Consider the following 72089-nt stretch of genomic DNA (forward strand, 5'->3'; position numbering starts at 1 on the left):
AGCATTGTAGCAAACCATCAGGGACAGAAGGGGTCACTTACGAACAGATATACGCCACTTTTGTGGCATCTATCTGGCGCAGATCCTGTCACATGTTATATTGCGGCAGAATCTACGACTTTTCCCCACTCACGCCAATTCTAAAACAGGGAGTGTGGCATGGCTGGGGAAGGGGGTGGGACGGCAGGCTGGTTTAGGTGTAGAAAATGGTCAAAATGTAAGACCGCTAGGAAGCTGTCTTATATTTAGAATCGGTGGTTGATATGCCGAAGTTATGTATAGGCCGGTGCCTCTACATAATTTCGGCGATCTTCCGCCAGTGCAGGGCCTGAAATGCCAGTCTTGATAAATGTTTTAGCTCAGAAGATTGTGTAGGCTTGATACATTGTAGCAAACCCAAACTCTCAGCTATGAGTAGAAGGTCTGTAATTAATGTATCAATGCAGAATCTTGTCCAAAACCTCTAAATTATTATAATAAATGGGTATTATGATAATTATATCAGCTTTTAAAGGTATCAAAACTGTGTCTCACTATGAATTATGACAGGCCAGACAGCTGATCATCTTCTTTCATGCCAGGGCCTGCTAGAACTCCAGGCCAACTGTAGGGATTGCCATTGCCGATGACCTTTTTGTGCCCTACTCCTACAGGGAGCCATCAAGTCCCACAATGACTTTTAAGTCATTTTGCATTATCAAGTAAGTATTGCCCCCAAAATAAATATCCTATATTTTATGTTGGAGATGTAAACTAATGGCTATTCCTTATCTAAGGGGTTCTGCGAGACCATGAACCCCTTTTTATGTGACCAAGCAGACTGACCTGTCAATGGCACCCCAGTTTCAACACTGAGCTCCTTTCTCATCCTCTTCTGGTCACCGTTGGCCTCACCTCTAAGAGCATTTCCACCGAGGCCATTTATTGCCTGGCATTGGTGATGTGCGTGTAGATAGTCGATCCAGCAGGAACTGGAAGCGGGAGAGAGGGAAGCCTTATGCTGGAACTGGAGCACCCCCAAGCTCCCTCTCTCTTGCCATCTGCAGTATGGTAGGTTGTACTAATTCCTAGATCAGGGATCAGTAACCTTCGGCTCTCCAGCTGTTGTGAAACTACAACTCCCAGCATGCACACTTACTTAGCTGTTCTTGTAACTCTCATAGAAGTGAAAGGAGGATTCTGTGAGTTGTAGTTTCAGAACAGCTGGAGTTTGCTGATCCCTGCAAGAGATTATCATGGTGGAGTCCACACTATGGTAATAAATCCTGGTATTATATGATGTGAATGGTGTCCCCATTTACCACATGGTCTTATCTCTGTGAACCTTGAGCTTATGGAGTGCACCTGCATACTGTCATAATCACTGCCTTTACTACCAGGACAAGCTAAATTTGGGAGGAGCTGCATTGCTCACTGGGTCACCTGTCAATGTGGGAGGATAAATTCTATATAACCTGATGTCTAATAACAACAATAATTAGAGAGCCTACTATCATCTGGCAGAATCAGGCAGACAGACCAGGTTTACCAGACTTGCCAGTCACTTTCCAGTAAGTATGCTGCTCTTATTCTCTATCTAACCCCTGCCCCACTTTTTACATTGACCTTGGGTACCAGCACTCCCACCCGTCTGCACTTTAAACACCAAGACTCCTCTATCTTCTATAGGAAATGTAATTGTCTACTCCAACACTTTATGGAGAATTCTACTTTGATTTGATTACTGCTCTCCATTTCTAGTACCGCTGTGCTTTATATCTCTACTTCTTCCATTGGCCTTATAGCTCAGACTGGGCTTTGTCTTCCTTCTACTCTCAATTTCCTTCTAAACCCAACAAGGGTTCTCAGTGAAGGTTTTCTTCCCCTTTTGACTTCCCCTTAGCTCAATACATGGTACCGTCCTCCATTCTTAGGCCCATCTTGACTCACCAGTGTATTTTACCATGTTTTGATCCATATAGTCATAGGTTTCTCATTTGTTGCTTCTATTTCTGAACACATCTCATTATACGTTCCATAGGATCATTAGAGATGTAAGTGGTAATGCTGATCCTCTAGCTCTTCTGTACTTTATATTACAGCTATTCTTCATCCTCTATTAATTACTAATTTGTCTATGTCTGGTGATCATTCTCTTCTAATACTCTTACTATTGTTCAGATCAGGCTCCTCTAGTACACCTAGCTATAAATTACGCTCTCAGGCCCGCCACATAAGAAGATGCCACTATTGTAGAAAGGACATGTTTGGTGGGGGGCCCTGTTAAGGATTTTGCACTGAGGTCTGGGATCTACAAGTAACACCTCTGACTCTTCCTCTTATAAGGTCCCTAATTTATCTACCTCTGGTGCTCCTCTATGACCTAATGCCTATATCTCTAGTACTCCTACTACTAAGTATTCCCAATTTGTAGGTCACTGGCACTCCTCCTCTGAGGGTACGGCCACACGTTCAGGTTTTATTATGCAGTTCATGAAGCCAAAAGCAGAAGTGAATAAAAGAAAAGAAAAGGGATATCTTCCCATATACTTTCTCTGCTTTTATGATCCACTTCTGATTTTGGCTTCAAAGACAAAGATGGCATCCGAAAACCTGAATGTGCGGCCGTACCCATTAGGCTGGGTTCACTTGTGATTGGTTAGCTGAGGATTTGCTGTCGCAGATTTTTGTGTCAACTCTCTTTTTATTCATTTTTTGGCATAGTAAAGAAATGTATATAACATTTAACTGGGTGTTGACATATCAAATAACAAAGTTTGCTGTTAACAATATTCTCAAATGTGGTTCACTGGATACCCATTGCAGCCTCACTGGTGTGGTATGGGCTTCAGTTTATTGACCTAATTATCATCAATGATGGTCTTCTCGACTTGCCCAGGGGTTCGTATATATATCTTGTGCGAGGCTGGTATGGTTCAGCTAACAATGTGAATAAAACCATTAAAACGAATCTTGACATTCATCTTTCGCATAACCAAGAGAAAATTAGCGGGGTGGAATGTGCAAGGGCAAAGTACATATAGTCCCCATTCTGCGTGTTTAGAAGTTTTGCATGTGTGGACTCATTCTCTAGCCCATATTTTCTATATATGGAAGAATATCTGTACTCTGTGTGAAGGACCTTCAGGGAGCCCAGGTCCCAGACGTATTTCAGAAATGATCTGCGAAGTTTAAGGAAGAAGGAGGGAGGAAGATAGATAGGCAGTGTCTGCATCAGGTATGATATTTTGGGAGTAATTATCATTTTAAGCAAGTTGGAGCGTCCCATCCATGAGATGATAGAGTGGATTCTATTGTCTGCAATATGGGCGCATAGTTTAGTGAGTACCATTTTTCAGGTAATGGGGATATCTGTAGACCTAGATACTTGATGGATGAGGAGGACCATGGGAAGGATGTAACCTTTTTGACTGCTGAGGGAGGGTGGGAAAGTGATGTTTAATGCCTCAGATTTTGATGGATTTATTTTAAAGTTGGACAGCAGGTGGAATTGGTCGAAAAGACCGGACAAAGCGGGGAAGGAGGATTCTGGGTTAGAGGTGATAACCAGTAAGTCATCCGCGTAGGCTGCAGTGGAATGCTCAGTGCCTCCTGCTTTGAACCCCTTTATTTCCGGATGTTCTCGAATTGCTTGGATGAGGGTTTCCCTTGTGAGCACAAAAAGGAGAGTGGGGAGAGGGGGCAACCCTGTCTTGTTCCTTTAGATATTTGAAAAGAAAGGGACAAAGTGCCATTAACTCTTATCATTGCCGAAGGGCAAGAGTACAGAGCTGAGATGAAGCCGAGGAAGGTCTCGGGTAGGCCAAATTTGCGTAATAACGCTTGCATATAGATCCAGTCGACCCGGTCGAATGCTTTTTCGGCATCAGTAGATGAGAATGTTAATGGTAACTTTTTTCGCTTGGCCAGCTGGATCAAATGCAAGATTCCGAGAGTGTTGTCTTTGCCTTCCCTAGTCTTTACGAAACCCACCTGTTCAGCATTAATTAGTGAGGGGAGATATTGATTAAGGCGATTTGCTAGGACTTTAGCAAGTATTTTGACGTCTACGTTGAGTAGGGAAATCGGACAGTAGCTACCGCATTGCTCTGCATCTTTCCCTTCTTTAGGTAGAATCGTGATATTTGCTTCTAGTGTTTGCGGGTTGAAGGTGGAGAGCATATGGGGGAGAAGAATATCTTGGAATAATTTTTAATACATGGCTGTTAGTCCATCCGGACCTGGGCTTTTACCAGAGTGAGTTTCCTTTAATGCTGATTGTAGGGAGGGTTATAGGTGTAGCTAATTGGGCGCATTGTGACTCATCTAAGGAGGGCAGAGATAAGGTATGTAGGAAGTTGTTTATATCTTGTCGTCTAAGGTGAGATTCTTCCTTAGATTCTCCAATTCTCAGATTTTATAGGGCTTTATAGAATTGTCTAAAGTGTTCCGCTATGTCTTTTGTGTTGGTGGTCTGTTGTCCGTTAGTGGCCCTAATGGATTTAATAAAGGTCTTTTCCCTAGCTCTTTTGGCCATCAGAGCCATAAGTCTGGAACCCTTATTGCCATGTATATACATTTTATGTTTGGCATAAAGATATGCTTTAGAGAGGAGCTGCATCATTTTCTCTCTGGACAGCCAATTCTGCTTTTGTGGCGGTGGCCAACGTTCTTTTATGCTGTTTTTCTAGGGTTTCCATTTCTTTATCCTTGCATTTTTTTGAGGTAGGAGCATAGTGAAATCAGATCTCCTCGCACTACTGTTTTATGGGCTTCCCATATCATAGGTTGAGGTGTAGTCATGAGTGTGTTTTGCTTGAAATAGTTGTTTAGTAAGGTCTTGATGCGGGCTTTGTGTGACGGGTCTTGGAGAATCGTCTCATTGAGTCGCCATGTAAAAGAGCGGGTGGGAAGGGATTCTATAACTATGGACAGTGAGACCGGGGCATGGTCTGAGATGGCAATGTTAAGTATTGAGGATTTCACCATTTTCGTTAGGTGCGTAGAGGTGAGGAGGATGTAGTCTAATCTTTGATAGGAATTATGAGATTCCGAGTGATACAGTCCTGATCAAAAGTTTAAGACCACTTGAAAAATGGCAAAAAAAAAACATATTTTACATTGTTGGCACTTAAAGGGAGTCTTTCACCTAATCTGAGCGTTTTAGACCGCTCAGATCAGGTTATAGACTCTTTAACCCTCATTACGATCATACCTGTCTCTTATGTGTCCCTCGCCCAGACAATGAAAATAACACTTTTTAAACTTATGCAAATTACCTTCTGAAGGTGCCCAGGGGCGGCGTTACCGGGCGATGTGCCCAGAAAAACACACCTCCAGCCGGCGGACGTCACGAGCGGCACCAGAGGACGGCGGGCTGGGAACTGGCCCGCACCTGCGCACTGCTCTGCCCATTATGGGCAGAGGAACATCCTTTCATATTGCGCATGCGCCGGCCGGCTGTCTTTAGTTCGCCGGCGCATGCGCAATATGAAAAGCTGTTAATCTGCCCATAATGGGCAGAGCAGTGCGCAGGTGCGGGCCAGTTCCCAGCCCGCCGTCCTCTGGTGCCGCTCGTGACGTCCGCCGGCTGGAGGTGTGCCACGTGTGCCACGCTATTAAAGTCCTGGTTGCCATAGTAGTAGTAGGGAGCGGGGGAGCAGTATACTTACAGTCCGTGCGGCTCCCGGGGCGCTCCAGAATGACGTCAGAGCGCCCCATGCGCATGGATGACGTGCGATCACGTCATCCATGCGCGTGGGGCGCCCTGACGTCACTCTGAAGCGCCCCGGGAGCCGCACGGACGGTAAGTATGCTGCTCCCCCGCTCCCCACTACACTTTACCATGGCTGCCAGGACTTTTAGCGTCCCGGCAGCCATGGTAACCATTCAGAAAAAGCTAAACGTCGGATCCGACAATGCGCCGAAACAACGTTTAGCTTAAGGCCGGATCCGGATTAATGCCTTTCAATGGGCATTAATTCCGGATCTGGCCTTGCGGCAAGTGTTCAAGATTTTTGGCCGGAGCAAAAAGCTGCAGTATTTTCTCCGGCCAAAAAACGTTCCGGTCCGGAACTGAAGACATCCTGATGCATCCTGAACGGACTTCTCTCCATTCAGAATGCATTAGGATAAAACTGATCAGGATTCTTCCGGCATAGAGCCCCGACGATGGAACTCTATGCCGGAAGAAAAGAACGCAAGTGTGAAAGAGCCCATAGAGTTCCGTCACAGAACTGATCAGTTTTATCCCCATGCATTCTGAATGGAGAGTAATCCGTTCAGTTTGCATCAGGATGTCTTCAGTTCAGTCGTTTTGACTAATCAGGCAAAAGAGAAAACCGCAGCATGCTACGGTTTTCTCTCCGGCGAAAAAAACTGAAGACATGCCTGAATGCCGTATCCGGCATTTTTCCCCATAGGAATGTATTAGCGCTGGATCCGGCATTCAGAATACCGGAATGCCGGATCCGTCGTTCCGGCACGCGCATGCGCAGATCAGTAAAAATGTGAAAAAATTTACAAGACGGATCCGTCGGTCCGCATGACAAGCGGAGAGACGAATCCGTCCTTGCAATGCACTCGGATCCGTCTCACAAATGCTTTCAGTCAGCGGCAGATCGGCGGATCCGGTGGCCAGTTCTGACGACGGAACTGCCCGCCGGATCACACTGCCGCAAGTGTAAAAGTAGCCTTAGTAATCAATTCTTCTCCCAAATTGTAATTTGCTCATTATTACGTACTGGTTTGTAATCTTATACAGTATTGTTTTAAATACTGAACATAAATGGTTAATACAATGTTCTATTTGAAAAGCATTTGCAACATACCGTGTACCTTTTATACCATGTATAGCTCTGCATAACCAGATTTTAGTTTTATGTGGCCTCTTGCCAATGCAACCTGTTGAGTGGGTATGATAATTGCAGTGCACGAGTATAGTCATTATGTAAATACCCGTGTGACTGTGATATGAATCAGTAGGCCGAAACATTATTAACCTGTATACAAAATGTACAACTGACAACGAGCATTACCTGTAATAATGTCGGCTAGTATGGTCATTAATAGTTTTAATAGTTCTCAGTATTTCCTGCATGAATGCAATTTTTTTTAATTGTGTTAATTACTTCTCAGCCCGTGTACAAATTCCCTGTAGGAGAAATGAAGCATTACACAGTTCCCATTGATGTCAATGAGCTGTCAATATAATGCACAGATAAGCTGGATCCTCCAGAGTGAGGGATGCTGTTTGTAGCTGCTCAGTTTGATATGCATTCAGCCTAAGGGCTCATGTACACGAGCGTGTGTGCCCTGTGATGCGGACCAAAAATAGTGGTCCACAGTGCACGGGCACCGTTCATGGGCATGCCGTTTGCAGACCGAAATCCCACGGAAGCGCTTTGTAGTGCTTCTGATCCGTGCCTTGACTCCGTATCTTGAGGATTGCGGACGCATTCAAGTCAATGGGTCCGCATCCGTGATACAGAGTGCACGCGGCCGGTGCCTGTATATTGCGGACCTGCTGTTTGCGGTCTGCAATACGGGCACACGCACTCATGTGCATGAGCCCTAAAGGGGTTGTGTCACATCAGTGCCATATTGCTAGGATACGCTACCAATGTCATAAAGGTGCGGGTCCCACCTGTCGCTTGAATGAGGCCCCCAAAGTGCGGCGTGCTCTCAACTATCTACTATGGGAGTTCGGAAAATAGATGATTGAGTGAGCGAACTCGGCTATTTTTGTAATCCCATAAAAATTAATGGAGATCTCACTGCACAAGTGTGGCCACTGCTCCATTCACTTCTATAGGACTGCTGAAAATAGTCGTACTCCCATAGAAATTAATGTAGGTAGTTGCGCTCTCATTCACTTTGGGGGCCTGTTCTAAGCGATATGCCACCAGTGTCTGAGGTGAGACAACCCTTTTTAAATGAGTGGTTATCAGTAGTGTTGAGCGAACTTGTGTTTTAAGTTCGGCGTCTAAAGTTCGGGTTCGGGTTATCGAAGAATCCTGTTATGGATTCCGCTACCACGGACCATAACGGAATTTAGAATCCATAACGCGATTCTTCGATAACCTGAACCCGAACTTTAGACACCAAACTTAAAACATAAGTTCGCTCAACATCAGCGCTCAGGAGTGCAAGGATAAGGGTTACCCCGAGCCATCAGACAGCTCCTCTGCAGATTTCAATGCAATGCAATAGCAATTGAAAAAGAATACATTGATGTAAATACATTGATGCCCAAGTGGCAGCATTCTGCATGGCGTGTGAGTTTTTGATATACAGTCTGTCCCGATAGTGTCTCCTCACCCCACTCACAGGGCTTGTGGGGAAAGGTAGGCAACAGTAGAGTTGTAGAAAAGCAAGTCATACACAAAGAATGGGGAAGTGTTGCTCAAAAAAACAATCTCATCATATTTCGTATTCAGTTCTGCATTAGCAAGAAATCAAAGCAGAAATTTGATTGGTTCCCACTGGTAATACTTGTTTGCACTAGTTATTATACATGAGTGTGGCAATCAAGGTTATGGTGGCTTTCCTTCCCTCTATTAACAGTCTCCATGACCTTCTTGATACAGGGGTACGTCTTGTCCTATACGGCCTCTCTACAGTTCTGCACTGTCTTTTAGTTGTAGGTCCCCATGCAGCTACTTACACAGGTTGCATAGAGGCTCCCTGGGAACTCCACCCGCTGATTGCCTCCATTACACTGCTTTTCTCTAGCACAACTCAAACCACTCAATCGCTAACAGGTCTATACCCTCTCCCGTTGGTTGGAAGAGAAGCCCCCTTTAAAGACTAATTGCTTCACCCATCTGGCGTTTCTGAACTCTCACACTCCCAGTCACCATCTTGAACCAGGCTTAGGCAAACTAATACTTGTAAGAAGGAGAGCCACCAGAACTCACTGAAGGGTGAAGGTAGTAACACACCTCAGGACAATACAAGATGTAAATAATATATTAAGATCACAGCAGTCACTAGACTTTCTGTAGATCTGTGGAAAGCTGTAAAACAAGTTAGCAAGAGCATGATCAACCCTATTAAACCAGGCATACTGCCCAGTAGGGTTTGATCATGGAGAGTTAGATGACCTCTTTCTTACTGCAATTAGATGTTCCATTGCATAAAAATTATTACTTTTATCATTATGCAGATGAGGTGCTTGGAGAATCGGGGAGCTGGCCTAGCCCCTAACAGTACCGCTTCTACTTCTCTCTCCCGTTGCCACTCCCTTTCCCCCTTGGAGCACCAATTCTCCTCCTCGCTCCTGTTGCCACTGCCTTTCCCCCTCATAGCACCTCTTCTCCTCCCCTCCTCTCTCCTACTGCCAATGACTTTCCTCCTTTGAGCACTGATTCTCCTCCTCTCTTCCACTGACACTGCTATTCCCCCTCAAAGCATTGCTTATCTTCCTCTCTCCCGTTGACACTCCAGTTCCCCCTCAGAGCACCTCTTCTTCTCCTTTCTCATGTTGCAACTCCATTTTGCCCTCTAAACACCGCTTCTTCACCTCCCCCTCTCCCTTTGCCACTCACTTTCCCCCTGAGAGTACGCCCTCTTCTACTCCTCCTCTCTCCCGTTGCCACAACCTTTACCCCTCGGAGCACTTCTTCTCCTCCTCATCTCTCCTGTTGCCACTACCTTTACCCCTTGGAGTACTGCTTCTTCTCCTCCTCCTCCTCTCTCCTGTTGCCACTACCTTTACTCCTAGGAGCACTGCTTCTTCTCCTCCTCCTCTCTCCCGTTGCCACTTCCTTTATCACTAGGAGCACTGATTCTTCTCCTCCTCCTCCTCCTCCTCCTCTCTCCCGTTGCCACTTCCTTTATCACTAGGAGTACTGCTTCTTCTCTTCCTCCTCTCTCCCATTGCCAATCCCTTTCCACCTCGGAGCATCCCTACTTCTCCTACTCCTCTCTCCCATTGCCACCCCCTTTCCTCTTTGGAACATCGCTTCTCCTCATCCAATCTCTCCCTCTACCACTCCTTATCCCCCTTGGAGCGCCGCTTTTCCTCCTTCTTTCACCTGTGGCTACCCCCTTTCCCCTTTGGAACATCGCCTCTCATCCTCCTTTCTCTTCCTCTAACACTCCCTAAACCCCTTGAAGCACTGCTTTTCCTCCTTCTCTCTCCTGTGGCCACCCCCTTTCCCCTTTGGAACATCGCGTCTCCTCCTCCTCTCTCTCCCTCTACCACTCCCTACCCCCCTTGGAGCACCGCTTCTTCTCTTCCTCTCTCCCTTTGCTACTCACTTTCCACTTGGAGCATCACTTTTCCCTCCTCCTCTCTCCCGTTGCCACTCCCTTTCCCCCTTGGAGCACCACTTCTCCTCCTTCTCTCTCTCCCTCTACCACTTCCTATCCCCCTTGGAGCACCTCTTTTCCTCTTCTAGCCTATACATGCATGAGATTTCATGGTGATGCATTGAAGCAGTGAGGATTCTTGACCCTGTCAATCAATGGGGGAGAGGGCAAAGTGAAGCTGTGCTCCAAGGGGCTCGGCTAGTAAGAATTTCTCTGTAACAGAACATTTGATTGCAGGAAAAAAGGGGTCATTTAACTTGCCATGATCAACCCTACCGGGCAGTATGCCTGGTTTAATAGGGTTGATTATGGTGACAGATGCTTTTTAAGCACATCTTAAAACATGGCAGTAATCCCTAATGTGCCTGGAGGTGGTTACTCCACCACCTTGCCAGAGCCACAAAAACTGTTCCTAAGCTGTACACCAATTCCTCATAGTGTTAAAGAGGTTATGTTTTGATTAATGTAGAAAGTAAAAATCAGACATCATAGTACATAACAACCTCTTTCTAACAAAGCTAGAACCAGCCCTGTACCTCACATCGGTCCAGAGATCTCCCCATTGATTGCTCTGCTAGATTTATATCAAGCTGACCGCTCAAGGGGAGTGTCTTTTCTGCTGCAGCTAAGGGGGCGTGTCCATGCTCTGTCCTATCACAGCTCAGGAGGCAGTAGAAGGATAGAACTGAGCATGTGCGGCCTTCTCAGTGAGCAGGACAAAGAAATAAAAAAAAAAAGAACAAACAGCAGGTGGCGCTATACAGATACATTTTATTGAATAACTCAGTGGCTATGCAAAAATTTTAATTACATACAGTTACAAAAGTGTTTGGATTCAGGTGCAGGTTTGAGAACTGTAAAATATTTTTTGTGGAGCAACCTTTCATTTTGATTTATTGCTTTCTGTGTTTTGATCTCATCAGAGATGCTACGTCTGGTGATCGTACTCGCGCTCGCTGCATGCACCGTCTCAGCATTAAAAATTGGAGCATTTAACATTCAGGCTTTTGGAGACTCTAAAATGGCAAAGCCTGAGGTGTGCACAGTTATACTGAAGGTAAAGTGCCCTTTATAGAAAATCAAAGTCATATCATGTCATTGTATATTGTAATATGATGCTGTACATGGGCACCATATGGCAGAAGAGCCCAATATTAATAGAGCTTTCTGTGACCACTGCAATATAAAGTGCTGCCCAAAATTATTCATACCCTTGGTAAATTTTGACTTAGTTACTTTTATTCAACCAGCAAGTAGTTTTTTGACGGGAAATGACATAGGTGTCTCCCTAACGATAATAAGACGATGTACAAGAGGCATTATTGTGGAAAAAATACATTTCTCAGCTTTTATTTACATATGAGCAAAAAATACAAGATGTTCCGCACTGTGGAAAATCTCAGAGGACGTGGTCGGAAGCCAAAAGTGACACCTGTGCTGGCCAGGAGGATAGTTAGAGAGGTGAAAAAGAATCCAAGGATCACCACCAAGGCCATCCTGGTGAATCTGGGCTCTGCTGGTGGCAATGTCTCAAGGCAGACAATCCAACAGACACTGCACAATGCAGGCCAAGGAGGACGCCACTTCTCCAGATAAGGCACACACAAGCTCGCTTGGCCTTTGCAAAAACTCATCTGGACAAAGAAGAAGACTTCTGGTCTTCTGTGTTATGGTCAGATGAAACAAAAATTTTATTGTTTGGTCACAATGATGTTTCCTTTTGGCATAAAAAATGAGAAGCCTTCAACCCAAAGAACACCATCCCCACTGTCAAACATGATGGTGGGAACCTAATGCTTTGGGGGTGTTTTTCAGCCAATGGACCAGGGAACCTAATCACAGTAAATGGCACCATGAAAAAAGAGCAATACATGAGGATTCTCAACGACAACATCAGGCAGTCTGCAGAGAAACTTGGCCTTGGGCACCAGTGGACATTTCAGCATGACAATGACCCAAAACACACAGCAAAAGTGGTGAAGAAATGACATTGACATTTTGGAGTGGCCCAGCCAGAGTCCAGACTTGAATCCAATTGAGAATCTGTGGAGGGAGCTAAAGATCAGGGTGATGGCAAGAAGACCCTCCAACCTGAAAGATTTGGAGCTCATTGCTAAAGATGAATGGGCAAAAATACCTGTGGGGACCTGCAAAAAGCTGGTCTGACTTATAGGAAGAATAGCCAATAAAGGCTTTTCTATTGATTATTGAGAAGGGTAGGAATAATTTTGGACTGGACACTTTTTGCTCAAATGTAAATAAAAGCTAAGAAATGATTTTTTTTTTACCACAATAATGCCTGTTGTACATCGTCTCATTATCTTTTGGGAGACACCTATGTCATTTCCCATCAAAAAATCACTTGCTGGTTGAATAAAAGTAACTTTAAGTCAACATTTGCCAGGGGTATGAATAATTATGGGCAGCACTTTACATAACTAGTTGTAGACAAATGGTGGTCACCAGAGAGAAAGTCAGTTGGTTTATAGGTTACACTTCAAAAAAGGTTTCAAAAAGTACATTAAACCTAGATACAAGATCATTAGTACTAATTACGCTATGTGCATAGAGATAGACAGGAACAGAGTATAATGTAGCAGTCGATTAAGGCAATTGCTTACATGTGGTTGGCTGGTTCTGTGTCTGTGCTTGTTAGTTATTCCCAGTATCTTTTATGCCCACTTTCAGATACTGCAGCGGTATGATATAGCCCTAATACAGGAAGTCCGTGATGCCGACCTCAGTGCAGTCGAAACGTTGATGACAGAACTGAACAGGTTAGATCTTTCTTGCTATTTTTTAGGCATCCATGACCCAAAAAATCACCTAAAAACTTTTGTGAGTTTTGGGTTGAATCAAGATGAGGATCGCAACGTGCTTGACGTGGGTGAAGTTACTGTGTAACCCCAGCCTTACTCCTGTTTATTGTCACATATGGACCGGCCTCCTGTCCTAAAAGGACAAACATTCATCATTTTAAAGGGTTTTACTTTACACATTCAATTTATCTCAATGTACAGCTATCTCCGTCCCCTAGACTTTGATTGTAGTGGCAACGCACATGCTTGACCACTGCTTCATTCAAACAGGGGACATGAGTGAGACTCCTGTTCCCGAGACTGGTGGGGGTCCCAGTGGATAGTGTTCATTTTGGGAGAACCCCTTTAAAATAAAAATCCTCACATAGCAGAAGGCCAGTTCACTATTTTCTGTATTGATAATGTGTTGCAAACAGTGCACACTAGGCTATATAATTACGGTACTAATTGCAAACCTGTTATTCATTTTCAGCCAGAGTTCAGGACCCGTTTATTCCCACGTGGTCAGCGACTGTCTCGGAAGAGATACTTATAAAGAGCGTTACCTGTTTGTTTACAGGTGAGATTCCTCATATGTAAAATTGTTCTAATAGATAGCATACATAGACATTTTCTGCAATTTTTTCACCCTCAATACATTGCTTAAGGCTACTTTCACACTTGCGTTGCTGGATTCTGGCAATCTGTATGCAAACGGAAAACATTTGTAGAAGGATCCGGATGCGGATCCGTCTCACAAATGCATTGCAATACTGGATCCGTCTCTCCGGTGTCATCCGGAAAAACGGATCCGGTATTTATTTGTTTTACATTTTTAAAAGGTCTGTGCATGCGCAGACCGGAAGACCAGATCCGTCAACACGGATCCGGCACTAATACATTCCAATGAAAAAAAAAATCCGGATACGGCATTCCGGCAAGTGTTCAGGATTTTTGGCCGAAAAGAAAAATGCAGCATGCTGCGTTTTTTTTCTCCGTCCAAATACTGTAAAAGGACTGAACTGAAGACATCCTGATGCATCCTGAACGAATTGCTCTCCATTCAGAATGCATTAGGATAAAACTGATCAGTTTTTTTTCCGGTATTGAGCCCCTAGGATGGAACTCAAAACCGGAAAACTTTGATGCAAGTGTGAAATTACCCTTAGGCTACTTTCACATTAGCGGCAGGATGGATCCGACAGGCTGTTCACCCTGTCGGATCAGTCCTGCCGCTATTTCGCCGTGCCGCCGCTCCGTCCTCATTGACTGTAATGGGGATGGGGGTGAAGCTCCGGCACCTCTGCCCGCCCCGCTCTTCCTTTGCGTCCTCCTTCTCTGCAGCAAGATCCCGCGCCTGCACTATTCATAGCTTTGCCGGGGCATGTGCACTGCGATGCCCATTGTGAGCACAGCATCGCAGTAGCTACTGCGCATGCCCCGGCCAAGCAATGGAGAGCGCAGGAGCGTGATCTTGAGAAGGAGGACGCAGAGAACTTAAGGAGAACGCAAAGGAAGAGCGGGGCGGGCAGAGGAAGAGGCTGGGGCGGGGATATGATGAAAAGAGGCAGAACAGCCTGGGCACCAACGAGGTGAACGGCGCCCCTGGGCACTTACGAGCCCTAATTTACATATGAATAAAAATCTGTTGGAACCATGTAGGTCCTATGTAGTATTTTTATTGATGTTTTGCCAAGAACCCTTAGTGAGAGTCTGGGAGCGCTGGAACCATCTAGAAGTCGAGTATTCCACCTCCAAGTCCTCCTCCCATGCTTTCATATATGGCAACTTAGATCCCTCAGCCATATCATTAAGTGTTCCATATATTCTTGACAGTAAAACCTCGCTTGTGTAGAGAGTAGGCAATAGAGCCTTCAAAGGGAGTATAATTAAAGATTCCAGTAGATGCCTGGATGGATTGTAGGAACTGAGAAGATCTGGTTGGCATATATAGTTCCCTCACTGGGGGATCATACCTTTCCCTGAAGTCCGCCAGGGGAAACAGTTTGCCTCTAATCAGGAACTTTTGCGGGGAGCAAAGGTTATTGGATTTCCACCAATCAAATGCGTGAGCTTGAAGGCCAGGCAGAAACGCAGGATTTCCTAAAATATATTCTAGTGGACTATAGGGATGACTTACACCTAACTGACCTCCAGAGCAGCAGAGATTAGAGGGATAGTAGAGTTAGTTCGAACAATAGTCGGGAATGGGAGGCTAGACCAGATCAGGGCCCTCCAAGAATACGGGGCAAGCAGGGTCTGTTCCAACAGAATCCACAACGGTTGCTCTTTAGGGTTGAGATGTGTCAGGAACAGTGGTGCTAGTCTAGCAGCCTTATAATATTTATGAAGGTCAGGAACTGAAAGGCCCCCTTGGGATTTATGGTGATACATTGTGCGCTTAGAAAATTAAAATTTAGCCATATAAATTTTAGAATGTCTGTTTGCAGCCATTTTAGATCTGAAGTGGGCACCGGTACAGGAAGAGTTCTAAATAAGTATAGCAGTCTGGGGAGGACCACCATCCTGATTATATGAATTCTACCCACCCAAGAGACTGGAAGGGACCGCCAGCCTCTAAGGTCCTCTCTAATTTTACTATATAGAGGAGGATAATTAGTTGAATAGACCCTATCAGGCAGGGATATTCACAGATACGGGATAAAGTTATGTCTAATTTGAAATAGGAATTTTTGTGATAAGAGGGACTGGGTCTGAGAAGCTCGGATTTTGAGTGGTTAATGGAGAGCCCTGAAGCCGCGGAGAAGGAAATTATGGGATTGGTAATGGAGAGGATGAGGTCATCGGCAAATAAGCTCAGTTTATGCTCAAGGCCACCTATAGGGAGTCCTGTAGTATCGGGATGAGATCTGATGTGGAGAGCTAGGGGTTCCATAGCAAGAGCGAAAAGAGCCGGAGTCAAGGGACATCCCTGACAAGAGCCCCTCTGAATCCGGATGGGTGAAAAATGGGACGCAGGAAGGTTTAGATAGGCTTCAGGGGTAGAATATAAGGAACGCAGGAATGGGCCCCCAATGCCCATGGGGGTCATGACTCTGGAGAGGTAATCCCAATCCAGAGTATCAAAAGATTTTTTTTTATATCCGGAGCTAAAATAGCTAAGAGGGTATGAGTCCTGTTGTCCTCGTGGATTATATTCAGAACTTTTCGGATATTATCAGGAGCCTCCCTGCCTGGGATAAATCCCACCTGGTCTCTATGAACGATGTCTGGTAATAATCTGTTAAGGCGACGAGCTAGAGTAGAAGTAAAAATCTTATTATCTAGGTTGAGAAGGGAGATTGGCCTGTAATTAGAGGGCAATAAAGGGTCTATATTCGGTTTGGGTGTGACAGTAATCTTAGCAGAGAGGAATTCTGAAGGTGGCGTGGCACCTTGCAGCAGATAGTTACAATATTGGGTGATCTGTGGGACCAACAGAGGGGCAAGTTTTTTTGTAATAAAGTGCTGATAACCCATCAGGCCCTGGGGCTTTACCTATCTTCAATGTTTTGATGGTGTAATTCCACCTCCTCTGGGGTGATGTCGCCACATAAGTCCGTCAATGCCTCCTTAGAAACCCATGGGAGAGGGGTTGATGTTAGAAAGTAGTCTTCCGTGGCCCCAGGACCCGTTAGGGGTCTGGAGTATAGGTGCTGATAGTACGTCTGGAAGGTATCATAAATGGTATCAGGATTGAAAGTGGTATAATCATTTTGGGTGCGGATTTGGTATACTTGATTAATCTTCTGCCTGGTTTTCAGTTGACGGGCCAGCATCTTATCGGGTTTGTTAGCATATTTATAGTAACAGGAGGCAATCCAGCGGAGAGCCTTCTCTGTGTTGTTAGATAGTAGCATATTCAGTTGTAGCTTAGTATCTTTTACTGCTTTGGGCAGATATATAGAGTGATTACATTGATAAGCTCTTGATAACCTACTTTGCTTTGCCTCCTCTAGTGCAATTTGTATGGAGTCCCTTTCTTTTTTTCAATCGAGAGGCTACTCCCACTAGCTTGCCCCTAAAGAAAGCATTGCGAGTAAGCCATAGTAATATAGGCTTGGTCTCCGGAGTAGGAGACAAAGCATAGAAATTCTGCAGGTCAGTGTGGAGCTGATCGAGAATGGCTGGGCGAGTTAAGAGCGATTCACTTAGGTCTCCATGAGTAGGAAGCATAGCTGGGGCCTGTGAAAGCAAACTGTGCCATGACCACATCATGATCAGACCATGGCGATACTATATGCCTGGAGTATAACAGGTAGGGCAGGACAGACGCAGAGGCAAGGATCATATCAATGTGAGTATACACATTTGATGTGCTGGAGAGTAGTAGGTATAGCTCCTCTGCGATCCATTGTGTTCCCTCCAAGTATCAGTTAGTGAAAGGGATTCCATCACTTGACGTATTTGAGCCGAGAGAGCAGCTCCTTACATGCCGTGGGCACTATCGGCATACCTGCAATGCCATTAGGGCAGGAGCGTGGCTCTCTGCTGCATGGAAGACCTGTGTAGCACTTAGACTATTCTGAAAGTTTTTGAAGCCAGAATTCTGAAGTACAGGCCATAACTTATGATATTGATGTGAATTAGTGATGAGCGAAGCAAGCTTCGATGTTACATCCAAAGTCGCTTCATTCATAACTTCGGAATAATACTGTACAGAGATCCGTCTCCGTACAGTATTCAAATGTATGGGCTCCGATGAGCCCAAGTTATTTATTCATGAAGTCGCTCGTGACTTTATTGAATAAATTCGGTAATTGATTTTTAAAGTGGAAAACTACTTTAAAATTTGAAACCAAACTCGTGTTCGGTTCTGAGGTACTAGAGTTCGAGTTCCAAGTTTTAAAGTGGTTTTCCACTTTAAAAATCAATGACCTGACTGGAGTCCATGCATTCTAATACTGTACAGAGACGCAACGCCATACAGTATAAGGGTCCATTCACACGTCCGTAGTGTATTGCAGATCCACAATACACCCGGCCGCCACCCGCCATAGAACTGCCTATTCTTGTCCGCAATTGCGGACAAGAATAGGACATGTTCTATTTTTTGCGGAACCATAGCCCGGAAGTTTGGGGCCGCGGCACGGAAATGCAGACAGCACACTGTGTGCTGTCCGCATCTTTTCTGTCCCCATAGAGAATGAATGGGTCTGCACCCGTTCTGCAAAATTGCGGTGCGGATGCGGACCCAGTTGCAGACGTGTGAACGGACCCTGAATCCGAAGTTATGAACGAAGCAACTTTGGCTGTAACATCCAAAGCTCGCTTTGCTCATCACTAGTGTGAATCAGTCATTCATGCTTTCTTCAAAAACATTTGACAAATTTACTAAAGTTCCTGACTCTCTAAAGCATTATTTATTTTCTTTTTGTTTTACTTATTTTTTTTATGACCATATGACTTATTGAATTACTGATTTATAGCTTTATATTAACTTTGAAACAATACTGTTTTAGTTCTTTAAAGCATATTGTAGCGATTGTGTTGGCATATAGCCCAGAACACAAGGTACGATGACACAGACTGCTGAGTAATGGCTATGCTGTTTAAGGCCATTTGCAGTGCCTTCTTGCTGTATGCACCGGTAAAGCTCCTGCCACATACATCAAACATTTTCATAGGCCCCAATCACTCAATTGAGGCCAAAAGAGTGCCCCCATTGGTATATACTACTGGTCAGAACTATTTCATACAGAGGCATCCAGTTAAAAAATAAAATCATACTACACATTATATGTTTTTAACATAGGAGCCTATAGGCTATGTCTATACAGTGAAATCCTCTCAATGTATGCCCAATGCAGTGTGAAAAGAGCCTAAGATGTCTGTACAGCCTACTGTAAATTTCTAGACTTAGGACATTAATTGCAGAACTCAGAATAATGACATGAAGGTGTATGCTTCTTACAGGCTAAACCTGTCAGGCGAGACAAGGATAACAATAGGCATTGTGGGCTTTGGACAATCCCTGTTCGGTGGAAGGGTCACCTAAAGATAGGCCTGTCATAGGGTGACAATGGCAAATATTTGTAATGTGTTTTTTCTCACAGGGATAGTTAGGTTGCTGGGGCGACTCCATTGGAAGTCAGTGTCAGCTGTATAGGCGCTTACAACCACCACACACTAGGGTAAATTTCGCCTATTTGTAAAATAAAATTTGAGTGTGGGAGGCAATCCACGCAAACATGGCACTAACGTACAAACTCCATGCAGATGTTGTCCCTGGTCAGATTTTAACCATGGACCCCAGAGCTGCAAGACACCATGGGTCATGGACATAATGGGATCCCCAGAACACTGTCTGTAGCTGGCTCTACACTCTTAGATGAGCACACTCCTTCTGGAATGGCTGAGAAAATGACAGCTCCATCTACGGTTCTCATGCTAGGCCGACATAAACATGTAAAGAGGGGAGCAGAGCACTGATCATATTATAATGTGAGAAGCCCTGACCAGCCACACTACTGGGATAACATAGCTCTAATTGATTCACCACTCCTCCTTGGTCTGACTGATGGTCTGACAGAGTGTTAAGCGAGACTCTTCGCCATAAGTACTGACACATAGGAAGTTATAAAAAAAAAAAACAGGACAGAAATTAGTATAAGGCCTCATGCACACGGCAATTTGCTGTACCCAATGTACGGGCAACGTCCGTTCCGCGGCCGGGATGGATCCAGACCCATTCAAGTTGAATGGGTCAGTGATACGTCTGCACCGCAAAAAAATAGAACATGTTCTATTTTTTTGCGGTGCGGAGGCAAGGCCAGAAACACCATGGAAGCACTCCGTAGTGCTTCCGTGGGGTTCCGATCCATGATTCCGTTCTCTAGAAAACCATTCATCCTATTTTTTCAGTAAAAAAAAATTGACCTAAAATATAGGTTGTTAATATACGAATAAAATATTTTAATGGACGTGTCCCAATAACTTGGATTGCAATCCCCACAGGAACGACAAAGTGAATGTGCAGGACAGCTACCATTACCACGATCACAGCATGTACAGTGGAGAAGACACCTTCAGCAGGGAACCCTTTGTGGTCTCATTCAATGCTCCCGAGACAGGTCAGAACAATAGGGCCATCAAACAGATTTTTTATGTTAGGTAATACGTCTCCATAATGAGTACTGGTGGACTTTAGGCTACTTTCACACTCGCGTTTGGTTCGGATCCGTCATGGATCTGCACAGACTGATCCGTTCAGATAATACGACCGTCTGCATCCGTTCAGAACGGATCAGTTTGTATTATCTTTAACATAGCCAAGACGGATCCGTCTTGAACACCATTGAAGGTCAATGGAGGACGGATCCGTTTTCTATTGTGTCATAGAAAACGGATCTGTCCCCATTGACTTGCATTGTGTGTCAGGACGGATCCGTTTGGCTCAGTTTCGTCAGACGGACACCAAAACGCTGCTCCGCCTCCAAAGCGGAATGGTGACTGAACGGAGGCAAACTGATGCATTCTGAGCGGATCCTTTTCCATTCAGAATGCATTAGGGCAAAACTGATCCGTTTTGGACCGCTTGTGAGAGCCCTGAACGGATCTCACAAACGGAAAGCCAAAACGCCAGTGTGAAATTAGCCTTATATTTTTGATGGTTGCTACTAGTCAATGGATTATTCTATAGCATAACACTGATGATTTTGTTCCAGTCATTCAGGACTTTGTGCTGGTCCCATTGCACTCTGCCCCTAAAGATGCTGTTCGGGAGATAGATGCATTGTATGATGTCTACGAGGACGTATGTGAGAAATTCCAAACTGATGTAAGTATCGAGGGGGAAGGTGGATGTACTGTGAAGCTTCATGGATCTGTAGTATGGTACATGATGTTTTGCTCTTCTCAGTTTTGAAAGTGCAGCACAAGCCAAGATACCCATGTCCCTGCTGCAAAGATTTAGGACAGAATATGGATATTTGACTCCAGAAAGTATATAGAGTGAAGTTTATGCCATATAACAGTAATGAAATATCTAAAAAGGATGGTCAGCTCTTATCTTGTCCATGGATGATGTCTATTATTGCAGTACATAGCAATACATTGAATGGGGCTGAGTTGTAATACCAGACAGAGCACGTGGTTAAGAAAAAGTCCCTAAAATAGATAATTCCTTTAAAAGGGGCTGTCGGAGTTCAGAGCTGAACCCGGACATATCCCCCATTTTCGCCCCTCTAACATGAGCATTTCGTGTTCCGATGCTCTCCCTGCACAGGGCAAGGGCTTGTTTGTTTATATTTTCACACTGCTAGGTGGACGCTTCAGCCCATCAGTGTTGCTGGTGACGTCATTGGCACTGATGGGCCGGCTTTAGCGCTACCCTAGCTGTTTTACAGGCTAGGGCAGTGCTAAAGCCTGCCCATCAGTGCCAGTGATGTCAGCGCGCTCACTGCTAGGCGGAAGCCTCCACTTAGCTTACTCTATGGAGACCCCGGTACGCCACCGGATCTCCATAAAAAGCCTTTTTCCCTGCACGATTCAGCGCAGGGCAAAGGAGAGCATTGCTGCATGAAATGCTCCGATGCTCATATCAGGGGGGCTGCCTGGGTGAAAATAGGGATATGTCCGGGTTCAGCTCCGAACCCGGACAACCCCTTTAAATAGTTTTTTCCAGCCTCATTAAACATATCAAACATATATATATATATATATATATATATATATATATATATATATATATATATATATATATATATATATATATAATAAAAGAAGCAATACAGTATCAATGCGGATGCTTCCCTGGTTCCCACTGGTCTCTGTTTACAAGCCTCCAGTGATAGCGTGTTAACAGGTGACTACTAAAGCCAATTGCTCGCTGCAGTGGTCACATAACAGCACCACTGAGGCCAGTGATTGACTGCACCGATCACCTCATATCGACACAACATTGCTAGTGACAGCTGAACAGAGATCGTTGGGGCACTTGGAAGCTTTAGCATTTTATTATCCGTTTCATGGGTTAGTCAATGTTTTATAGGGTTGGAAAACCCCTTTAACTGTTTGTATTTTATAGAATATTATCTTCTTGGGAGATTTCAATGCTGACTGCAGCTATGTCACTAAATCCGACTGGGACAGCATTCGTATGTACACAAGTGAGGATTTTACATGGCTCATACCGCATGATGTCGACACCACTGTGGGAAAAACCGACTGTGCATATGACAGGTAACTGCAAGAATCCAAAGACACAGTGGATGAGTGTTATACTGTTATAATAAGAAATGAAATAGAAAGATGCTACAAAGCCCCATTAGTTGTTATTACCCCACACCAGTCGTAGCTTGGCATTCCTTCACCTGGAGCTAACATTCAGATTGCTACCCTAATCCTGTATTTACATACCCTGGACAAGGTAGAAAAGCTTGTTGGTGCCCCCGCTCATCTGACAGTCTTGATTTTACTTCATAGTATCTGCTATGACAAACTGGTGCTATTCGGTGAATGGATAGTGGTCACCTCGTGGACTATAACCTAGTGAATAAGGGGTTTTCTGGCAAGCAAAAAATATTTAGCCACTTAATGCACACATATATGTAACGTTATTAGCGTTAAGGGGTTGTATGAAGTGAGCTCATCGATATATATGGCAGGCGCCGGCTGTATAATACAGCAGACACCCACCGGGACCTAGGATGATGCCGATCCTGGTCATTTACCGGTAACTCTTCAGAGGCCGCTGTGAAAGGTCCCATGCCTGCCATGGCTAGTTGCCTGCAAAGCTGTGGCTAAAGCACAGCTTTACAGGAAGCCTATCAGAATCCTATAGACCAGGGATCAGCAACCTTCGGCACGCCAGCTGCTGTGAAACTACAACTCCCAGCGTGCAAATATGCTTGGCTGTTCTTCTAACTCCCACATAAGTGAATAAAGCATTCTGGGAGTTGTAGTTTCTGAACAGCTGGAGTGCGATAGACTGCAATAGTATTCTCTTGCAGTCTTTGGGACAAGCTATCAGAAGATTTCAAGGGGACTAAAAATTACAGCGTAAAAAGTAAAAAAAAGTTATTAAAAAGTTATAAAAACAAAACAAAAAACACAGTAATCTGAAAAATTTCAGTTACTCCCTCTTTCCCAATTTCACATATAAAAATAAACAAAACAAAAAATAACCATAACGGACATCGCCATGTCCAAATTTTTTAAATATAAAAAAAATTCCTGTGGAGTGAACCTTAGTGGAATTGTGTTTTGTTTTTTTCGCAATTTCACCCCACATAGATTTTTTCCCCCCCATTTTCCAATACCATATATGGTAAATTAAATGCCATTAAAAAAAATATGAATCGAAAATGTAAAAAAAATTATGGCTCTTCAATGGGGGTGGGGAAACAAAAACACAAAAATGAAAACTGGCCTGGTCCTTAATGGGTTAAAAACTATTGGAATGGCTTGAGATAATAAAAAGTTATACTCACCTGACCAATCTCCAGACACTCATGTTGTGATGCTTCCAGGATCCCTCTCAACACATGAAACGTGACCATACAACCAATCACTAGCTGCAGCACTGACCAGCCTCCGCCAGCGATTGACTGAGCGGTTACTTTTCTACCTCGAGTGGGAACAGAAGGTAGAGGCCAGCAGAGAAACCCCACAGCGTCAGAACGGGGGCATTGTGGGATTGCTGAGGCAACTTTTTTTTATTTCGCTCTTACCCTTTTAAAAACATTTTACCAGCTGGATGACCCCTTTAAGGCTACTTTCACACTAGCGTTTTCCCTTTCCGCTATTGAGATCTGTCATGGGATCTCAGTAGCGGGGGAAAAACACTTCCGTTTTGTCCCCATGTATTGTCAATGGGGACAAAACTGAACTAAACGGAATGCTCCAAAATGCATTCCGTTCCGTTTGGTTGCGCTGCAAGCAGCGTTTTTCTGTCCCTGATGTGGTACGGAGCAAGACAGATCCGTCGTGACACACAATGTAAGTCAATGGGGACGGATCAGTTTACTCTGACACAATAGAAAACGGATCCGTCCCCCATAAACTTTCAATGGTGTTCATGACGGATCCGTCATTGCTATATAAGACACAATACAACTGGATCCGTTCAAGATGGATGCATGCGGTTGCATTGAAGGATGCATGACGGATCCGCAAAAAACCCTAGTGTGAAAGTAGCCTAAAATAAAGCGGACTCTATTCACCCGTTTTCCTTTTCAGAATTGTCATCAGCGGTGAAGACCTGCACAACGCCATAGTGCCCGACTCCGCAAAAATTTTCAACTTTCAGAAAAAATACAAACTGACACCAGAGCAGGTAATAATCACAAATCTGAAAAGAAAGGTAACGAAAGGTGCCCAGAGACAAATACCACTGTAGTCTGGCTCTGGCTTTGTGAATTAGTGGTTGTACTATACAGTTTTTATTTTTAACTATAGTTTTATCATTTATCTATACCTTTTTGCAGGCTTTAGAAGTGAGTGACCACTACCCCGTGGAACTGGAACTTATGTCAGCATAAGCCAACCCTGGAGCATGAAAGTGCCATTAGAGTGAAACCAAACCAGAAAAGTCAACTGAATGGTGCTTTTTTTTATTTTATTCTGTGCATAGAAAAACCTTATGCCACAACTACATTGACAATTCACAGACCATGCCCTTTGGGAATGTATTGCACACAGTACAGTTATCTAATTACTTTAATGAGGTTGTCTTACTTTAGCAAATGGCATTGATCATGTAGAGATAGTTAATACGAGGCACTTACTAATGCATTGTGATTGTCCATATTGTCTTCTTTGCTGGCTAGATTCTTTTTTCCATCACATTACACACCGCTTGTATCCAGGGGTTACGACCACCCTGCAATCCAGCAGTGGTGGTTGTGCTTGCACAATATAGGAGAAAGCGCCGGCCTCTCTGGAGGCTGGGACTGTGGGAGCACGCATAGACACGCATGCACAGCAGCTCTCGTCCTGGCCATCTCGTATCTGCGCTTTGGCGGCGACCGCAGCCCCTGGAAACAAACCGTAATATATATAATGCGATGGAAAAATAATCCAGCCAAGCAAAGGAGGCAATATAGTCAATTCCAATACATTAGTAAGTGCCTTGTGTTAACTTTTCTACATGATAAATGCCATTTGCTGAAGTCAGACAATCCCTTTCGTGGAGCCACCTACTACACAGGTCAGTATTTGCCTAAATACAGTATCTTGAGGCAATATATTATACTGTATTATAGACGTGTAGTCAACATTTCACATAACCGAAGTGTGACTTCACATCTAAAGGTCTGTCCTGCATTACTTTTAAAGGGAAACTGTAATCAAAACTAAAGTTTCCCATGTGTTCCAATATATATATTTTTGCTGCTTTTATCTTTATGTATCGGAGGTGCTTCAGTGACACTATTTTTTTTTATTGAGCCTTTATGTATCTATGTGTCACTTATACCGGTACCAGAATTTCCTATAAGATAAATCTGCACAGAGAAGTACTCCATATCTCCCAGTTATACTGGTGAAGATGACAAGTCAGCCTCCCTGACTGTATAATTCTCCTAGCTTATTTTGGAGAAAATGGAGGAAAGAATAATCACACCGTCCTGCCCGCAGACAGATATGGTACTGGCTTTAGCTGCCAAAGTGATGCTGTGCGGGGGCATCATGACATTGATAGCAGGGATCAGCCACCTCCGGCACTCCAGTTGTTGTGAAACTACAACTCCCAGCATGGACATTTGTTCAGCTGTTCTTGGAACTTCCACAGAAGTGAATGGAGCACGCTAGGATTTGTAGTTTCACAACAGCTGGAGTGGCAGAGCTTGCCGATCGCTGGCATAGAGGTGCAATATATAGGGAAAGATGGCGTCTGATGAGAAGCAGACAGGAGGCTGAACGGCAGCCATGCGAGTACAATTTACATATAAGAAGTCCACAGTTCGATAGACAATCAGGGGTGTATGGACAGTTGTGCTTCTGCTGGAGTGTTTTTTTAAACACATAATTCTATATAGGGCAGAATAAGCAGGATGGGCGCTCTATGCAACATACCAAAAAGCTAAAAACTGTGATTCTAGCGTCACCCCATTTCCCTCTCTTGTGAGCAGGGCCCTCACTCCTAGTGTTCATTTGTATTTTAGCCTGTAATCCTGTGATGTCCATTTTGATTTGTGCGTGCGCTTTTGTATCCTTTTTTTTTCTAACGTATATGTCAAACAGAGGGATAAAACGTGATGGGAACCCAGCCTAAAGGAAAATTCCAGATATTACATAATTGTACAAGAATGAAGCCCCTATAGGACATCAGGAAAACAACTGTACAAAAAATACAAAAACGTTAAATCTATATTATATATTAAAACTAATGTCAAACTTCTGAGATGTCATAGATAAGTGTCAGAAGTGTGAATGGGGGAAGGGGAGATATCAGGAAATACGGCTTGTTGTCAGAACTTCATGTGCAGCTAAGGAAGGCAAATGGGATCCAATGAGGCGACAACTTATCACATTACACATCAGACGTTCGTCTAATGATAATATCTAATGTATAACTCTGTATATAATGTACAACCTGTAACTAGTGCCTGTATTTCATATTACGCTTATCTATTGTAATATTTTTTATAAAAATCTATCTATTCTAATGAACAGTTTCATCATTTCTGCTTCCTATCATATACCTCGTAGTATTTGCCACTATTACTGCACACACAGTGTACACATCTGCTGCAGTATATTGATAAGCCTTGTTGATGGATATTTCTGAATCCAGACCACATAGCAAAGCTGCTCCAGACATAAGCAGTATTTTCTGTCCGATTTGCAAAAAAAATATATAAAAAAAAAATAATGTCATCTGAAATAGGATTAGCACATTCAATGGCTGATACATTAAAAGGGTTGTCTCGAACCCCACTCCCTCACTGGCAGAGGAACTTAGACGTCTTAGACAGGATTTACCCTGGGTTCACACCTGAGCGTTCCTCAAACGCGCGTTTTACGCGCGTTTTTGTAATAGTTGACGCGCGTTTGTGTCATTGACTGCAGTGTCCTATGGCCACAAACGCGCGTTCGTACGCGCTGTAAAACGCCCAGGTGTGAACCCTTCCCATAGGGAAGCATTGGTTTTCATGTCTTAAGCGTTTTACAGCGCGTTTGAACGCGCTGTAAAACGCTCAGGTGTGAACCCAGGGTAAAGAAGCTATATGCTTTTTTTTTTTTTTTTTACGAAAAAATGTTGCAGAAATCTAAAGCTAGGTATTACTACCAGGATAATAAAGCTGGAAAGATTTTAGCCGCTAAATTTAAAGCCCGTCACATTAAAAGCCGCTTTCCGCACCTTATACATCCTACCTCTCAGGAGAAGCTATATTCCCCTCTAGATATAACAAATGGGTTCCAAACGTACTATTATGACCTATATAATTAAAAAAAATTCCCATCCTACTCTGACAGAACTGGGAGACATGGTTGATTCCTATCTGAACTCCCTACATCTGCCTAAGCTAAATAGTACCCAGCTTCAAACTCTCAACTCTTCTATTTCAACGGAGAAAGTAGAGGCGGTGATTGCGTCTCTTCCCAGCAACAAGGCCCCTGGACCGGATGGGTTTGCGAATCATTATTATAAACATTTTAAGACCTTGTTAAGCCCGTACCTGAAAAACTTTTGCCAGGTAGCTATGGATTCTGGGAACTTACCGTCCGAGAATCTACAAGCCCTTATTATCACGCTCCCCAAGCCCGGAAAAACTCCTGACAGACCCCAGAACTTCAGGCCCATTTCCCTCCTAAATTAGGATGTAAAAATCCACGCTAAATTATTAGCTATTAGAGTGGCAAAAATCCTCCCTTCTATAATACATGTAGATCAGGCTGGCTTTGTCCCGTCTCGGCAGACATATTTTAATACTAGAAGTCTGTTGGGGGTGTTACATCACGTGAAGGCCTGTGGGACTCCCATGCTGGCTTTGGGCTTGGACGCCGAGAAGGCGTTTGACAGGCTGCGCTGGTCGTTCACCTTCTCAGTGTTCCGGAAGATGGGATTTCATGGTCCTATTCTTACTGCTATTGGGACCTTATACAGCAATCCAACTGCTAGGACTTTTGTTAATGGGGCCCTGTCGGACTCGTTTGCCCTTACAAACAAGGGGAACCAGGTTGCCCCTTGTCGCCCCTTATATTTATTATAGCTATGGAACCATTGGCTCAAGCGATTAGACAGGACACAGCTATTTCTGGGGTAGGGATAAGAGGGCGGTCACATACAATCTCTTTATACGCAGACGACGTATTTCTATCTCTTACAAACCCGGAACAATCCTTAGCGGCGGTGATGGCCCAAATTTCCTGCTATGGGGAACTTTCATAGTACCATCTGAACTCTGCTAAAACGCAAGCACTACCGATTAATATCCCAGAGAATGTGGTGGCGAACTTTCAAAGGGATCGGCTGTTCGACTGGCAGCCTCACAGTATCAAATACCTAGGTACAAATATGACCGCATCCATGTCTCACCTCTATACCTTAAATTACGAATCGCTTCTTCAATCCACAGAAAAGGAACTTGCGGAATACGCCAAATACGACGCCTCATGGCTTGGCAGGATAGCCTCATTTAAAATGTTCACCCTCCCAAAGTTTTTTTTACTTATATCGCACCCTGCCCATAGATTCTCTTTCAGAGCGCATGCTTTACTCTCTAAGTACACCTAGAGAAATAGGCGCCCGAGGATTGCCCGCGCTATCATTACCAGAGAGCGACTTAAGGGCGGTTTAGCCTTGCCGGATCTGAAATTATATTATATAGCAACGTTGGTTTCTATGTTGAGGGGTTGGGTTAGGCCATCTTTGGACATACCATGGGTACATTTAGAGGAACATTTAACCAATGGATACTCCTTATCAGAGTTATTGCACCTTACTTTTTGGAACGTCCCTTTGCCACAAGGTCTTAGCCCAACTGTCCAAGCATCTCTTGCCGCTTGGTCTAAGTACCATGAGTTGGCGGACACAGATGAATCCCCCACTCTTGCATCTATCCCCTTCTCACTGATCCAGTCTCTCTTGCCTTACTCTGACCTGTCGTCCTGGCGATCGAGCCCCATTCACTGTGTAGGGGATCTAATGGAGCAAGGAACACTGCAAACGTTTCACTATCTGTGTAAGAAAGGGGACTTTTATAAATACCTCCAGATCAGGCACCTAATCCAGGGTCTAAAATGGATAAGCTAGCGAGAGTGTATATCACAGGTAATTCAAAGGGACTAAAACCTTTGTACAATGCAATCTTACACCCGTCCCAGTTTAAGCGCTCCCACCCAATGATGGCTTGGGAGACAGACCTGGGTCAACCGTTTTCAGACGCAGAATGGACACGCGCTATCAGCATGATACACATACATTTGACGTGTATATCGCATGTCGAGTCGGCGCTGAAGACGGTTCTCAGATGGTACTACACCCCTGACAGGTTGGCGCGTAGGTATGCATCGGCCTCCAACTGTTGTTGGAGGGGGTGCGGTTGCAGGGGAACATTATACCATGTGTTATGGCAATGTCCTATTATACAACGTTACTGGTCAGCATGTCGCGACTTGCTGACCCAAACACTCCCCATCAAGATTAATTGGAATCCACAACTCGTATTGTTAAACTTATTTATAGGAGTCGATCTCCTGCTATCCTCTTACAGGCAGTTTCTCTGTATATTTTGTATCACAGCAAAACTGGTGTTGCTGAGGAGATGGAAAACTCCAGATGTACCGCCTCTTAGTGACTTAATCACCGCTCTTAATAGTACATATACATATGAGAAGATTATCTCGTTGGGGGAAAGGTGGCTTTACCAAATTTCAGTTACACTGGGCCCCCTGGGCAGCGGTCCCCCTTGTGCGTCTCCCCGTAACATACCCTGTCTCACTGATTAAACGGGATAGGTCATACCGTGGATGTAGGATACTAGGTAGTCCCCCATTTTAGGATCCGTTCTAGAACTGGCACAGGCAGACACCTCTTTGATTTATAACACAGCTATTTATCAGGCAATAGTTTTATGCAATTGTGTTTCTTTTGTCGATTTTGTGCTTCTATGTTTCCCCGAAGCACTGTTTGTAATATGTCTTAAACAATGTAAAGGCTTCGGGTAACCCCCAGAATCTGTACTTATTTGTTTATTGAAAATGGAAATAAAAACTATTGAAACGAAAGGGGTTGTCTCACTTCAACATATGGCATTTATCATGTAGAGAAAGTTAAAACAAGCCACTTACTAATGTATTGTGATTGTCCATATTGCCTCCTCTGCTGGCTGGATTCATTTTTCCATCACATTACACACTGTTTGTTTCCAGGGGTTACGACCACCATGCAATCCAGCAGCGGTGGCCGTGCTTGCACACTACAGGAAAAGGTACCAGCCTATGCGCACTCCCATTGTCCCGGCCACCAGACAGGTCTGTCCTTTTGTCTATATTGTGCAAGCACGACCACCACTGCTGGATTGCATGGTGGTCGTAACCCCTGGAAACGAGTAGTGTATAATGTGTGCACAAGCAGCCATTCACACATAATCGAGCATCGGAACAGCTTGAAAAAGGGCACCTACTAAAAAGAGCCCGAATTGTGGCACTGATGTATATTATGTACTACTGGTGTTGAAATTAATTAATAAAAGAAAATATTTTCTAAATAAACGTCATCGGTGTGCTGTCTTCAACCATAAAATACTAGAAAAAATGGATTCAGCCAGCAAAGGAGACAATATGGACAATCACAATACATTAGCAAGTGCCTGGTATTAACTTTCTCTACATGATAAATGCCATTTGCTAAAGTGAGAAATTTTAATTAGACATGTCCACTTCACCTTGTACATGTGCTGTCTGCATTACAGACTCGTAAAGAAAAAGAAAATATACGGTAAGTCGGTTTGCCTCAAAATACCCCTTTTTATAGGCTTGGGAATTACTACTGCTTTCAATAATCAATATACACATTGTAATGTAAATTTTTGAAGCTTGTAACATAACCGCACTGAATTGCTCTGCTCCACAAAATTACCCAGGATACACTTGCAAGGGCAATTAAATTGGAAAGAATACTGAATCAGACGTGCCAGTAATCCCATGGGATGAATCTCTTGCTTAGTACTTGAAATACAAGCGGCAGCGAGAATTAAAGTCATCTAAGGACAAGCCGGCTGCTCTGCAGTAATTGGGAAGTAAGGATGTGGGACACTCACGCCGCTGCACGTAGTTTTCTGTAGCGGGCGGCTGGGGTGGGGGGGGGGGAAGGGGGGAAGGGGACAGCATTTTCTAAACCTGTGGATGAATAATCCTTCCATTATTTTAGCCATCACAAAAACTAGATTCCTTTCTACTTACTGTAAAATCTCTCTTCTGTTCATTGTGGGACACAGGCAAGACCATGCCATGGGGAATAGCTGCTGCCACTGGGAGGCGGACACTATTCACCCGCCATACCCTTCCTACAGGGACTAATCTAAGACAGTAAGTACCGAAGCAGTAAGAGAAATAGAAAAAAATAAACTATGTAAGAAACCGGAAACCGAACAATCCCTGAAACTGGGGCAAAAAAATAAAAATAAAGGGTGGGAGCCGTCTCCCCAATGAACGGAAGGAAAAAAGATTTTACGATAAGTATAAAAAATTCTGTTTTATCATCTGTGTCATTGGGGGACACGGGCAAGACAATGGGACGTTCTAAATCAGTGCCATGGGTGGGCAAGGAAACACAGAAAACAGTACCGGACTGTAAACCACTGCCTACAGAACTCTGGTCCAAGTGACATGTCCACAAATGCAAAGAGGTGCACCCTATAAAACCTGGGGAAGGTGTGTTAGGACAATTAGGTTACAGCCAGGGGCGTAGCTATAGGGGGTGCAGAGGTAGCAGTTGCTACCGGGCCCAAAGACCCTTGTGCCATATAAGAGGACACTGGTATTATAGAAAGTACATGCTGGTCAAGTTACACCTCTGGCTGAAGGGAAGGGGTTAGGTCAAGAATTTGGATTGGGGGGGTGCTGTTTCAATTTTTGCCTCAGGAGGCACGAAGGCTATGTGTTTCCCCTTTCCCTTGCCACAAAGTAGGGGGCCCAAGCTGAACTCTTGCACCAGGCCCCATGAGCCTTTAGATACTCCCCTGGTTTCAGACCTACACACTTTAAGGGCCAAAGCCTGGTGACATACATCCCAGAATGCCCCTACCGCCCAAGCAGAATGGGAAGTCATTCATAATGGAGGCTCACAGTTTTTGGTATGGTAAGCTTCCACAATTGCTAAGTGAACACATCGAGAAATGGTAGCTTTTGAGACTGCTAGTCCCTTTCTAGGACCATTCGGAATCACAAAGAGAGAATCCACTTTTCTTAAAGAAGACGTCTGGGACAGATGTATGCTAATAGCGCCAGCGGTGTCACTTTCGTCGGTGTGCTGCTCATTGGTGAGGGAAGCTACACTGGAATAAGGGGACACTGAGCAAGAACTAGAGGACAACGGCTGATTTGTGATCCACCATTCCTCCTTACCTTCCAGGGGTAGGGAACAAGCAGCAGGCTTGGCGACCCATTGGTCTCCCTTCTCATGTTTAGGGCAACAGGTAATTTGTGAACATCTGTAAGCTTAAAGTTTGCCTCCTACAGACAGCTAAAATTGTCAGCTTAGACCCTGCAGGAAGGGTACAGCTGGCGAGAGGAGCTCACACTTTTTGCATACTGTCCGCAGCTATACCCCGTGAACAACGACAAAGATGAGAAAATATACCCGTTAAGAATATAGGAACATTCTGATTTGATGTTTGCAAATTTACTTACATCTTTGTATGTTTTGACCGATTTACAAATATCACAGAACAGACGATGGTAATAGAAGATGTGCTGTAATGCACGTACACTGGTGACATCCTGGCCCACGCGAGGTGAAAAACAATGGAGCATATTTATCAGTGCAATGTTAGCAGTTTTGTGTCGTCATTGCATGAAAAGCAAGGCGGTCAAGCTGAACTTTATATTTATGACACCCACCTCCTCCTAATTTTTCATACACATACAAACAAGCTTCTTAAAGGGGTTGTCTCAATTCAGTAAGTGGCATTTACCTTGTAGAGAAAGTTAATACAAGGCACTTACTAATGTATTGTTATTATCCATATTGCTCCCTTTGCTGGCTGGATTCATTTTTCTATCATATTATACACTTCTGGTTTCCATGGTAACGGCCACCCTGTAATCCATCAGTGGTGGTCGTGCTTGCACAATATAGGAAAAAGCATCGGCCTATGTGCGCCAACATGGTGCCGGCCACCAGAGAGGCTGATGCTTTTTTCTGTAGTGTGCAAGCACGACCACCACTGATGGATTGCAGGGTGGTCTGTAACCATGGAAACTAGCAGTGTATAATTTGATGGAAAAATGAATCCAGCCAGCAAAGGAAGCAATATGGATAATAATAATACATTAGTAAGTGGCTTGTATTAACTTTCTCTACATGATAAATGCAACTTACTGAAGTGAGACAACCCCTTTAAGAAAAAAGGGGTTGGCGATTAAGATCAGTTACAGTCTTGGAGAATATGGCAGCTTTACACAAACTGAATAGAGGCAGAAATTTACAATGGTTTATTACAGCTGAGGCCGTTTTGCAGTGATTGAAATTCTTTAGTAAATAGATGAAAAGTTTCTGAACTTTACTTCACCATTTTGTTTTATTCTTTTCATTAGTACAAAAGTCACACCCTGTACAGGCACTACAAATAAGCACATTTCTGCAGAATTATAATGTCAGTTTTCTTAGAACGGTGGCTGGTAAAGCATGCGGTACAAAACCTCCTACACAGAATGTATGTGCACAAACTGGGCTGGGGGTAAGGACACAAGGAGATTTAAAACCCATTTTGCTACTCCCTAACATTTATACACATTCTCCCATCATTTTTTGATGTCCTAGAACACTGTGCCCTGACCATCGGGGGTTACAGTCCGTACACAGCTGGCACAAGCGAACTCTGTTAACAGAATTATACCACTCTATACCTTCACAGACTTTAACCAATTAGACAAGTGAACGGAAACCTCCACCTTTTAATTGCTATAGCTTTTTTTTTTATTTTATCTATGGCTTACAAATTCAAGGATCAACCTTGCTTGCTACTTTTTCTGTTTCAGTCTGTCCATGTAGACCTGCAAAGACTTCTGGATGGAGTCTCTCGTGATAAAATTGACAAAATTGTTAATATCAGCTTCCTGCTGTTTAACTAGTCTGTCGATTGTGGGTTTACGCATCATGGATTTGGTGAGCTGACGGGCATGATCTGTGCGGGAGGAGAGAAAAAACAACAAAGATATGTCACACTGACTCCTGCATGAAGAATGAGTTGTATGCAAGCGCTTGTCAAACAAGAAATGAATAGCATACTGGCTGGCCAGGAGCACTGCTAAGAAGAAAAATAAAATGCCTAGGAAAACTGTGACTTAAAGGGGTTGTCCTGGTTCAGAGCTAAACCCAGATACAACCCGTTCTGCTCTCATTCACCATGAATGAGTGGAGCATTGGACCTTTTTACGCTCCGATGCTCTCCCTTGCCCTGCGCGGATTCATACTGAATCTTGAGATCTAGTGACCTACTGGGTTCTCAATGGGTAAGGTAGGCGCAGGCTTCCCGGTGACATCACCGGCACTAATGGGTGGGCTTTAGCGCTGTCCTAGCCTGTTTTTAGCCGATAACAAACAGCCCTTGCCCTGCGAGATTCAGAGCAGGGCGAGGGGGAGCATAGTAGGCTCCAATGCTCCACTTATTTGTGGTTAATAAATGCAGATCGGGTTATGTCCGGGTTCAGCTCTGAACCTGGAGAACCCCTTTAAAGGGGTATTCTGGTTACATTAAGTTATCCCCTATACACAGGTTAGGGGATAACAATTAGATCGGTGGGGGTCCTATAGCTCGGATTCCCACAGCAATTACGAGAAAGGGGGCCCAGTAACCCCTGCAGTGGCCGGTCGGGCATGTGCGCAGCCGCTCCATTCAGTTCTATGGCAGTTCTGGAAATAGCCGAGTACAGTCCTTGGCTATCTTCGAAACTCCCGTAGAAATGAATGGAGCGGCCAAATGCATGCTCGGCTGGCTGCTCCGTTCATTTCAGGGGGCTGCAGGCGGTACGGCGCCCACGTTCTCATGATTGGTGGGGGTCCTGTTGTTAGGAACTCCACCGATCTAATAGTTATCCACTATGCCAGGGATCAGCAACCTTCGGCACTCCAAGTGTGGTGAAACTACGACTCCCAGCATGCACACTTGCTTGGCTGTTCTCAGAACTCCCACAGAAGTGAATAGAGCATGCTGGGAGTTGTAGTTTCACAACAGCTGGAGTGCCGGAGGTTGCTGACCCCTGCTCTAACCTGTCGAAAGAGGATAACTAAATACTCCTTTAATTCTTGGTATTGGTGGGAGACCCAGAGGTCAGACCAAAACCAATCCTTGTGTCCTGGCATATCCTGGCAATAGACAACAACATGACATTAGAAAATGGGACAACCAATTTAAAATAGTTTTCTGTGCTCTAAACAAAATGTGGGTGATATAAGGGTAAGTGCACTATAAATGTTTTGTTTTATACATTTTGACCCATTTGCAAATGTTTTTAAGGATTAGAAAGCCTTTGAGTGTATATCCCAATAGCATAAAGGCCCACACAGAATATTTAATCCTGTAGACAACATAAAATCAGGCTGGCTGGATGATAAACTTAGTGCATGGCCAGACACTTTTTGTCAGCTTTATACCACCCATTGGTTGGCCTACTTTTCAACAGAATTTTGTGTTAAAAGTTGGTCGTTATGCCCTTTCTAACTAAGTCGCCCCCGTGGCAAGCTAGGTGTGGTGGATTCCTCTAAAACAGGATACAAAATTGTGCCAAACTTTTTTTGTTGCATGTGTAAATTTTGTGTGCAGCCACTACAATATCATATAGACTTCTTTTATGTTGCAGTACTAATACATCATAAAATACAAGGTGCACCAGGAATTATATATCATTAGTCTTTACCTGGAATGGAAAACCACTGGGTCATGGCGGCAGCTGCTGTGCTCTGTACCTTATCCTCTGGAACTAGCATATCTACAAGACCGATTTTATGTGCTTCTGGGGCAGAATACATTTGCCCAAGCTGGAGGGACTGTTCAGTCACACGATTACCTACAATGTTAATCATGGTGTCCTTGAACCTGAAAGGAAGAAATATAGAAGTTGTGTATACCCACATAAAAACGCACTACAAATCACACAAACACAATTTATTAAAGGTATTTTCTATGATATTACATTGATAGCCTATTCAACCCCCACCCACTAATAAGCGTCAGCTCCTTCACTGGTGTAGTAGCACATGTCCGGTACCGCAGTTCAGCTCCGTTCAGTAGAATGGGATTAGCTGCAGTACCAGACAGTCCTACGCTCTAGGACAGGGATGGCCAACCTGTGGCTCTCCAGCTGTTGCAAAACTACAACTCCCAGCATGCAAAACTGCCTACAGCTATCAGCCTACAGGGCGGCATGGTGGGAATTGTAGTTTTACAACAGCTGGAGAACCACAGGTTGGCCATCCCTGCTCTAGTATATAGCTGTGTAAGATACTGCAGAGGTACTCCTGATTGAGTGTCCTAGAGGTCCACTGTTACAAAAATGACAGCCTCTCCCCAGATCAGGCCATGTAAAGTTATGGAATGTCACGGTGCGGTTCACCGTGACGTGGTTTGCCGTGCAGGCTGGCTGCACGCCTTGTGCGTACTGGCTGCGGGTGATTCTGTGTAGGCTGGTTGCTTTTGGTTGCGTGCTGGTCACGGTATCTGGTGTGAACCTGCCCGTGTGTGTACCCCCTTTGGCTGTATCGTCTCCCTGTGGGTACGTCAGGTTTGTTGCGCTCTTGCGTACTGGCTGCGGTGTTCTGTGCATGCTGCTTGCTAGTGGCAACGTCCTGTATCGCAGCTAGGTATGCTGTGGTTTCTGGTTACCCCTGACCTGATTTTGTACCTCCTTGTTTGGTTCTGATGGGATTAACCTCCCCTGCTCGATTCCTGGGTGTGTCCTTTCAGGTGCGCTTGTTAGGCTGCTATTTCTGCCTTTGAGCGTGGAGTGTTGGGGGTCAGTCTGTTCTGTCTTAGGGGCGTTTCACCCTTCGGCTCTGTCTGTCTACGTTTGTCTTGCCAGGTTTTGCCCTTTGCTGCTTACCCAAGGGGTCCTACCATCTACACCTCGGTATGTTCCGCCTGGTTCTGTATTGTCTGTCTTCGGGCCCTGTACCTTGCCTTGTATCTGTATAGCCTAGCAGAGCTTATCTGCGTCTGATCTATGTTCCTGTTTTTGTTTGTCTGGCAGTCAACTGCTTCTGGTGTTCCGTTCATGGCTGTCCATGTCCACCTTCGTAAGAGTGTTCCTGTGTTCCCCAGAGGGGAAATGCCCATATGCCCTTATTCTGTTCAGCTCTGCCTGGGGCCACTTTGCTTCTATTGCTTGCGGCGCAGGTAACTGCTTCTGTCTCTGCTCTGCCTGTTCTGTGCAGCTCTTCCTGGGGTCGCCTTGCTTCTATTGTGCTTGGGGCGCAGGTATCTGCTTCTGTCTCTGTTCCGTTCGGCCTGTCTGTCTGTGGACTCAATGTACTGTCGGTACCTTGTCTGGTATCTCCGTGTCGCCTCATCCTACTGACTCGGTTTACACTCTGGAGTAGCCCCTGGCAACTACCTTCGGCCCAAGCCTATCTTCACCATCTGAGGCTCTAGTGAAGACCAGGTAGCTGCTTAGTTACGCCGCTCCAGAGTATTGCTAGTCAGTGGCGCAGTGGGTCCACACCCACTGATTTGTTTCAATACATTGAGGTCTTATGTTATAGTCATTGTCACGAGTCTTGGTTCCTTTGTAATAAATTATGTGGTCCTTGGCTTGTTTTGCTTGTATCCTGCCCACATGGTGTCTCTGGGGTCCGCCTGGGACCCCCAGCACGTGACATGGAAAAGCCCCCTTTAAAGTTTGTCTCAAAACTAAATACATTCACACAAAGCAAACTTGTAATTATATGAACAATAGACAAGATCAGATTCCAGACACGCCTTCTCAGCTCAAAAGAAACAAACATACTATTAATGTATTCCCGCAAATTTACACATTACCAGAATGGAGCAACTATGCCCAGTTGGGTCTCGTTCAAGCCAATGGCGAATTTAGGATCGTCAGCCATAATTCGGTAATCACAACACATGGCCATGAGGCACCCGCCAGCAGGACTTGAACCCTGTGAAATATAAGATTGTGATTAGTTCTTCTAAATATGGAATCATTATTGCTACTAAGGTTTTGCTGCGATATTTGGTGCTTGCTGGGGAGATTTGTATGCCATACACAAGTACGCATCAGATGTGCAATTAACGCCTCAAGCACACGACCGTGTGCCCGTATATTCGTCACTTAAATGGGTCCGCAATTCGTGAGATACGGTGTGAAACCGAGGCATGGATCGGCACTCGTAATGCTTCAATGGGTTTTCTATCAGTGCCTTCGCACAGCAAAAAAGTAGTGCATGCGAATGGGTCCACAGACTGCAGGCACCTTGTCAGTGCCTATGCATTGCAGACCGCAATTAGTGGTCTGCAGCACAGGGACAGCATGAGGCGTGTACATGAGGTCTAATTGGAGAGAAACATGGCGATCATTACACTCACCCAACAATGCACATTAATTTAACACTATATATATATATATATATATATCTCGCACATGACAATAGGAGACAAATTACTCTTACATTGACAGCTGCGATGGTCACCATATTGGACCCATATAACTTCAACCACATTTCCTGCACAGCTCTCCAGAACGCAGCATAGTGCTCAGCACTTTTTCCACACATCTCTGTGATGTCCAGCCCAGCAGAGAAGATTTTGGGAAATGCCTGAAAGTAAATGGTGAAAAAAAAAATCTATACATAAAAACTTATTAAGTAAAAGCTTTATAGAAATAGGAAAAACATAATGGACAGCTCCTGAACAAGAAAACAGTTAAGGATCATCGCTGTGCTGAAGGTAGCTGTTGAGATGTCTTTCATATCATAAAATAGGAGTTGATGCTACATGAGGAATTGCCTTCATGGAAATCATGGTGGTCAGTACAGCTCGGGTAGGGTATGCTGTCAAAATCCACTGCAATTTCTTCCACAGTTGTTCACTTTGAATGCCGCTGACCAGTTTGACGCTTAGCTCCATTGAATGGAGCTAAATTGCAAGCAGACACCCACCATGGCTTTAAGCAGCATCTGACCAAACAACGCGCCAAGACACGTAGGACATGTCGCTTCTTGCCGTGGTCACAGCTTTGAACCGCCAGCCAGCGAATTTCAGAGCTGTCTGTGCCAGAATTTGACCAGCAAAGTCCACCGGGTATTCGCTGTAGCAACCAGAATGTTACAAGGAGTAACAGGGGGTGTTGCCATTACACCGAGGGGCTCTGCCCTCCCTGCTCTACACTTTGATTTACAGGACCAGGCAGTGAAAACATCATCACGCCTGACCCTGTCATTCAAAGTGCAGAAGGTGCGGCAGTTGCAGAGAGAGCAGAGCATCTAGGTGTAATGGCAACACCCCCGTTGCTCCTAGAGGCTAATTTGCATATATTAAAACACTTTTCTCAGCAATGAGGGGGGAACATATGAATATGGGACCAACATAGATGCCTTCAGCTGCCAAGTGCACATGTAACAGGTCAGCCAGTGTCATAGGGACAGATCTGCTGACAGATGCCCTTTAATATATGCTCCAAAAAAACTAACTAGCTTACATGCACATTAATTCAGTGTCTTGTGCTCACCTGGCCAAGGATTCCTACTGTGTGTAAAGCACTATTCACATTTGCGTTGTGGCTTCTATTCATATTGCAAGTCTCAACACTGTGTTGTTTTTATCATATGGATCCCATTTTCGTCTGATGGACCACACTGATTTATAAGGGCATGTTCACATGCGGTAGATGTGTTGCACATACAGTACATCCGAATGGGTATTTTTTGCAGCAAACACCTGGTTTTCTGTAAGCACCATTCAGATAAATGGGACAAACAGAAATTTCTGCATCAAATCTGCCACATGTGAACTTCCAGTAATGTATCTGTGTTCTCAGTAGTCTTAAAGGGGTCAGCTCTGAACACGGACATACCCACATACCCCTAATGACAGCATCTGAGTATTTCATGCTGCGATGCTCTCCTTTGCCTAGCGCTGAATCACGCAGGGAAAAGGCTTTTTATGGAGATCCGGTGACGTACCGGGCTCTCCATAGGGACTGCTAGGCAGAGGCTTCCGCCCAGCAATAAGCCCGATGACATCACCAGCATTAATGGGCCGGCTTTAGCGCTGTTTTACAGGCTTGGGCAGCACTAAAGACCGCCCATCAGAGCCGATGACATCACCGCATACACTGCTGGGCGGAAGCCTCCGATGCTCATATCACAGGAGTCAGAGGGGTAAAAATGTGGGTAGGTCCGGGTTCAGCTCTGATCCCAGGCAACCACTTTAATGGCTGAAATTCTTGCAGTCAGATCTGCCCGAAATGACAAAACAGGCGCCAAAGCAAATGTGAATGTAGCCTAATGAATGTAAAGGACAGCAAGAAAAAACATTCTCTCCTTCACACACTGAAGTAAGAAAAATCCTACTTTAACCCCTTAAGGACCGAGGACGTACCGGTACGCCCTATTTCCCGAGTCCTTAAGGACCGAGGACGTACCGGTACGTCCTGACTTAAAATCTGAATTCCGGCGCCGCGGGGGTTAATCGAAACGGGATTTCGGCTGAAATCATTCAGCCGGCATCCCGTAACAACGCAGGGGGGGTCATTGGACCCCCCCGTATCGGCGATCGCAGAAAACCGCAGGTCAATTCAGACCTGCGGTTTTCTGCGTTTCCGGTCCATTCGGGTGTCCTGTGACCCGATGAACCGGAAAAAGACTGCGATCGGTGGCGTAATTTTACACCACCAATCGCAGTCCGAGGATTTGAGGAGGCGGTGCTGGCCCTGGTGCTGAACGCCGCTGTCCAGGGTGCTGATTGGTGCAGGGGAGAGAGGCGCGAGATTCAAACTTCCTGCGCTCCTCTCTCCCCTCCTCTTCCTGTCCAGCACCCTGACCGTGCAGCATCGTCCAGCACCAGCTCCTGTGTCCCCCTAAATCGGCATCCATCACCCTCCTGCACCCATCGCCACCCAGGTAGGTTAGGGTCAGTGAGGAAGAGGCACCTTTAGGCAGGGATAGAAGGGAAAAGTTAGAAGAAAAAAAAGCACATTTATTACAAACTTTTTTGTTTCAACTTTCAGACCCCAGACCCCCCCTGCCACTTGCCCCCCCCCGCATCCCCCCCACCACCAGCCCCCCCCCCCCACCCACCAACCCCCTCCCCCCACCACCAGCCCCTTCCCCCACCACCACTTTTTTTCTGCGTGCGCTGACTGGCCGGCACTTTTTAGCGTCCGTCCACTGTTAGCGCATCGCCCGCCCCACCACCCCTGATCAGCGTTGAACCGCTGATCAGCAAGTTTGAACTTTTTTTTTTTTTTTTTTCCTAACACTTGCCCATTTTTTTTGCCTGGACTTTTTAGTACGTGAACACCCGTGCCCCCACACACACGCACATAGAATAAAGGTTTACACGCACGCACATACACACGCACACACACACACCCATGGCCCGCCGGGTGTTCTCGGCCGAGGAGGCATACGCCCAGATTGCCTCCGACTCTGAGAGCCCCAGTGAGGATGAGGATGACCCCACGTTCCTTTTGTCATCCGCATCCTCCTCATCATCATCGGATGACGATGAGCCACCAAGGCAGCGGAGACGCCGCCAGGCGGAGCCAGGGGCCACACATGCTAGGGATCCTGTGGCCCACCCTAGTACGAGCCGCCCTGGGGTTCGTACTGCTTTCCCGGCCCACCAAATAAGTTCACCGGAGCCCCCTGCCGATGAACTTAGCTGGTGTCCCCCAGTGGACTTTGAGCCTGAGATTCCGGATTTCGCTGGCAATCCTGGAATCCAGATTCCCACAGTGGGGTTTACTGAAATAGACTTTTTTAGTTTTTTTTTTTCAGTAACCCACTGGTGAATTTGATGGTGGAGCAGACGAATCTGTACGCCCAACAGTTCGTCGCTCAAAACCCAGGCTCAGTTTTGGCTAGACCCGGTGGCTGGACGCCGGTCAGTGCAGCCGAGATGAGGACATTTTGGGGCCTCGTGCTGCATATGGGTCTAGTCCAGAAACCCAGTGTCAGGCAATACTGGAGTGGGGACGTCCTGTACCAGACACCACTGTACAGTATGGTCATGACACGTCACCGGTTTGAGGCCATCCGGAAATGTCTGCATTATTCCGATAATGCAGCATGTCCACCCCGAGGTGATCCTGCCTATGACCGGCTGTATAAGATACGGCCGGTCATCGATCACTTTGGGGCCACATTTCAGCAGGCCTACGTACCTGGAAGGGAGGTCGCGGTTGATGAGTCTCTCGTTGCGTTCAAGGGGAGACTCAGTTTCCGCCAATACATTCCCACAAAGCGGGCGAGGTATGGCGTGAAGCTATACAAAATTTGTGAGAGTACCTCAGGGTACACTTACAAATTTCGTGTGTACGAGGGGCGAGATTCCCGTATTCAACCCCCAGAATGTCCCCCCACTCTGGGTGTTAGCGGGAAACTCGTGTGGGACCTTATGTACCCACTGCTGGATAGTGGTTACCACTTGTACGTGGATAACTTTTATACCAGCATTCCCTTGTTCAGGTCCCTTGCCGCCAGATCCACGTTCGCTTGTGGGACCGTGCGGAAAAATCAACGCGGCCTCCCTGCCTACCCCCTCCAGGTACCTATCCCCAGGGGTGAGACCCGTGCACTTACCAGTGGAAACCTGTTGCTGGTCAGGTATAAGGACAAGAGGGATGTCCTTATGCTGTCCACAATCCACGGTAACAGCACCACCCCAGTCCCTGTGCGAGGTACCGCGGCAACGGTCCTCAAGCCCGATTGTAGCGTCGACTACAATCGGTATATGGGAGGAGTTGATCTCTCTGATCAAGTCCTCACGCCATATAACGCCATGCGCAAAACCCGGGCATGGTACAAAAAAGTTGCGGTCTACTTGGTGCAGGTTGCCATGTACAACTCTTTTGTACTATCCCGAAGCGCTGGCAGCACAGGGACATTTCTCCAATTCTATGAGGCAGTCCTCAAGGACCTGATCTTTTCGGACCGGGAAAGAGCAGGCCGGAGTACCTCGGGAACTGGAGGCGCCCGGATCGTCCCTGGCCAACACTTTCAAGGTGTGGTCCCCCATACTGGAAAGAAGGGACGAACCCAAAAAAAGTGCAGAGTGTGTCACAAGAGGGGGATACGGAAGGACACCACCACTCAATGTGACACGTGCCCCGATCATCCGGGCCTCTGCATTATCGATTGCTTCAGGGAGTATCACACTTCCATGGAGTACTAAATTTGTATAATCCCCAACAGTCCACTAGAGAACATAAAACACTATGGCTCTCAGACTTTGGAGACACGAAAACAATTTTTCTTTCCCCAAAAAATATTAGTTTTAGTGCAGGCATCCTCAAACTGCGGCCCTCCAGATGTTGTAAAACCATAACTCCCAGCATGCCCAGACAACCTACAGCCATCATCAGGGCATGGTGGGAATTGTAGTTTTACAACATCTGGAGGGCCACAGTTTTAGGATGCCTGCTTAGTGTCTCCAAAGTCTGAGAGCCATACATATTGGGCATCGTCGCGTGCGTAAAAGTCGTCGCTATAAAAATAACTTTTTACCAAACGCCTCGGATGAACGGTGTTAAAAATATAAAATAAAAACGGTGCCAAAACACCTATTTTTGGGCAAAATTTAAATTTAAATCCATTTTGCCGGTAATAAAGCAAGGGTTAACAGCCAAACAAAACTAAACATTTATTGCCCCAATTCTGTAGTTTGCAGAAACACCCCATATGTGGTCGTAAATGGCTATATAGCCGCACGGCAGGGCATAGAACGAAGGGAACTCCATACGGTTTCTGAAAGGCAGATTTTGATGGACAGTTTTTTTTTTACACCATGTCCCATTAGAAGCCCCCCCTGATGTAGCCTAGACTAGAAACTCCAAAAAAGTGACCCCATCTAAGAAACTACACCCCTCAAGGTATTCAAAATTTACTTTACAAACTATGTTAACCCTTTAGGTGTTCCACAAAACTAAATAGCGAATGTAGAAACAATTTTAGAATTTAATTTTTTTGTTACATTGCCTCAAAAAGAGTAATATAGAGCAACCAAAAATCAAATTTACCCCAAAAATAGTCCCAAAACAACAACCACCTTATCCCGTAGTTTCCTAGATGGGGTCACTTTTATGGAGTTTCTACTCTAGGGGGGCATCAGGGGGCTTGAAAGGGTACATGGTGTAAATAAACCAGTCCAGCAAAATCTGCCTTCCAAAAACCATATGACGTTCCCCTTCTTCTATGTCCTGCCGTTTAGCCAAATAGTAGTTTACCACCACATATGGGGTGTTTCTGCAAACTACAGAATCAGGGCAACCCATTTTGAGTGTTGTTTGGCAGTTAACCCTTGTTTTACTCCTGGAAAAAACTGATTATATTGGAAAATTTTCCAAAAAATAGAAATTTCAAAATTGTTTCTCCATCTGCCATTAACTCTTGTGGAACACCTAAAGGGTTAACAAAGTTTGTAAACCCAGTTTTGAATACCTTGAGGGGTGTACTTTCTTAGATGGAGTCACTTTTTTGAAATTTCTATTCTAGGGGTGCAACAGGGGGCTTCAAATGGGACATGGTATAAACAAAACCAGTCCTGCAAAATCTGCCTTCCAAAACCCATATGGTGTTCCCCTCCTTCTATGTGCTACCGTTCAGCCAAACAGTAGTTTACGACCACATATGGGGTGTTTCTGCAAACTACAGAATCAGGGCAACCCATTTTGAGTGTTGTTTGGCAGTTAACCCTTGTTTTACTCCTGGAAAAAATTGATTATATTGGAAAATTTTCCAAAAAATAGAAATTTCAAAATTGTTTCTCCATCTGCCATTAACTCTTGTGGAAGACCTAAAGGGTTAATAAAGTTTGAAAAAACAGTTTTGAATACCTTGAGGGGTGTAGTTTCTAGAATGGGGTCATTTTTGGGAGGTTTCTATTATCTAAGCCTCACAATATGACTTCAAACCTGAACTGGTCCATAAAAAGTGGGATTTTGAAGATTTCTCAAAAATTTCAAAATTTGCTTCTAAACTTCTAAGCCTTGTAACATCCCCAAAAAATAAAAAGGAGATTTTTGTATAACTTACCAGTTAAATCTCTTTCTCGCTCTTCCTTGGGGGACACAGACCTTGGGTATAGCTCAGCTCCCTAGGAGGCGTGACACTAAGTAAAACTGTTAAGCCCCTCCTCCATCAGCTATACCCTCAGCCTGGAGATAGAGGCTACCAGTTGCGTGTCCAAGTAGTGAAAGGAAAACAACCAATAACAGGAACAACCAACCAGCAACCCAACGGGGCGCCAAACCATAACCCTGTAACCAAACACAGAAGGGTGGGTGCTGTGTCCCCCAAGGAAGAGCGAGAAAGAGATTTAACTGGTAAGTTATACAAAAATCTCCTTTTCTCGCCCATTTTCCTTGGGGGACACAGACCTTGGGACGTTCAAGAGCAGTCCAAGAAGGGAGGGACCACAAACCCAAGGCGGAACACCACCAGAGCATCAGGAAACCGCTGCCTGCAAAACCAGGCGGCCCAAAGCAGCATCCGCTGATGCATGCGTATGCACTCTATAGAACTTTGTGAAAGTGTGCAGAGAGGACCAAGTGGCTGCCTTGCACAACTGTTCAGCCGAGGCCCGATGCCTCTGCGCCCAGGAAGCACCGACTGCTCTGGTGGAATGAGCAGTGATGCCGAAAGGCGGAGCTCTGCCCTGGGCTCGATAAGCCTCAGACACCGCCAGTTTAATGAAACGGGCAATAGCCACCTTGGAGACCGCCAAACCCTTGCGCGAACCCTCCGGAACCAAAAACAGGGAGTCCGTGCGCCGAAAGGATCCGGTGACCTCCAAGTAAATCCTCAACGCCCTGACCACATCCAGACGGTGCAGTTCCCGTTCTCTGGGGTGGGAAGGAGAGGGACAGAGCGACGGAAGGACGATGTCCTCATTGATGTGAAAGGCGGAAACCACCTTTGGCAGGAAGGTCGGGACAGGCCGAAGCACAACCTTATCCTGGTGGAAGACCAGGAAAGGGTCGGAGCAAGAAAGAGCCGCTAACTCCGACACCCGTCGGAGAGACGTGATGGCCACAAGAAAGATGACCTTGCAGGACAGAAGACGAAGGGAGACTTCCCGTAAAGGCTCGAAGGGGGCGGATTGGAGCGCCGAGAGCACCACATTCAGGTCCCAGGAAGGAACTGGAGGGCGGTACGCCTCAGAAGAACGTCAGGAGTAGAGATGGAGCAGATCAGCAGCAGCAGAGAGCAGCAACAACAGTGAGCCAGCAGATAGCGCCCACAGAAGCCGAGCGATGTACACAGGAGTTTAGAGTCCCCCACCGTGTCTCAGCTTCCTGTCAGGAGTGAGGAAGCGCGGGAAATCTCAGCAGAATCGCGGGGAAAACAAGCTCCGCCCCCTCCAGCGCTTGCTCCGCCCCCAACAGGACGCGCGCGTAAGCCACGCCCCCTGCTGCCGAAAATGCTCTCAGGGCTAAGAAGAAGCCAGATGCCAGAAAATAAAGGGCCCGCAGGCCCCTGGAGTGCGGCGATTTGCCCAGGTGGGTGACCCTCTGCCACCAAGTCCCCTGTTTCGCCGAGAAACAAGCTCCACCGCGATCTGCCCATGTCGGGCATAAGCCCCGCCCCCCGATCGGAACGGAGCGGGCGGCGGCGGGAAGGGAGAGAGGGAGAGAGAATGCCGGGCTGAAGAAAGCAGCGTGGGGGGAACGGCGTGGAGGAAGGCGGCCCCCCTGCTGAGGATAACGCGGCCCCCCTGCTGAGGATAACCTGAGGGGAGCTGGGGAGGGTCTGCTTGAGCGCTCAGAATAAGCGACCACGGGTGCCCCCCTTACCCAGAGGGGTAGGTGCTGCAAATAGGGACGGGGTATGGGCTGGAATAGCCATCTCACCGAACGACGTCTTCACCCTCAGTTCCTTCCAGCAGGGTCGCCCCTTCAGCCACTGGCACCGCAGTGGCAGGAAGCTGGTAGAGGGGCTTGGCGTGCGGGCGACCCCCCTAGCTGGCGGGATGTAGGGGAGCCATTGCTGCCCAGATCCTCCTATTGCTTCTGTGGGGGAGGCAGCAGTGCAGATAAATTGGCACTGGCGCAGCTCAACCCCGGGAGAGCAGAGAGGTCCATGCGTCTCTGGTATCCCTAGGAAAAAGTAAAATAACAAAAATAGAAAAATAAAATATCAAGGAGAAAACAGCCCTGCAGTAGCAGGGAGTGTCTTGCCTCCTTGGACACTAAGCTAAAACTGGTAGCCTCTATCTCCAGGCTGAGGGTATAGCTGATGGAGGAGGGGCTTAACAGTTTTACTTAGTGTCACGCCTCCTAGGGAGCTGAGCTATACCCAAGGTCTGTGTCCCCCAAGGAAAATGGGCGAGAAATATCATTCCCAAAATGCTACAAACATGAAGTAGACATATGGGGAATGTAAAGTCATCACAATTTTTGGGGGTATTACTATGTATTACAGAAGTAGAGAAACTGAAACTTTGAAATTTGCTAATTTTTCAAAATTTTTGGTAAAAAATGTATTTTTTTATGCAAAAAAATTAACTTTTTTGACCCAATTTTAGCAGTGTCATGAAGTACAATATGTGACGAAAAAACAATCTCAGAACGGCCTGGGTAAGTCGAAGCGTTTTAAAGTTATGAGCACTTAAAGTGACACTGGTCAGATTTGCAAAAAATGGCCTGGTCCTTAAGGTGAAAATGAGCCTGGTCCTTAAGGGGTTAATGTATGTCAGTGATGTCAAATGAAAGGGAATATAATATATGCATCACATAATGGTACAGTACGGTAGTGTAGTGTAGGCACTTGTAATACGCACAGAAGTCAGGATGAGTCCCCGGCAGCCACGGTCTATTTCCAGCTTCTCCAGACTAATAGAGAATTCTGTAAGAAAGTCCAGGCTGAGGCTATTCACTGGAGGGTTCTTCATTTTCATGACTGCCACCCCTGAGAAAAAGACAAAGCGACATTATTTCTTCCTGATCAGAAACATGACACTTCGGCTGTGGCCTTTGATCAAAAAGCAAACCACCCCGAGCAGCAACCTGATCAGGATCTAGTGGCAAGCTGCTCTGTGCTCTTATTATTCAGTGATAAGCAGGGGCGTAGCTAAAGGCTCATGGGCCCTGGTGCAAGAGTTAAGGCTTGGGCCCCCCTTCCCTCAGTGCTTTGTGTGTCTTCTTATGCAGCACAAGGGTCTTTGGGCCCCCTCAGGCTCCTGGGCCCGGTAGCGACTGCTACCTCTGCACCCCCTATAGCTACGCCCCTGGTGATAAGGATGGAGGTGAACCCATCCCATCATGGAAGCCTCCCCATAGGCACTCGGGAACATTCACTACAGCCGTACTCCAGAACAGTTTTCTGGCAAACAAAAGTTGCAGATTTTTGCACAAAAAGGCAATTCGCTCAAAATTGTGTCATCCTATACCATAATTTATCATAAATTATAATTAAAATCTACGCCAGAACACTGCATAGATGTCATTTTTTGGTGCATAAGATGCAATAAATAAACAGATCTGTGCCTCTTAATAAATAAATTGGGCACATCTTACACAAGACGCGGCACACTACATGGAATTTGTTTGTTAAATGGCATCTGTCAGCAGTTTTGTACCTATGACACTGGCTGACCTGTTACATGTGCACTGTAGCTGAAGCCATCTGTGTTGGTCCCATGTTCATATGTGCCCGCATTGCTGAGAAAAATGAGGTTTTAATATATGCAAATGAGCCTCTAGGAGCAACGGGGGCGTTGCCATTACACCTAGAGGCTCTGCTCTCTCTGCAACTGCCGCCCCCTGTGCACTTTGATTGACAGGACCAGACAGGGGAAAATTCATAACACCTGGTCCTGTCAATGAAAGTGCAGAAGACGCAGCCGTTGTAGAGAAATCTGAGCCTTTAGGTGTAACAGCAACGCCCCAATTGCTCCTAGAGGTTCATTTGCATATATTAAAACATTATTTTTCTCAACAATGCGTGCACATATGAACATGGAACCAACACAGATTCCTTCAGCTGCCAAGCGCACATGTAACAGGTCAGCCAGTGTAATAGGTACAAATCTACGGACAGATGCCCTTTAAGCCCTGCCCATTGCTATAGGACACACCCATTAGCCTATCATATTTGAATCACAAATAGCATTTATAACCCCTCGAACCTTCCCCCCCCATATACAATTATCACTTGATTGTATCTGGAAGCCATACCCGTTGATTCATTCAATTCTACCAAAATCTTGTTGTTGCTGAACGGTCTCCGGCTTTGGTAGTGCTGCCATGACGCCAGGCCACCTCTGTGGACGCAGAATGAACCTGTGGAATTAAGTCATAATGGTCAGCAAACATTATCGCTATAAATGCTTTGCTTTATTTCGGCTAGATTTTCTATGATCACAGGCTGTCTTCTCCATTCGTACACAGAGCTGCTTTCAGAATCCTGCTGGTCGCCCCTGGTAACCGACAACGGTTTATCTCCACCCGCTGTCACTGGTGAGGACAATCAGAGGAGGTCACACGTGTAGACACTTCTATAACTCGTATACGAATGGGATTGCTTCTGCAGCGTGTCCATGGATTCCCGCAAAAATTTCTACAGGAGATCTGCTGGGTGTGAATATGCGCTGTATCCCATGTACCTTGCCGCAGGATCCATATGCAGATTACCACTTACCTGCTTCCATTCTTACATGACCTAGGCCCCCTGCTCCCCATAGACTTTGGCCTGTTTCACACTTGCGTTGTGGCTGTCTGGTTTTGGGATCCAGCATCGGCCCCATTCATCATCAATAAGGACAAAACTGATCAGGATTCATTCCATTCGGGTTTGTTGCGTTTTTTTGCTGCAAGCTGCGGTTTTGGGTCCGGTCTACGGAACAAACCTGATCCAGCATGAAAATTAATGTAAGTCAATAGTGCCAGATCCAGTTTTTTTTGCTAGCTAAAAAAACGGATCCGGCACCCATTGACCTACAATGATTTTCATACCAGATCCGTTTTATTTTTCAATTTAGATTTAAAACAGCCGTATCCGACTGAAACTGATGCATCCAGATGTATTACGGTAGATGGCACGGATCCTCTGCCGGATCTCAAAAACGGAATTAACAACGCAAGTATGAAACAGGCCTTAGGCCTCAGAGTTTCAAAATCTCATCTTTTTTTTACATCAGATACATTTATATTATTATTTTGTAAAAATAAACAATATCATTTTACAAAATTCTTGTGTCATATTCAAAATCTCATCTACACGGCGTGGAAATTGACCTGCGGAGCAGATTTTCACATCCTCAGTATGTCAACCGTTTGTGCGGATCTCACCCTTTGCATTAGATCTGGAGCAAATCCACAACACGTGTGAATTTGGTACCGAAACACAGCGAAACCTGCACAAAAAATCTGCTTCAACTACACGGCTGTGTGCATGTACTCTAAGGCCCCTTTCACACGAGCGAATTTTCCGCGCGGGGCAATGCGTGACGTGAACGCACATGGACGCCATCTGTGTTTTGCTGATCCGCAAAACACACAACTGTCGTGTGCATGAGGCCTTAAAGGGGTATTCTAGTTAGATTAAGTTAACTCCCTATCCAAAAGATAGGGGATAACTATTTGAGTAGTAGGGGCCCCCCGTACCGTCTGTGAAATGAACGGAGCAGAAGGTTGCACATGCGCTCCATTCAATTCTATAGGAATTCCGAAGACAGACGAGTACAGCAGTCCAATATCTCCGGAACTCCCATAGAAATTAATGGAGTGGCCGCACTTATGTGGTACGGGCCCCTTCATTTTCGTGATTGGAGGGGGTCCCAGCGGTAAGGCCCCCATCGGTCTAGTAGTTTATAATTTAATGATCTAACTACTAAAGACTTGCAGCGCACTGTACGTTTCTGACCATCACAAAAATAACAGGAACCTGACAAAAAATTAAGATTTCCAGCACACCTCAGCCGTGTTAGCCCCCCCATATCAAAATTTTTGAACAAAATATGTGCAGTTGGTTAGATCTTTGTTAGATCAGGTTAGATCAATTGTTCTTTGCGTTAGATCTCATACAGAAGTAGAGATATTAACAGTTATTTGCAGGGGGGGCTAACCCGTCATCAGCCCCCCCTTATCAAAAAATTGACCAAACAATTAGCTATTTTGGAAGATATTTGTTAGATCAGGTATGATCAACTAGTTGTTTTGTTAGATCTCACATAATTGCAGACTTATTAAGTGATTAATGAGGGGGGGCTAGCCCCCCACATGCAATTTTCAGGTAAAATTTGATGCATACTAATAGGCCTTCGTTAGATCCGGTAAGATCAAGTGGTTTCAACGTTAGATCTCATTTAATTACAGAGATATTTCACATAAAAATACAGATATTAGGTAGTATTAAATAGGGGGGCTAGCCCCCCCACATGCAATTTTCAGGTAAAATTTGATGCATACTAATAGGCCTTCGTTAGATCCGGTAAGATCAAGTGGTTTCAACGTTAGATCTCATATAATTACAGAGATATTTCACATAAAAATACAGATATTAGGTAGTATTAAATAGGGGGGCTAGCCCCCCCACATGTAATTTTTTGGTAAAATTTGATGCATACTAATAGGCCTTCGTTAGATCCGGTAAGATCAAGTGGTTTCAACGTTAGATCTCATATAATTACAGAGATATTATGGATATTTGGTATTACGTCAGGGGGGGCTAGCCCCCCCCACATGCAATTTTCTGGTAAAATTTGATGCAGACTAATAGGCCTTCGTTAGATCCGGTAAGATCAAGTGGTTTCAACGTTAGATCTCATTTAATTACAGAGATATTTCGCATAAAAATACAGATATTAGGTAGTATTAAATAGGGGGGCTAGCCCCCCCACATGCAATTTTCTGGTAAAATTTGATGCATACTAATAGGCCTTCATTAGATCCGGTAAGATCAAGTGGTTTCAACGTTAGATCTCATATAATTTCAGAGATATTATGGATATTTGGTATTACGTCAGGGGGGGCTAGCCCCCCCACATGCAATTTTCAGGTAAAATTTGATGCAGACTAATAGGCCTTCGTTAGATCCGGTAAGATCAAGTGGTTTCAATGTTAGATCTCATTTAATTACAGAGATATTTCACATAAAAATACAGATATTAGGTAGTATTAAATAGGGGGGCTAGCCCCCCCACATGCAATTTTCAGGTAAAATTTGATGCATACTAATAGGCCTTCATTAGATCAGGTAAGATCAAGTGGTTTCAACGTTAGATCTCATATAAATACAGAGATATTATGGATATTTGGTATTACGTCAGGGGGGGCTAGCCCCCCCATAATGCAATTTTAAGGTAAGATTTGATGCAGGCTTATAGGCCTTCGTTAGATCCGGTAAGATCAAGTGGTTTCAACGTTAGATCTCATTTAATTACAGAGATATTTCACATAAAAACACAGATATTAGGTAGTATTAAATAGGGGGGCTAGCCCCCCCACATGCAATTTTCGGGTAAAATTTGATGCAGACTAATAGGCCTTCGTTAGATCCGGTGAGATCAAGTGGTTTCAACGTTAGATCTCATTTAATTACAGAGATATTATGGATATTTGGTATTTTACGTCAGGGGGGGGCTAGCCCCCCCACATGCAATTTTCTGGTAAAATTTGATGCAGACTAATAGGCCTTCGTTAGATCCGGTAAGATCAAGTGGTTTCAACGTTAGATCTCATTTAATTACAGAGATATTTCACATAAAAACACAGATATTAGGTAGTATTATTAAATAGGGGGGCTAGCCCCCCCACATGCAATTTTCTGGTAAAATTTGATGCAGACTAATAGGCCTTCGTTAGATCAGGTAAGATCAAGTGGTTTCAACGTTAGATCTCATATAATTATAGAGATATAAATATTTGGTATTACATAAGGGGGAACTAGCCCCCCCATATGCAAATTTCAGGTAAAATTTGTTGCAGACTAAGGCTACTTTCACACTAGCGTTCATAGGTCCGTTCGTGAGCTCGGTTTGAAGGGGCTCACGAGCGGACCCGAACGCTTCCGTCCAGCCCTGATGCAGTCTGAATGGAGCGGATCCGCTCAGACTGCATCAGTCTGGCGGCGTTCAGCCTCCGCTCCGCTCGCCTCCGCACGGACAGGCGGACAGCTGAACGCTGCTTGCCGCGTTCGGGTGACCTCCTGGCCGTGCGGAGGCGAGCGGATCCGTTCAGACTTACAATGTAAGTCAATGGGAACGGATCCGCTTGAAGATGACACCATATGGCTCAATCTTCAAGCGGATCCGTCCCCCATTGACTTTACATTGAAAGTCTGAACGGATCCGCTCAGGCATCTTGCGCACTAAGAAATTTTTCTAAGTTATTAATGCAGACGGATCCGTACTGAACGGAGCCTCCGTCTGCATTAATATGATCGGATCCGTTCAGAACGGATCCGATCAAGCGCTAGTGTGAAAGTAGCCTAATAGGCCTTCGTTAGATCTGGTAAGATCAAGTGGTTTCAACGTTAGATCTCAAATAATTACAGAGATATTTCACATAAAAACACAGGTATTAGGTAGTCTTCAATAGGGGGGCTAGCCCCCCCACATGCAATTTACTGGTAAAATTAGATTCAGACTAATAGGCCTTCGTTAGATCCGGTAAGATCAAGTGGTTTCAACGTTAGATCTCATTTAATTACAGAGATATTATGGATATTTGGTATTACGTCAGGGGGGGGCTAGCCCCCCCACATGCGATTTTCAGGTAAAATTTGATGCAGATTAATAGGCCTTCGTTAGATCCGGTAAGATCAAGTGGTTTCAAGGTTAGATCTAATTTAATTACAGAGATATTTCACATAAAAACACAGATATTAGGTAGTATTAAATAGGGGGGCTAGCCCCCCCACATGCAATTTAATGGTAAAATTTGATTTAGGCTAATAGGCCTTTGTTAGATCCGGTAAGATCAAGTGGTTTTAATGTTAGATCTCATATGATTACAGAAATATTATGGATATTAGGAATTACATAAGGGGGAGCTAGCCCACCTATTTAATACTTCCTAATATCTGTGTTTTCATTTGAAAAATCTCTGTAATTATTAATTATCTCTGTAAAGATCTAACGTTGAAACCACTTGATCTAACCGGATCTAACGAAGGCCTATTAGCGTGAATGAAATTTTACCAGAAAATTGTATGTGGGGGGCCAGCCCCCCTTATGTAATACCAAATATTTATAATATCTCTGTAATTATATGAGATCTAACGTTGAAACCACTTGATCTTACCGGATCTAATGCAGATCTATTAGTCTGAATCTAATTTTACCACAAAATTGCATGTGGGGGGGGGGGGGGGGGGGGGGGCTAGCCCCCACCCTTATGTAATACCAAATATCCATAATATCTCTGTAATTATATGAGATCTAACGTTGAAACTACTTGATCTTACCGGATCTAACAAAGGCCTATAAGCCTGAATCAAATTTTACCAGAAAAATGCATGTGGGGGGCTAGCCCCCCTATTTAATACTACCTCATATCTGTTTTTTTATGTGAAATATCTCTGTAATTAAATGAGATCTAACGTTGAAACCACTTGATCTTACCGGATCTAACGAAGGCCTATTAGCCTGCATCAAATTTTACCAGAAAATTGCATTATGGGGGGCTAGCCCCCCTAACGTAATACCAAATATCCATTATATCTCTGTAATTATATGAGATCTAACGTTGAAACCACTTGATCTTAGCGGATCTAATGCAGATCTATTAGTCTGAATCAAATTTTACCAGAAAATTGCATGTGGGGGGGGGGGCTAGCCCCCCTATTTAATACTACCTAATATCTGTGTTTTTATGTGAAATATCTCTATAATTATATGAGATCTAACGTTAAAACCACTTAATCTTACCGGATCTAACAAAGGCCTATTAGTCTGCATCAAATTTTACCTGAAAATCGCATATGGGGGGGCTAGCCCCCCCTGACGTAAAATACCAAATATTCATAATATCTCTGTAATTAAATGAGATCTAACGTTGAAACTACTTGATCTTACCGGATCTAACGAAGGCCTATTAGTCTGCATCAAATTTTACCTGAAAATTGCATGTGAGGGGCTAGCCCCCCCTGACGTAATACCAAATATCCATGATATCTCTGTAATTATATGAGATCTAACGTTGAAACCACTTGATCTTACCGGATCTAATGAAGGCCTATTAGTCTGCATCAAATTTTACCAGAAAATTGCATGTGGGGGGGGCTAGCCCCCCTATTTAATACTACCTAATATCTGTATTTTTATGTGAAATATCTCTGTAATTAAATGAGATCTAACGTTGAAACCACTTGATCTTACCGGATCTAACGAAGGCCTATTAGTCTGCATCAAATTTTACCTGAAAATTGCATGTGGGGGGGCTAGCCCCCCCTGACGTAATACCAAATATCCATAATATCTCTGAAATTATATGAGATCTAACGCTGAAACCACTTGATCTTACCGGATCTAACGAAGACCTATTAGTATGCATCAAATTTTACCAGAAAATTGCATGTGGGGGGGCTAGCCCCCCTATTTAATACTACCTAATATCTGTATTTTTATGTGAAATATCTCTGTAATTAAATGAGATCTAACGCTGAAACCACTTGATCTTACCGGATCTAACGAAGGCCTATTAGTATGCATCAAATTTTACCTGAAAATTGCATGTGGGGGGGCTAGCCCCCCCTCATTAATCACTTAATAAGTCTGCAATTATGTGAGATCTAACAAAACAACTAGTTGATCATACCTGATCTAACAAATATCTTCCAAAATAGCTAATTGTTTGGTCAATTTTTTGATAAGGGGGGGCTGATGACGGGTTAGCCCCCCCTGCAAATAACTGTTAATATCTCTACTTCTGTATGAGATCTAACGCAAAGAACAATTGATCTAACCTGATCTAACAAAGATCTAACCAACTACACATATTTTGTTCAAAAATTTTGATATGGGGGGGCTAACACGGCTGAGGTTTCCAGCACACATCTCTGTGCCGTGCCAAAGGGTTTGATCTCTCTAGAAGAACCCTTTTAGTCCGGAAATCCGCCTTCACCTGTAGATTAGAAATTTCTGCAACTGTCCGTGTAATGTGAATGGGGCTTGTGGAAATCCATGCACATGGCGAGGAAATAACCCCAGTCAGACATGTTTGATGTCTAATCACTGGGATCTTCTGTGTTCCCTTATATTCAGGCCATGTCATAGGGTGTAAGGCAGGGATGTCAAACTCGTGGCCCTCCAGCTGTTGCAAAACTACAACTCCCATCATGCCTGGGCATACTACAGCTATCGGGGAATGATGGGAGTTGTAGTTTTGAAACATCTGGAGGGCCATGAGTTTGACATCCATGGTGTAAGGGACCCGAGGGTTGCCAAAATGCTGTGTTTGGCGAACCTATCTGCCCTGGAAAGCATCAGCGGCAGCGCTTTCCCATAAAGATGGCTGCCACATCCCGTATACCGCTCCAATATAGGTGGGTGGGTGAGCTGTCATATAGCTGCCCACATGGCGGCCATTTGGAATATACCATGTATTGGGAAATTATATGTCAAACATGGCAAAAGATAAACGTTGTGAGGTAAAAATATCATCCCGACAAGAGTTCTCCTTTATAGACCAATTTCTGATACTTATAAGTCACCACAGCCAAATAATTGCATTTATGGCTACTTTATAACTCAGTCACCAACCCCCTTTACATTGTGAAAGGCCCGCCAACAAGTGACACGACTACATGAGGGGGAGTGTGTCCTCCGGCGATACCGGAGCCTATCGTTAGGGGGCGCTTTTCCATTCACAATGCTGGGGCAGACTGCCCTCTACTGAGGCGGGGGCGTCTGCGGTTCTCAATGTCACTGACTGACTGAGCTGCAGCGGCCGCACAGCGCGGGAAACCGGGGGAGGAGGGGGGAGTTTGGCGCCACTGGAGCGGGCAGTGAGCGCTCGGAAAGTGGCGGTTGGTTAGGGCGGGAACACACGCACCTGATAGAAGCCGGGCGGGAGCCGAGCTCCTCAGTACTGCCAGCGCCGCCATCTTGTGTGACCTTTCCCCCAGCTAGCGGCGCTCTATGGGATTATGCAAGCAAATAGGTTACTCGGACGATAAGGGCGACACCTGGTGGAAGCAGAGGGGCACAACACTGAACAGCTGGTCCGAATTCCAATGGAGATGATGGCTAGATACTAGATAGATAGATTATATATGTGATAGATAAGATTAGATAGAATAGATTAGATAGACTATTGTGAATATTACCACAAAAAGTCCTTCAAATTCACCCGTGTGGGCTGACATTACAGACATCATGGCCGCCACGGTCATCTGACATATCATCGGACCCACAGGATTCAAGTAAACCCCTAATCGGCCATAGTCCTCATGCACACAAACATTTTTTGCCCGTGTCTGTTCCGTTTATTTTTTTTTGCGGTCTGTATGCGGAACCATTCACTTCAATAGGGCTGCAAAAAAAGCAAAACGGAAAAGACTCCATAGTACATAATTGTAGGCATCGCAGACAAGGTTCTATTATGGGCCGGCCGTTCCGTAAAATGTGGAAAGCATACGGCCGGTATCCGTGTTTTGCATATCTGCAATTTGCGGGCTGAAAAACAACGGTCGTGTGCATGAGCCCTTTCTCAGATGGCGGTCATAGATTGCTATGATGTTGTTAGTTCAGGTCACATGACTGATTTTGAAAAACACACTTAAAAAAATCATTGCGTTATCCGCGTGTGGATGCAGTTTTTTTTACGCATCTTTTTTTAACCAGTGGGTGTTCAATACAAAGCTGCATTTTCTGCTTGAGGTCTTTGACGCGGATCTCATACTTAGGGCTCATGCACATGAATGTATGCATTTTGCGGTCCACAGAACAGATCCGATAAAAATACTGATGACGTCCATGTGACATCCTGTTTTTTTTTTTTTTTTTGCGGATCCATTGTAACAATGCCTGTCCTTGTCCGCAAATGGCCATGCGGACCTATGGAAACGGAATGCACACGGGGTCATTTCTGTTTTTTTGGGCCGCAGAAAAAAACGGAATGGACACAGAAAGAAAATAAGTTTGTGTGCATGAGCCCTTACCAACATTTCATTTGGCAGAATTGGGACATATGAGCCCCGTCCCCTGGGAACACCCCAAACCCATCCAGAAACACCCACTTATGGGCAGCGTTTACAATAGCATTGCAGAGTTTTCAGCACTTGTTTGCTTACTCAGGGAGAGTTCACATCGCCGTCTGATCCGTCAGAAGAACAGAAAAAAAAACGGATCCTTTGCATCAGTTACACACATTTGGCGTCTTTTATTTTAGGGTACTTTCACACTTGCGTTAAACTTTTCCGGTATTGAGTTCCGTCCTAGGAAAAACGAGTCATGCACGCAGGGCTTTTTTTCCGTCTTAAATATCGGATGCTACACAGTGATGTGAACTCTCCTTAAGGGCTCATTCACACGATCATAGGCCGTCTGTGCACATATTGCGAACCACAAACGGCAGTTCCATAATATACGGACACCGGCCGCGTGAATCCCGTATCATGGATGCAGATCCTTTGACTTGAATGGGTCCGCAATCTGCAAGATACGGTGCAGTGCAGAGCCACAGATTGGAAGCTTTTTGGTCCGTGCCTCCGCACCACAAAAGATAGGACATGTCCTATCTTTTGGCGTATATTGCAGATCTCAGACCCATTCAAGACAATTTGTACGCGCCCTAATACGGGATTGACACAGGCCGGTGTCCATGCATTGCGGATAGCAATTTGGGGTCTGCAGCACTGGCATGGACGTCTTACGTTCCGGTGAATGGGCCCTCAAATGGGTTGTCTCACTTCACCATGCAATGCTTTTTTTGATGAGAAAACTGCTAATATGTCACTTTCTAATTACGGTAACTTTATTTTTCCGTAATGGCTCCTGTCCTTGGTATCTTGAATTTGGCTTCACTTTATGCCATGCTCGTCTCTAGAGGTTGCGGTGGCCACGCACGTGCAATAAACAGGCCTGTCTGGTGATCAGGATACAGGAGCGAGCGCACGTAGACCTGCACGCATGCGCAGTTGTTGTCGTCCCCAGCCACCTTGTATCTCCTTTAGCAGACTCTCCCGGTAATGAGGAGGTCAGACAACCCTTTTAACTGCGGCTTCAACATGGAGAGATTTTACATATTTTGTCCATTTTGGTTGATTCTTCAAATAAATATTGTTAGTGGGGGTTTTTTTTTTTTTTTTTTTACACAAATGTTCTCACAATGGCTGTCGGCAAAGATCAGCCACTAACACCAAGGGCATATGATTTAGGGCTCATTCACAAGACCGTAAAATTGTGGAACGGATGCAGACCCACTCATTTTAATGGTGACGCTCATCTCTATTAAAGGGGTTCTCCGGGCCTGTACCTACAACGGCTCTCAGCTAACCGGTGGAGAAGAGATACATTTGGCCGTATTTACCCTTCTGCTGATTATTCAATCCTGGCTGGGGTCACTTAACCACCTCACCAGCTCTTCCTCTGATATTATGACCAGACATGCTCCTCTTTCTTCATGGTCAGTTCCATCTACGCCATGCAGCTGAAGAACAAGAAAGAGGAGCACTTGTGGTCAGAAGAAGAACCCCAGCCAGTTGGGTAGTCACGCAATACCAGCTAGAATTGGTGGGGTGACAGAGGGGTACACTAAGTACTGCTGAAAGGGTCTTCTCACCACAGGTTAGCTGAAAGAGCCATTTCCGGTACAGGCCCAGAGAAACGCTTTAAGATAGTTAATTCTACTCCCTTGGTATTACCATAGGGGTCTAGGGGTGGTTTAACAGACTATTTGAGTAAGTTTTAAGATGCTTTGGGTGAACCAATACGTCACCACAGACCACAGCCTTACCAAGACCAGATTTTTTGGTCCATCATCTTTGAGAAGACCACCCCACTCAGAAGACCACTTACCAGTGTAATTTCTTTCTTTCCAAATTTCTGTTTATTGAAATTAGTATTTCATCAATAGAAAAGTATAAACATTTCGAAGGGCAACATGCCCAAAGATCATAAGAGCATTACGCATTAACAGACTAGGTAGCGTACGGCATTACATACATTTCAATTAGGAAACATTGTATGCTGTTATAAGTAGGTTTTAGTAAATGGCATCTAGGTTAGGGTGCAAAAGCTGAATGAATAACCAGTTAAACACAAGGCCAGACCAAACAAGAGACTATGGTACACGGACAGGATATATTAATCTGATGTATTAGCATGTAAACCTGACGAGGAGAGTGTCCCATGCGTCCACTGCAACCACGGTGACCATGTACTCAGATACTTATCGTGGGAAAGGGATTCCCAACTAGAGAGTTCTTCTAGCCTGCAAATTTCCTGTACTTTTTTCTCTCCAATTTAATAAAGTTGGAGCTTGCTCAGAGAGGCAATTCAGAGGGATGAGCAGTTTGGACGCAGCTATCAAGTGAGGGAGTAGGGTAAATTTGTTGAGGGGGCAATGGAGATCTGGTAAGTTCAGAAGAACAGATCTGGGCGATAGTTGGGTGTCAGCTGGGCATATCTTTTTAATCACATTTGATACATCATCCCAGAATGGACGTATCTTAGGACACGTCCACCACACGTGTAATGTTGTGCCCTGTGTTGAGTGACATCTCCAGCATTCTGGTGATACTGAGGGGTACATCTTGTGCAATATGTCAGGAGTTCGATACCATTTTGTGACTAACTTATAGGCATTTTCTTGTATTGGATTGCAGCAGGAGAAACCGTGTGAATGACTAAGTATCCTAGAGGTATCTACAGTTGCAAGAAAAAGTATGTGAACCCTTTGGAATGATATGGATTTCTGCACAAATTGGTCATAAAATGTGATCTGATCTTTTCTTGCTTTGCTGGCTGTATAATAAAACTTTATTATGTCTACGGTGAACACCAGAGTGTGGCTCTCTTCATGTGCTAGGGACCCATAATGTACTCGACTCACCATCCTTTACCTTTCTCCTCCCCCTTTTTCCCCCCTCCCCTTTCTCTTGTGCCTTTCTTTTCTTTTCTTTCCTTCTCCGTCTTCCTAGCTTTATAAACTACGGATCTAAGGCCAAGTGGGTTTATGGATTGTTTTTTGATATATGAAAACTGATTTGTCATGTTTTTTCTGTGAACTCATATTGTACCTTCATGTCTCAGAATTATTATGATCCCATAAAGAGCGCCTAGTGTGTAGGCGTTTCTTTTGCTGTAACATACTTCATTTAAAAAATAAAAATAAAATATGATTAAACATAAAATTTGATCTGATCTTCATGTAAGTCACAACAATAGACAATCACAGTCTGCTTAAACTAATAACACACAAAGAATTAAATGTTACCATGTTTTTATTGAACACACCATGTAAACATTCACAGTGCAGGTGGAAAAAGTATGTGAACTCCTAGACCAGTGGTGGTGAACCTATGGCACAGGTGCCAGAGGCGGCATTCAGAGCCCTCTCTGTGGGCACTCGCACCCTGGAAAAAGTCTATGGTGTACCAATATGCCTTAGACTTTTCCTGCCATTCATCAGCGCAGGGCGTACTATGAACCGCACAGGCAGCGCATTGAGTGTAGGAAGGATATTATAGCTAAATTATAAATTACATTGAAGATATACTATATTGGTATTCATTGCCATTGCAGTCTTGGCACTTTGCGATAAATAAGTGGGTGGTAGGGTTGCAGTTTGGGCACTCGGTCTCTAAAAGCTTCGCCATCACTGTCCTAGACTAATGATATCTCCAAGAGCTAATTGGAGTGAGGTGTCAGCCAACTGGAGTCCAATCAATGAGATGAGATTGGAGGTGTTGGTTACAGCTGCCCTGCCCTATGAAAAACACACACCAGTTCTGGGTTTGCTTTTCACAAGAAGCATTGCCTGTTGTGAATGATGCCTCGCACAAAAGAGCTCTCAGAAGACCTACGATTAAGAATTGTTGGCTGGAAAGGGTTATAAAAGTATCTCCAAAAGTCTTGACGTTCATCAGTCCACGGTAAAATAAATTGTCTATGGAGAAAGTTCAGCACTGCTGCTACTCTCCCTAGGAGTGGCCGTTCTGTAAAGATGACTGCAAGAGCACAGCGCAGACTGCTCAATGAGGTGAAGAAGAATCCTAGAGTGTCAGCTAAAGACTTACAAAAGTCTCTGATATATGCTAACATCCCTGTTAGCGATTCTACGATACGTAAAACACTAAAGAAGAATGGATTTCATAGGAGGATACCACAAAGGAAGACACTGCTGTCCAAAAAAAACATTGCTGCACGTTTACAGTTTGTACAAGAGCACCTGGATGTTCCACAGCAGTACTGGCAAAATATTCTGTGGACAGATGAAACCAAAGTTGAGTTGTTTGGAAGAAACACAACACTATGTGTGGAGAAAAAGAGGCACAGTACACCGACATCAAAACCTCATCCCAACTGTGAAGTATGGTGGTGGGGGCATCATGGTTTGGGGCTGCTTTGCTGCGTCAGGGCCTGGACGGATTGCTATCCTCGAAGGAAAAATGAATTCCCAAGTTTATCAAGACATTTTGCAGGAGAACTTAAAGGGAACCTGTCACCGGGATTTTGTGTATAGAGCTGAGGACATGGGCTGCTAGATCGGCCCTAGCACATCCGTAATACCCAGTCCCCATAGCTCTGTGTGCTTTTATTGTGTAAAAAAACCGATTTAATACATATGCAAATTAACCTGAGATGAGTCCTGTCCCAGACTCATCTCACGTACAGGACTCATCTCAGGTTAATTTGCATATGTATCAAATCGTTTGTTTTTTTTTAAACAAAAAAAGCACACAGAGCTATGGCAGCGGCCATCTAGCAACCTATATCCTCAGCACTATACACAAAGTCCCGGTGACAGGTTCCCTTTAAGGCCATCTGTCCACCAGCTGAAGCTCAACAGAAGATGGGTATTAAAACAGGACAACGACCCAAAGCATAGAACAACAGAATGGCTTAAACAGAAGAAAATACGCCTTCTGGAGGGGCCCAGTCAGAGTCCTGACCTCAACCCGATTGAGATGCTGTGGCAGGACCTCAAGAAAGCGATTCACACCAGACATCCGAAGAATATTGCTGAACTGAAACAGTTCTGTAAAGAGGAATGGTCAGGAATTACTCCTGACCGTTGTGCACGTCTGATCTGCATCTACAAGAAACGTTTGGTTGAAGTTATTGCTGCCAAAGGAGGTTCAACCAGTTATTAAATCCAAGGGTTCACATACTTTTTCCACTTGCACTGTGAATGTTTACATGGTGTTTCAATAAAAACATGGTAACATTTAATTCTTTGTGTGTTATTAGTTTAAGCAGACTGTGATTGTCTATTGTTGTGACTTTAATGACGATCAGATCACATTTTATGACCAATTTGTGCAGAAATCCATATCATTCCTAAGGGTTCACATACTTGAACAGTCTCAAGCTCTAGTTCCCAATGTTGAATAAAAAATGGTCTGGCTGGTTAGATTGGACTCCAAGAGTTTATTATAAAAAAGGTATATCAGTTTGCGTCTAGGTCTTGGGGATTGCATCATACCATGAGAGAACATAATCCTTCTGTGCTATGTCTAAGTAGTTTTTACATATTAAGCTAAAGTGTAAATAATGAAAGTGGGACCACTTACGCCTGGTTCACACTTGAGCGTATTTGATACGCGCATTTTACGCACGTTTTTGTCGGGCGTATTACAGCGCGTTTTTGAAAATAGGAAACGCGTGTCGTACGTGTGTTCTTGCGATTGACCACAGAGGCGTCCAATGAAAAACAGAGGTGTTTATGTACAGAATGCGCGACAATACGCCCCAAAAAAGCTCCGGTACTTCTTTGGGCATAGGGCGTTTTACAGCGCGTTCGTACGCACTGTAAAACGCGCAGGTGAGAACCATGCCGATAGGAAAACATGGGTTTTTGCCTGTTGAGCGTTTTACAGCGTGTAGGAACGTGCTGTAAAACGCTCAGGTGTGAAGCAGGCCTTAAAAGCATTGTATGATTACTGTATAAACCGAAAACTAGGAATAGTGTTAACCTTCAAGACGTCGCCCACCGCTAGGTTCCCGAAAACTGCCCACATATTAAGGTCGTCCTTATAATCTTTTTGTAAGTAATAAGGGACCAATCTCATAGGCATAAAGGGTGAAGGGCAACGTGGTAATTGTAAAAGAGAAGACAGAGTATTCCAAGCGTTAAGAACTCCTTTGTATGTAGAATGTGTTCTACAACTGCAGGTATCAGTAGGAGAGGGAGTTTTCCATAAACTAACCATTTCGGAAGGATCTAACATTAGATTAGCTATGTGGCAGCCTAATTTAGTAGTGAAGGGGTTTAAGATTTCTGAATGTAGTCTCAGCTGAATGGCTTGGTAGTATAATTGTATGTCTGGCAGTCCAAACCCCTCTCTGGAAATTGGTTGGGATAGATATTTATAAGACACGCGTGGTTTGATTTGTTTCCAAAAATGGTACATAGAACCAATTTTTACCCCTTTAATATTATTATTTTGTCTGATAGCCTGAATGAGGGTTTCAAGGCGGGTGCTGTTTGAAATATTGAAATATAGGGAAAGGATTCCGTTAACTTGAACCCTTGCGTGCAGGGCAGAGTACAGGGACAGCACCGCCCCAACAAACTTAGGTGGGAAGCCAAATTTGTACAAGGTAGCCTCCATAAACCTCCAATCAGCTCTATCAAATGCTTTTTCTGCATCTGTTTCTAGCAAAGTGAAACGGTTGTTGGTGCGTAAAGCATACTGAATTAACATCTGGATTCTAAAGGTGCCGACCCTGCACTCCGCCCCCCCCCCCCCTTCCCCCCGCAAAACCTGCTTAGGGGAGATAAGGTCATATAGAAAAGAGGCAATTCTGTATGCCAGTAATTTTGCCCAAAGTTTTGTATCTGTATTCAGGAGGGAGATTTGTCTGTAGTTTGAGGGAAATTCTGGATCTTTGGTTTTGGAAGAACCACAATGTGTGCCTCCAGAGCTTGTTTAGCAGCAGGAAGAGATCCTTCAAGAGAGTTAAAATATGTCACCAGTTGGGGGCCTAATACGGGAAAGAACTTCTTGTAATAAGTAGTCGGTAGGCCATCAGGGCCCGGGCTTTTGCCAGAAGGTGTTGAACTAAGTATTTTTTGGACTTCAGATAGGGTCATAGGGGAGGTCAAGGACTCTCCGTCCTCTTGTGATATTTCTGGTAAGTTAAGGGCTGCTAAGAACCTTTTAGAGTGATCTAATCTAGCCTGTATGATTGCAGGGTTCTCACTAGCGCGGATGTTGTACAGAGAAGCGTAATATGAGTTAAATATATTAGCTATACTCTGTATGTCAGTCATTATTTTGCCTTTGTTATTGCGCATCTGTTTAATATAGGATTGTTTATTGTGTTTTTTGATAAGTGCAGACATCACTCTATTCCCTTTATTACCATGGGCATATTGTTTATGCGTAACCTTTAAATAGGCTTTAGCTGCTTTTATATTTCGTAATGCTTTCAGGTCCGCTCTAAGGATTAGCAGTGCATCATGTTCTTTTACTGCCAGGGATCTCTTATGAGCCTGCTCCAATTTAGCTATCTGGGACAACAAAGTAGTTAATCGTTCCAAACGTATTTTCTTTAAATGAGAACCCAGGGCTATAAATTCACCCCGCATGACAGACTTATGTGCTTCCCATATAGAAGCTGGAGATGCGTCTGATACGGCATTAAGAGTAAAGTAATTTTGCAGTTTACTAGATAAAGCGGCCTCTGGCATGTGACTGGGTATCTAAGAGCGTGGGATTGAGAGTCCAAGTCCATTCCTTACCAAAACATCAGGAATGGTTAGGGAGAGGGTCACAGGAGCATGGACCTCAGCCCTAGTCACCTGTGTTAAAAGTCTATCAGATATGAGGAAGTAATCTAGTCGCTGATAAGACTTATGTGGGTGGGAATAGAAGGAATAAGCCCTTTTGTCCGCATGCATAGCCCGCTAAACATCACTCAGCCCCATACCCTTAATTCTACTCTGCACGCTTCTTAGTGCCCTGTAGGAGATCGCGGACCTACGAGCGGATGGATCCAAAAGAGGGTTAAGAACCAAGTTAAAATCTCCTCCTATAATCAATAGGCCAGAAGCAAAGATAGAGATTGTATGCAGTATTTTGCTTAACCATTTAGATGTGTTGTTGCTAGGCGCATATAGATTGCATAATGTGATCGCTACACCTCCTATCTTACCCTTTAAAAGTGAATACCTCCCCTCAGGATCCGCAACCTCCGCCAAGGCAGAAAAGGGCCCACTTTTATGCATCCCAAATGCTGACACCCCTAGTTGAGGTGAGGTCATAAGAGGAATGATACCATGTTTGAAATAAAGAGTGCGAAAGGTTTTGTATATGGTCTTTTTTTAAATGTGTCTCCTGTAACATTGAGATTTGTATCCTTTCTTTCTTCAGAATCTGCAAAATACTTTTAATGGACTTCTTTTAATAGGGCTATTGCACCCGTTTACGTTAAAGGAAGCCACATTCAGTTTTAAGGCAGCCATCTGAGATATATGCAAGGCGGGCATGATTGTTTACCATATGCTCTATGATCTAACAGTAAGAACTAAAAATTTACTGAAAATAACATATTCAACCAGCTAGAATGCAAGAGTTAACTGAGTGGGGGAGTAGACTAGCACGTGTATTGCCTGATCTGCCCAAGCTTCCATTGGTAAAGCCCGATGGGCATATGATGAAGCAAATGAACTAACCTAAGGACATGCTGAGGTTTGCAAATTAACAGAAAAACAGAAAACTCGCGTGTTTGTAGGAGAGTAGGAAGGGAGGTTGAGGGAAGGAAGGAGGAGATGGTGAGGAAAAGAAAAAGAGAGCATTCACTCCCATAGCAGAGTAAAAATACAAGAGCTTCCCAGAGTGAAATGCAAGTAGGAGATATTATCCCAGAAGGAAGGGACCGTGTTCAGTCATTGGAATCCATCTGAGAGGGACCATTGCGTCATCTATTCTTCTGCTTCCGCGCTTTAGACCATACGGGTGGCACTTGTAAGGGAGGGAGATCATCTTCCAGGGGTATAGGCATCCAGGACGACAGTTCAAATGGCTCTAAATTCAAAGACTCCCATATGTGTCGCAAGTCTTCTGGGGAGCGGATAATGAAACGTCTGTTTCCAGAAGTGATAAGGAGGCCAAAGGAAAAAAGCCATCGATATATGATCTTAGAAGAGCGCAGGAGGTCTGTAAGGGGCTTTAAAATCCTGTTCTGTAGGGTTGAGGCGGCAAGGTCTTGGTAGATCTAAATTTTGGTTCCCAATAACTGAACCTCACCCACGGCTCTATATTTTTGCAATATAGTTTCGGCATCACAGAAGCTTAAATATTATGTCTTTAGGGTTGTCGGAAGGGGGAGGTTTAGGGCGTAATGCCCTATGAACCCTTTCAATTACAACAAGCTCTGCTCGACTTGGGCCCAATAAAGTCAAGAACAGCTCCTGCATGAGCACCAATAAGTCCTCTTTATCTGTCGCTTCTGGGAGGTTTCTAATGCTTATGTTCCTCCTACGGCTCCTGTTCTTCCAGAAGCAGTAAGGAGTTATTGATCGCTGTACCTGATGCGTGTCCAGGGTGGTTCTGACAGCAGAGTTAAATCTGAGCAAAGAGTCCTGGTTGTGCGCCAGGGTTTCAACTCTCTCTCCAATATGGCGCACCTCTGATTTAATAACTGTAAGGTCTGCAGCAATAGGGGCTAAAGCTTTCTGGAGAGCCTCATCCAGGTAATGCCTGGTAAGTATAGCTGGATCGCTCACCTCATGGCAAAAGGAGGGGATCTCCGCACCGGTGTCGGGGCCCGCTCGCATATCAGGGAGTGTATGCTCCGAATCTTCTAGCTGGGGCGCCATCATGGGAGCGTGCGTAGCTTGCTGCTGCGACTGTCTGTTAAGGAATTTCTCCATTTCTTTCTGAGGTATGGGGTCGCCCGATAATGCAGCCAAGCTTTTTTACCATCCCTTCAGGTTAGTGTGCTGAAGTAGGGCTAAATAGAGGGTTGGTGGCGGGAGCGCTACTCATGAGCTTCCACCACCCCTACCAGTGTAATTTTAGGTAGACATCTCACAGTACAAAGCAGCATGTGCAGATCTATCAAAAGTCCTCCATAAACCTTGGCCCAACCTCCGAGCCAGAATGCTTGGCAAGGGTCGTGGAACGATGGCCGCCCTACATCAAAGTGACGGGAGAACTTGGCTTAGTCCTGGCTTCAGCCGCAGCAGGGGTGGACTGGCCATAAACCCTACAGGGAAATTTCCCAGGGGATCGGCCTGAGCCCTCTTCAGGTCACATAACAATCTAATTTACTAAGCATTAATTAACGTAGGCGCGTCAGATGCTTATGTACCTGACCAGAGGCCCCATGTGTCCTCCTGTATTCAGTTGTATCGTCATAGTCAGGACAATAATAGTTTCATACTGTGGTGAAGGAGGCAGTATTTTGTGCTGTTGTCTGGGCCCTTCATGGGGCCACTTTTTAATTTTTCCAGAGGCACTTTAAGTTCACAGGCTGCCCATGAACCCCAGCATCTATAGCCAAGGTTTGAAGGGGAACCAAGGATGGCATGGCGGTGAAGAACCTGACACCCCAATCCCCCACCCCCAGAGGTGTATTCCCAACAAGGACTCATGCAAACAAACATATTTTTCTTCTGTTTCCATTCAGTTTTTTTTTATATGGGACTATTCATTTCAATGGGGCTTGAATAAAACAAAACTGAAATGACTCGGTGTGCTTTCCTTAGGCTACTTTCACACTTGCGGCAGTGTGATCAGGCGGGCAGTTCCATCATCAGAACTGCCCCCCGGATCAGCCGCTGACTGAAAGCATTTGTGAGACGGATCCATCTCACAAATGCATTGCAAGGACAGATCCGTCTAGTAACTTTTTTAACCCATTTTTACCGGTCTGCACATGCGCAGACTGGGAGTCGGCATTCCGAATGCCGGATCCGGCACTAATACATTCCTATGGGAAAAAAATGCCACATTCAGGCAAGTCTTCAGGTTTTTTTTTCCCGCCGGAGATAATACCGTAGCATGCTACGGTTTTATCTTTCGCCTGATCAGTCAAAACAACTGAACTGAAGACATCCTGAATGGATTACTCTCCATTCAGAATGCATGGGGATATACCTGATCAGTTCATTTCCGGTATAGAGCCCCTGTGATGGAACTCTATGCCAAAAAAGAAAACCGCTAGTGTGAAAGTACCCTTAAACATGTTCTATTCGTGTCCATTTTGCAGAGAAGGACAGGCATTGTTACAATGGATCTGCAAAAAAACAAAAACAAACACGGATTACTTTTTTTTTTTTTTGCGGATCCGGGCCCTAAGACCACCACACCTAGAATAGCCTTTCATTTCCATGAAACGACTCCATGTGCATTCACTTCTGTATGTCCGTACAACGCCAGTCTTTGTCTGCAAATAAAAAACAACATGTCCTAGACTTGTCCATTATGCAGACAAGGACAGCCATGTTACAATGGATCTGCAAAAAAACAAAACCAAATGCAACAGGGATGTCACACAGATGTCATCAGTTTCTTTTTGCGGACCGCAGACTACATACAGTCATGTGCATGATCCCTAATCCTGTGACAAATGTGAACGCACAGTGACACAGCCAGGACACCCAACCAAAAATACCACAATGGACATTGAACGGCAGAGGGTTTATGTGCAATTACGAACAAATTCAGCAGCGAAACATCTCAAATATGAACAGTGACGAGTCTAAGTCGTCTCATGGATTACCCACAGTCTCCATTTTATTGCAACTATTCCCTATCAGAGAAAGGTCACTGGGCCCAGGTTATCGCCTGCACGGTGCACTGCTCCAAAGATGTTACATACAGCGGCAGGTTCAGACAAGACATGAGAACAACACACGGACCTGAATATACCGAAACATCGCAGGAAAAATTAAAGGGAAACTCCATGACAGAACATTTCACATTTAAAAGGGAATCTCCAGGCTACAGATATTGATAAACATCTCCTCCGGCCAGGTCACAAATATCAGTTTTGACACCCGACACACCCCAAGTTCAGCTGTTTCGGGCTGCTGCAGCGCCTGACACTGTACAAAGTTGAAGGCAGACAGTGCTGCTGTATGCTGTACAGGCATGCTGGGAGGAGTAGTTTTGCAACAGCTGGAGGGCCACAGGTTGGGCATCTCTGGTCTAGAACATAAAGCCGGGATGCTATCCTATACTGCGAGTCTCTACCCTGCTGTATACTATAAAATATTAATTAAGGTGCCACGGCATATCTGAGTAACCAAATACACATTATGAAAAGACTAGAGAACACAGGCATAGAATCACAGATTATCGCTAACTAGTATTCATGGTAACGCTTGTTAGAGATGATCGGGCAGTTGTTCATCGGGTAATGCGATCGTTTGTGCGCACGCAAAAATGATAGTTAACCGGCAGCAGATTGTGCGGTGTAAACAGGATCTTCTGCCTGCAAACGAGTCCTTATGGGGAAGAGCAATGGTATCAGCGATCGCTCCTCCCCATACTGTGGAGGAGATCACTGCATGTAAATGCAGCATTCTCCTCCGCCAGCGATCAGCAGATTGTCAGGAAGGAACGCCTCCTTCCTGACTATCTGCTCTATCATCCCATATAAAAGGAACTTTACGGTCAATGTTATATATGTCTACCATGCCGCTCAGTAACAACCTGGAGCAGAGCACCACACTGTATGGTGTATGTGATCCAAATACCAGAGATCATTAAAATATATTACATGTATATTAACTAGAGACCCCCCCCCACATATTATACACTAGTAGAGACGGCGCACAGGATTGTATAAGATCTGAATTACAGGGAGGCACCAAATCTAAAAGACACACATCTGATTAGTCAATGTCCTGGAAAGTCCTTCATCTACAAAACAGGGACCATTCCTGCATTATGGGGCTTTGTATAGAAATTCGGCAGACCGAGGAGTCTTGCTTGTCCACCCGGGCACGTTACAGATGCAATGGCGCCAGAATACAAGGCTGCTTGTCTCCACGGAGGGTCCAAACTATGTTAGTTTCCGGATGATCTCTTTCCTGCAGAATACAAATATTAAATGGATGTTACAATGTATCTAAGTGTGCAGCACAATAGTCATTATTCCAATTCATGACAAGACTGGAAAAAAAAATAAAATAGATCTATGATAGTTTTGAATATTTATTGTGGCGCCCCCTGGTGTTCTTTTCATTTCCATCTCAGGATGTCCATCTAATGTGCAAGGAGGACTTTATGTACGCCAACAGAGAAATTCTATACAAATTGGATTATTTTCCTGCACAGAGCACATAGTCTTCAGGCAGAAATCTCTGCAAAACATCTGCTGTGTGAGAATACACCTTTAGGGTACAGCCACAAAAGATTTTTTTTTGGGAGGAAGATTTGAGGCAGATCTGCCCGGAGGATTTTCAGCCAAATCCCAGAAGTGGACCCACCAGGATAGAGAAACAAATTGTTCCTTTATATTACCAATTCCGTTTGACTCTACTTCTGATTTTGACAGTCGGTCTCAATACTTTGTCCAAAAAACTCTATGTGGCTGTACCCTTAAA

General features: G+C 44.7%; 3 protein-coding genes across 4 annotated transcripts in view; 1 reads left to right on the top strand and 2 right to left on the bottom strand.

The window, feature by feature from the left end:
• Positions 1 to 1485: 1485 nt before the first annotated feature.
• Positions 1486 to 26701, top strand: DNASE1 (deoxyribonuclease 1). Its single transcript, XM_044305054.1, has 9 exons — positions 1486 to 1550; positions 11217 to 11350; positions 12982 to 13070; positions 13585 to 13671; positions 20049 to 20164; positions 20759 to 20871; positions 22120 to 22274; positions 24273 to 24369; positions 24521 to 26701. The coding sequence occupies exons 2-9, from the start codon at positions 11219 to 11221 to the stop codon at positions 24572 to 24574; spliced, it is 843 nt and encodes a 280-aa protein (XP_044160989.1). The 5' UTR covers positions 1486 to 1550; positions 11217 to 11218; the 3' UTR covers positions 24575 to 26701.
• Positions 26702 to 33680: 6979 nt separating this feature from the next.
• ECI1 (enoyl-CoA delta isomerase 1) lies at positions 33681 to 57494 on the bottom strand. Its single transcript, XM_044304825.1, has 7 exons — positions 57414 to 57494; positions 49596 to 49700; positions 48200 to 48327; positions 38869 to 39015; positions 38237 to 38358; positions 36120 to 36298; positions 33681 to 34387 (listed from the first exon to the last, which is right to left on the bottom strand). The coding sequence occupies exons 1-7, from the start codon at positions 57463 to 57465 to the stop codon at positions 34224 to 34226; spliced, it is 897 nt and encodes a 298-aa protein (XP_044160760.1). The 5' UTR covers positions 57466 to 57494; the 3' UTR covers positions 33681 to 34223.
• Positions 57495 to 70157: 12663 nt separating this feature from the next.
• Positions 70158 to 72089, bottom strand: part of DNAJA3 (DnaJ heat shock protein family (Hsp40) member A3) — a 17793-nt gene continuing 15861 nt past the window's right edge. For both annotated transcript variants that reach the window (XM_044304093.1, XM_044304092.1), the window contains one exon: positions 70158 to 71573. In XM_044304093.1, the coding sequence (XP_044160028.1) occupies positions 71551 to 71573 (23 nt within the window). In that variant the 3' untranslated portion in view covers positions 70158 to 71550. The remainder of the gene's footprint in view (positions 71574 to 72089) is intronic.

The sequence above is a fragment of the Bufo gargarizans genome, chromosome 8, assembly GCF_014858855.1.
Source record: "Bufo gargarizans isolate SCDJY-AF-19 chromosome 8, ASM1485885v1, whole genome shotgun sequence".
NCBI classification, from domain to species: domain Eukaryota; kingdom Metazoa; phylum Chordata; class Amphibia; order Anura; family Bufonidae; genus Bufo; species Bufo gargarizans.

Bases quoted from the DNA above. Each gene is read 5' to 3' on its own strand.
- DNASE1 (XM_044305054.1), top strand. From the start codon at position 11,219: ATGCTACGTCTGGTGATCGTACTCGCGCTCGCTGCATGCACCGTCTCA. The intron at 13,672-20,048 runs GTGAGATTCCTC...CAATCCCCACAG, and splicing joins CGTTACCTGTTTGTTTACAG to GAACGACAAAGTGAATGTGC. The intron at 20,872-22,119 runs GTAAGTATCGAG...TGTATTTTATAG, and splicing joins GTGAGAAATTCCAAACTGAT to AATATTATCTTCTTGGGAGA.
- ECI1 (XM_044304825.1), bottom strand. From the start codon at position 57,465: ATGGCGGCGCTGGCAGTACTGAGGAGCTCGGCTCCCGCCCGGCTTCTA. The intron at 36,299-38,236 runs GTAATGTGTAAA...TCTTCCTTTCAG, and splicing joins GGCATAGTTGCTCCATTCTG to GTTCAAGGACACCATGATTA. The intron at 34,388-36,119 runs GTAAAGACTAAT...CCTCCCGCACAG, and splicing joins CCAGTGGTTTTCCATTCCAG to ATCATGCCCGTCAGCTCACC.